Below are 72,089 nucleotides of genomic sequence, written 5' to 3'. Positions count from 1 at the left end.
CACGTTGTGCAGTCCTGCGCAACATTAAACATGCTACATGTGGGTATCATGCATCAGCTGTGATGTAGGCAGGGTGTGCGTTTCTTTGGTGTTGCCTCGTACATGTGATGCAGTGTAATCAACGAGATTTCACGGAGTCACTTTTCATAGGGTGGTGCTATGCAAACTTACGCCTGCTTGAGGCACATGTAATGAGTGGCACAGAACGTTAGGTGTAGGCGGTCCATGGACATTGTTGGATTTGCGTCACACTTGCGACACTACTCCAGCAAAGCACCCCCCTAATGCCATCAGTTGCGACACACATCTGTCTATCCCTGCGCCACAGTGCACTGCGTTGTAAATGTGACGCATCCGCGGGTGCACAAGAGTTGGATTGCGTGTCGCATTGTTACTGGCTCATCTCTGCTGATATTTGTCAATTGCTACTTAGCAGGCTGGTGTATTACTGCAACAGTGCAGTGCCCATGTTTTCTAAAGTGGGGGAGGGATTTGCCATTTCCATCGCTAAGGATTGTGGGACTTGTGGTGCTACATACAGAGGGTGACACATGAGTCTCTGACTGACTATAATTTTTATATACACTTTGGACTACTTCCTTATTCACAATGACAGTGCAACACAGACAATCTTTTCATGCACTTTTTCTTTTCATCCCACTTACCTGGTACCACGCAGCGGACGTCACTAACAGGCAGCCCATGGACCAAGTGGGGGTGTATCGTGGTCAGGATATCCTCCTCCAGTGGGGTGAGGCGGATGCGGGGTCGAGAGTATGCAGCAGGGAGGATCCGATTTAATTCAATTCAGGAGTATTTCTCCTTCACCCTCTGCCGCTCATCCTGCCACTTTTTTTTGATGTCCTGGACTGTGCGCCTCTCCTTCCCCAATACTGTGACAGCAGTGGATAATTGCTGCCACAGGGCTGCCTTCTGTGTCCCACTGGTGCAGTAGGGTGGGAGTCCATAGAGGCGTTTGTGGTGCCTCACTATGAACTCCACAAGCATGGTGGTCTCCTCTGCTGTGGAATTCCTCTTCCTTTTCAGTAGCTCCATTGTTCTCAGCCAGTGTCAGCTTGCAAACACAAACTCTCTGTGGCCAAACCTGTTCATTCACTGTGTGCTGCTTTTAAATGTTTTTTGCTGCTGGTCAATTAGTGTTAATTGGCTTCAGCTGGATCATGGTGGGGGATGGTAGGCACTAGCCACATCATGGCAAACTGGAGCTGTTGGCTGGGATTGGCTGGAGTGTGTCAGCTGATGCATGGTGGGGGATGGTAGGGACTTGGACAGGTGTTTATCCTTGGCTCAAATGATCAATGGCCACAGTTAATGTAGTCTGGCCCCAAATCTGAACTTCCGGCGCGCGTGCGGACTTTCCGGCCCGTGAGCGGACTTTCCGGCCCGTAAGAGGAACTTCCGGCCCGAGAGCGGACTTTCCGCTCCGGGTGCGGAACTTCCGCTCCGAAGGCGGAAATTCCGGCCCGAGTGCGGACGTAAAGTTAGTAGTCGTAAATCCATTCTGTGAATAGCAAAAGTAGTAAGTTCATTCTGTGAATAGCAAAAGTACTAAGTTCATTCTGTGAATACCAGAAGTAGTAAGTGCATTCTGTGAATACCAAAATGGTAGTAAGTTTAGGATTTTGTCTTAAGTTTGTTCTGTGAATCGGGCCCCATATGTTTTCAATTATCGTGCTCAGACACTGGCGCGATAATTGAAAACATATGCCTCGCATTGGCGCATGCGCGCGCACCACTCGCGGGCGTGTTTTTTTTTTTCTTCAGTGCCGCTTGTATTTTCTTGCGCGTGGCTTATGTTTTATGTTGAGTTCATGCAGGTAAGTGCTGTCACTGCTGTGCTGATGTCATGCGTGAATATTCTATGCTGATGTTAGGTGCACTCAGATGTACACGTTTCTGGGTCCTATTTCAGGCATCCTTCTTTGACCTCATTGGGTGACCCAGGACACATTGTTTATCTTGTGTACTTTGCTTCTGTAATCTATCAACACTTGTGAGCGTTCAGCTAACGGCTAAATAAATAATAAATAACTGTTCAGTCAATAATCTCTGCAGTCCTGGGATTTAAGCAGAAAGTAGGATCTCTATCATTATCACCGAAGATCCGGTGTTTAGGTTCCTGTTTATGTCGTCTTGTAACTTTTGTTGTTTATGCAGTCCCTGCCGGCGTCTAACTGCGAATCCATGTGACAGTGACAACATATGCACACAAATATTCCACAGAGCCTTTCTATGGCACAAGCAAGGTTTTATTCTCACACCTAGTCAAGTTTCTACAGCAACAGGAACAGTACAGCACAGCCACCTGAAATGTGTGCAATCAGTGCATTTTAGACCGAAACAACACACTTAAAAAGTAAAGGAGCATTGCCAAAGCCAATAGGTCTCACCTTTGTGAACTATCGGCTTTGCGAATGGTTGTTAGCCACGCTGCGAAGCACTTGTGATGCTGTGCAGCATGACCAAAGTAAAAAAACATAACAATACAAAAGCCTTTGTTGCAGCTGTCTGCTTAATTGTGTAGGTGTGTTACCTATCCAGTTGGATCAGTAACTAAAAAGAAAATAAAACGCACAAAAGCCTTTGTTTTCTAAAGCGTGTGGGCAGGGGAGAGTGGAAGCAACACGGGGTAGGGTGTGGGGAACGGCAAAGCAACACAAGGGAGAGAATGCGCAAGCAACAATGGATGAAGATTCAAAAGCAACACAGAAATGTGGGAGCAAAGGCAACACCCTTCCGCCTGTGGGGGGAAAGCAGTGGGAATAAGTACACAGGCAAATGCAAGAGGGAGGAGGGCAGGGAGAACCCGGCGGCAATAAGACCAAAGCGGAATGCACGGATAGAGACGTATATGAGGGAGACGGCTCAAAAACACACGTACTCTAATGGAGCTCTGCACACAAAAGAAACAAGCATTTGCAATGCAATAGGTCTCGCATTTACGCGAGTTTGAGCTATTGGCATTGTAAATGACAACGCCTTTTATTTATGTTTTAAAAACCAAAACATAAATAAAAGGCATGTCATTTACAATGCCAATAGCTCAAACTTGCGTAAATGCGAGACCTATTGCATTGCAAATGCTTGTTGTATTTGACAATAGTGGTGTGGTGGATTGAATCAATTGCGGGAATTACTAGTAAACCTCGGCCTGTGATTTATTTTTTGCACTTCAATCGTTTGCACGCTGTGTGTCAGGTGCTTGCACAGCAGGTACATAGGCGGACTTGCAACACTGTTGGCTTCGTGCAGCCTCACAAACAGTTGCGCACTGTACTAGCTGTGTAATGTGCTTAGAGCAGTAATACAGAGATAAATACATAAGGAAGTCAGCCACACAGACTGAAAATCGTATCACGTGATTGTGGTAAGCAAGGTTCAGAGCTCACACTGCACTATTTGTAACCTGATGAGCGTAGGCAGGCAGGCTGCAAACACTGCAGGGTTTGTAGCATGTGATTGTGGTAAGCAAGGTTCAGAGGTAACACTGCACTATTTGTAACCTGATGAGCGCAGGCAGGCAGGCTGCAAACACTGCAGGGTTTGTAGCATGTGATTGTGGTAAGCAAGGTTCAGAGCTCACACTGCACTATTTGTAACCTGATAAACGTAGGCAGGCAGGCTGCAAACACTGCAGGGGTTGTAACCTGACGAGCGTAGGCAGGCAGGCTGCAAACACTGCAGGGTTTGTAGCATGTGATTGTGGTAAGCAAGGTTCAGAGGTAACACTGCACTATTTGTAACCTGATGAGCGCAGGCAGGCAGGCTGCAAACACTGCAGGGGTTGTAACCTGATGAGCGTAGGCAGGCAGGCTGCAAACACTGCAGGGTTTGTAGCATGTGATTGTGGTAAGCAAGGTTCAGAGGTAACACTGCACTATTTGTAACCTGATGAGCGCAGGCAGGCAGGCTGCAAACACTGCAGGGGTTGTAACCTGATGAGCGTAGGCAGGCAGGCTGCAAACACTGCAGGGTTTGTAGCATGTGATTGTGGTAAGCAAGGTTCAGAGCTCACACTGCACTATTTGTAACCTGATAAACGTAGGCAGGCAGGCTGCAAACACTGCAGGGGTTGTAACCTGATGAGCGTAGGCAGGCAGGCTGCAAACACTGCAGGGATTGTAGCATGTGATTGTGGTAAGCAAGGTTCAGAGGTAACACTGCACTATTTGTAACCTGATGAGCGCAGGCAGGCAGGCTGCAAACACTGCAGGGGTTGTAACCTGATGAGCGTAGGCAGGCAGGCTGCAAACACTGCAGGGTTTGTAGCATGTGATTGTGGTAAGCAAGGTTCAGAGGTAACACTGCACTATTTGTAACCTGATGAGCGCAGGCAGGCAGGCTGCAAACACTGCAGGGGTTGTAACCTGATGAGCGTAGGCAGGCAGGCTGCAAACACTGCAGGGGTTGTAACCTGATGAGCGTAGGCAGGCAGGCTGCAAACACTGCAGGGTTTGTAGCATGTGATTGTGGTAAGCAAGGTTCAGAGCTCACACTGCACTATTTGTAACCTGATGAGCGCAGGCAGGCAGGCTGCAAACACTGCAGGGGTTGTAACCTGATGAGCGTAGGCAAGCAGGCTGCAAACACTGCAGGGGTTGTAACCTGATGAGCGTAGGCAGGCAGGCTGCAAACACTGCAGGGTTTGTAGCATGTGATTGTGGTAAGCAAGGTTCAGAGCTCACACTGCACTATTTGTAACCTGATAAACGTAGGCAGGCAGGCTGCAAACACTGCAGGGGTTGTAACCTGACGAGCGTAGGCAGGCAGGCTGCAAACACTGCAGGGTTTGTAGCATGTGATTGTGGTAAGCAAGGTTCAGAGGTAACACTGCACTATTTGTAACCTGATGAGCGCAGGCAGGCAGGCTGCAAACACTGCAGGGGTTGTAACCTGACGTGCGTAGGCAGGCAGGCTGCAAACACTGCAGGGTTTGTAGCATGTGATTGTGGTAAGCAAGGTTCAGAGCTCACACTGCACTATTTGTAACCTGATAAACATAGGCAGGCAGGCTGCAAACACTGCAGGGGTTGTAACCTGACGAGCGTAGGCAGGCAGGCTGCAAACACTGCAGGGGTTGTAACCTGATGAGCGTAGGCAGGCAGGCTGCAAACTCTGCAGGGTTTGTAGCATGTGATTGTAGTAAGCAAGGTTCAGAGCTCACACTGCACTATTTGTAACCTGATGAGCGTAGGCAGGCAGGCTGCAAACACTGCAGGGGTTGTAACCTGATGAGCGTAGGCAGGCAGGCTGCAAACACTGCAGGGATTGTAGCATGTGATTGTGGTAAGCAAGGTTCACAGCTCACACTGCACTATTTGTAACCTGATGAGCGTAGGCAGGCAGGCTGCAAACACTGCAGGGTTTGTAGCATGTGATTGTGGTAAGCAAGGTTCAGAGGTAACACTGCACTATTTGTAACCTGATGAGCGCAGGCAGGCAGGCTGCAAACACTGCAGGGTTTGTAGCATGTGATTGTGGTAAGCAAGGTTCAGAGCTCACACTGCACTATTTGTAACCTGATAAACGTAGGCAGGCAGGCTGCAAACACTGCAGGGGTTGTAACCTGACGAGCGTAGGCAGGCAGGCTGCAAACACTGCAGGGTTTGTAGCATGTGATTGTGGTAAGCAAGGTTCACAGCTCACACTGCACTATTTGTAACCTGATGAGAGTAGGCAGACAGGCTGCAAACTCTGCAGGGGTTGTAACCTGATGAGCGTAGGCAGGCAGGCTGCAAACACTGCAGGGTTTGTAGGATGTGATTGTGGTAAGCAAGGTTCAGAGCTCACACTGCACTATTTGTAACCTGATAAACATAGGCAGGCAGGCTGCAAACACTGCAGGGGTTGTAACCTGACGAGCGTAGGCAGGCAGGCTGCAAACACTGCAGGGGTTGTAACCTGATGAGCGTAGGCAGGCAGGCTGCAAACTCTGCAGGGGTTGTAACCTGATGAGCGCAGGCAGGCAGGCTGCAAACCCTGCAGGGTTTGTAGCATGTGATTGTGGTAAGCAAGGTACAGAGGTAACACTGCACTATTTGTAACCTGATGAGCGCAGGCAGGCAGGCTGCAAACACTGCAGGGTTTGTAGCATGTGATTGTGGTAAGCAAGGTTCAGAGCTCACACTGCACTATTTGTAACCTGATAAACGTAGGCAGGCAGGCCGCAAACACTGCAGGGGTTGTAACCTGACGAGCGTAGGCAGGCAGGCTGCAAACACTGCAGGGTTTGTAGCATGTGATTGTGGTAAGCAAGGTTCAGAGCTCACACTGCACTATTTGTAACCTGATGAGCGTAGGCAGGCAGGCTGCAAACACTGCAGGGGTTGTAACCTGATGAGCGTAGGCAGGCAGGCTGCAAACACTGCAGGGTTTGTAGCATGTGATTGTAGTAAGCAAGGTTCAGAGCTCACACTGCACTATTTGTAACCTGATGAGCGTAGGCAGGCAGGCTGCAAACACTGCAGGGGTTGTAACCTGATGAGCGTAGGCAGGCAGGCTGCAAACACTGCAGGGATTGTAACCTGGTGAGCGTAGGCAGGCAGGCTGCAAACACTGCAGGGATTGTAGCATGTGATTGTGGTAAGCAAGGTTCACAGCTCACACTGCACTATTTGTAACCTGATGAGTGTAGGCAGGCAGGCTGCAAACACTGCAGGGTTTGTAGCATGTGATTGTGGTAAGCAAGGTTCAGAGGTAACACTGCACTATTTGTAACCTGATGAGCGCAGGCAGGCAGGCTGCAAACACTGCAGGGTTTGTAGCATGTGATTGTGGTAAGCAAGGTTCAGAGATCACACTGCACTATTTGTAACCTGATAAACGTAGGCAGGCAGGCTGCAAACACTGCAGGGGTTGTAACCTGACGAGCGTAGGCAGGCAGGCTGCAAACACTGCAGGGTTTGTAGCATGTGATTGTGGTAAGCAAGGTTCACAGCTCACACTGCACTATTTGTAACCTGATGAGAGTAGGCAGGCAGGCTGCAAACTCTGCAGCGGTTGTAACCTGATGAGCATAGGCAGGCAGGCTGCAAACACTGCAGGGTTTGTAGCATGTGATTGTGGTAAGCAAGGTTCAGAGGTAACACTGCACTATTTGTAACCTGATGAGCGCAGGCAGGCAGGCTGCAAACACTGCAGGGTTTGTAGCATGTGATTGTGGTAAGCAAGGTTCAGAGCTCACACTGCACTATTTGTAACCTGATAAACATAGGCAGGCAGGCTGCAAACACTGCAGGGGTTGTAACCTGATGAGCGTAGGCAGGCAGGCTGCAAACACTGCAGGGATTGTAGCATGTGATTGTGGTAAGCAAGGTTCAGAGGTAACACTGCACTATTTGTAACCTGATGAGCGCAGGCAGGCAGGCTGCAAACACTGCAGGGGTTGTAACCTGACGAGCGTAGGCAGGCAGGCTGCAAACACTGCAGGGTTTGTAGCATGTGATTGTGGTAAGCAAGGTTCAGAGCTCACACTGCACTATTTGTAACCTGATGAGCGTAGGCAGGCAGGCTTCAAACACTGCAGGGCTTGTAGCATGTGATTGTGGTAAGCAAGGTTCAGAGCTCACACTGCACTATTTGTAACCTGATGAGCGTAGGCAGGCAGGCTGCAAACACTGCAGGGTTTGTAGCATGTGATTGTGTTAAGCAAGGTTCAGAGCTCACACTGCACTATTTGTAACCTGATGAGCGTAGGCAGGCAGGCTGCAAACACTGCAGGGTTTGTAGCATGTGATTGTGGTAAGCAAGGTTCAGAGCTCACACTGCACTATTTGTAACCTGATGAGCATAGGCAGGCAGGCTGCAAACACTGCAGGGTTTGTAGCATGTGATTGTGGTAAGCAAGGTTCAGAGCTCACACTGCACTATTTGTAACCTGATAAACATAGGCAGGCAGGCTGCAAACACTGCAGGGGTTGTAACCTGACGAGCGTAGGCAGGCAGGCTGCAAACACTGCAGGGGTTGTAACCTGATGAGCGTAGGCAGGCAGGCTGCAAACTCTGCAGGGGTTGTAACCTGATGAGCGTAGGCAGGCAGGCTGCAAACCCTGCAGGGTTTGTAGCATGTGATTGTGGTAAGCAAGGTTCAGAGCTCACACTGCACTATTTGTAACCTGATGAGCGCAGGCAGGCAGGCTGCAAACACTGCAGGGGTTGTAACCTGATGAGCGTAGGCAGGCAGGCTGCAAACACTGCAGGGTTTGTAGCATGTGATTGTAGTAAGCAAGGTTCAGAGCTCACACTGCACTATTTGTAACCTGATGAGCGTAGGCAGGCAGGCTGCAACCACTGCAGGGGTTGTAACCTGATGAGCGTAGGCAGGCAGGCTGCAAACACTGCAGGGATTGTAACCTGATGAGCGTAGGCAGGCAGGCTGCAAACACTGCAGGGATTGTAGCATGTGATTGTGGTAAGCAAGGTTCACAGCTCACACTGCACTATTTGTAACCTGATGAGTGTAGGCAGGCAGGCTGCAAACACTGCAGGGTTTGTAGCATGTGATTGTGGTAAGCAAGGTTCAGAGGTAACACTGCACTATTTGTAACCTGATGAGCGCAGGCAGGCAGGCTGCAAACACTGCAGGGTTTGTAGCATGTGATTGTGGTAAGCAAGGTTCAGAGCTCACACTGCACTATTTGTAACCTGATGAGCGTAGGCAGGCAGGCTGCAAACACTGCAGGGGTTGTAACCTGATGAGCGTAGGCAGGCAGGCTGCAAACGCTGCAGGGATTGTAACCTGATGAGCGTAGGCAGGCAGGCTGCAAACACTGCAGGGATTGTAGCATGTGATTGTGGTAAGCAAGGTTCACAGCTCACACTGCACTATTTGTAACCTGATGAGTGTAGGCAGGCAGGCTGCAAACACTGCAGGGTTTGTAGCATGTGATTGTGGTAAGCAAGGTTCAGAGGTAACACTGCACTATTTGTAACCTGATGAGCGCAGGCAGGCAGGCTGCAAACACTGCAGGGTTTGTAGCATGTGATTGTGGTAAGCAAGGTTCACAGCTCACACTGCACTATTTGTAACCTGATGAGAGTAGGCAGGCTGCAAACACTGCAGGGTTTGTAGCATGTGATTGTGGTAAGCAAGGTTCAGAGCTCACACTGCACTATTTGTAACCTGATAAACATAGGCAGGCAGGCTGCAAACACTGCAGGGGTTGTAACCTGACGAGCGTAGGCAGGCAGGCTGCAAACACTGCAGGGGTTGTAACCTGATGAGCGTAGGCAGGCAGGCTGCAAACACTGCAGGGATTGTAGCATGTGATTGTGGTAAGCAAGGTTCAGAGGTAACACTGCACTATTTGTAACCTGATGAGCGCAGGCAGGCAGGCTGCAAACACTGCAGGGGTTGTAACCTGACGAGCGTAGGCAGGCAGGCTGCAAACTCTGCAGGGTTTGTAGCATGTGATTGTGGTAAGCAAGGTTCAGAGCTCACACTGCACTATTTGTAACCTGATGAGCGTAGGCAGGCAGGCTGCAAACACTGCAGGGTTTGTAGCATGTGATTGTGGTAAGCAAGGTTCAGAGCTCACACTGCACTATTTGTAACCTGATGAGCGTAGGCAGGCAGGCTGCAAACACTGCAGGGTTTGTAGCATGTGATTGTGGTAAGCAAGGTTCAGAGCTCACACTGCACTATTTGTAACCTGATGAGCGTAGGCAGGCAGGCTGCAAACACTGCAGGGTTTGTAGCATGTGATTGTGGTAAGCAAGGTTCAGAGCTCACACTGCACTATTTGTAACCTGATGAGCGTAGGCAGGCAGGCTGCAAACACTGCAGGGTTTGTAGCATGTGATTGTGGTAAGCAAGGTTCAGAGCTCACACTGCACTATTTGTAACCTGATGAGCGTAGGCAGGCAGGCTGCAAACACTGCAGGGGTTGTAGCATGTGATTGACGTAGACTAACTCACGCAGCATTATATTTGGATCATGTTAGAATAAACGCAGCTTATCTATTACTAACATGTCGTGGGTGGAAACACATCACTGTGCATCACGTGCTTAGCCCAGCAAGGCACATAGACATGCTTAGAGCAGGCAACCTCACAGCCTGTACACAGCTCGTTATTTGTACCCTGTGGTTTCAGTAAGCAAACACACAGGTCACACCAAGGACAACCTGTTTGTAGCATGTGATTTGCATGTTAACTCCGACTCTGAAACCTCGCACACACACAGCTAGCTCTTGGCCCTCGATGTGCCGTCCCATGCATTCTTACAAACTCTGATGTTCCCTTAACTTCCAACAGTGATGCGTGGTACCTCTTGTTCGAGTCGAGTTCAAGCTATATAAAACTGCAAAAAAGTGCCCTACTGTCCCATTCAAAGCACAATAGTGCTGGAGTGCCCTACTGTCCCATTCAAAGCACAGTGACGCTTGAGTGTGATACTGTCCCATTCAATACACAGTAGCACTGGAATGCCATAGAGTCCCAATCAAAGTCAGCTAGCACCAGAGCTCTCCACTGTGCCATCCATTAGCCATGGAGAGCCCTACTGTCCCACTGAAAGTACAGTGGCACTGATGAGAAGTGCCTTACTTTCCGACTCAAATCATAGTAGCGCTTGAAAACTCAACTGTTCTACTCAAATCATTATAACCCTGGAGTGCCCTTCCGCCCTATTCGAAGCACAGTTGCACTGGAGTCCTCTACTGTTCAATTCAAATACAGCCACCCTGGAGGGTGCTACCGCCTCCTTCAAAACGCAGTAGCTGCGGGGTGCCCTACTGTCCCACCGAAAGCACACCTGCACTGCTGAGAATTGCCCTACTGTCCCATTCAAAGCAAAGTGGCACTGGAGGGCCTAACTGCCCCACTGAAAGTACAAAAGCACCAATGAGAAATGCCCTTCTGTCTCATGCAAAGTTCTGTGGCGCTGGGAAGCCCTTCAGTTCTTTTCAAAGCACAGTAACACAGGCGCGCACTAACTTCCCATTCAAAGCCCAGTCTCACGTATTGCATCGTGCCATTCAAAGCACAGCAGTGCTGAAGTATTCTACTGTCCCATTCAAAGCACAGCAGTGCTGAAGTATTCTACTGTCCCATTCAAAGCACAGCAGTGCTGAAGTATTCTACTGTCCCATTCAAAGCACAGCAGTGCTGAAGTATTCTACTGTCCCATTCAAAGCACAGCAGTGCTGAAGTATTCTACTGTCCCATTCAAAGCTCAGCAGTGCTGGAGTATTCTACTGTCCCATCCAAAGCACAGCAGTGCTGAAGTATTCTACTGTCCCATTCAAAGCACAGCAGTGCTGAAGTATTCTACTGTCCCATTCAAAGCACAGCAGTGCTGAAGTATTCTACTGTCCCATTCACAGCACAGCAGTGCTGAAGTATTCTACTGTCCCATTCAAAGCTCAGCAGTGCTGAAGTATTCTACTGTCCCATTCAAAGCACAGCAGTGCTGAAGTATTCTACTGTCCCATTCAAAGCACAGCAGTGCTGAAGTATTCTACTGTCCCATTCAAAGCTCAGCAGGGCTGAAGTATTCTACTGTCCCATTCAAAGCACAGCAGTGCTGAAGTATTCTACTGTCCCATTCAAAGCACGAGGAAAGGGAAAGCACTTGTTAGCGGTAGAAGAGGGGAAACAGCCAGTGGTTAATTTGTAACATAAAAAATGCCGGGGCTCTCCTCAGGAGGCAGCGATAACAGGAGAAATGTGCTGGTGCAAACTGCCTCCTGACTAGAGCCCTGGCACTATTATTCTGGGGAGGACTTGGCCTGATGGCTAAAGCTGCCGCTTTCGGAGCTCGGGAACCGGGTTCAAGTCTCGGCGTGGCTCAACATGATGTGATTTTGTGGAAAATAATGTGCCTTCCAAATGAGTGTGTCTTTAACTGGTGATACAAGCACCGGTGCCGAGGATAAGGTGCCGGTGCTGAATGCCGGGAAGCGCCTGCTCAAATTAAGCACTGGAAACAGCATCATCCTAAGAGGGCATAACGTGTTTCATAGCAACATGACATCTCGCTGCTGACATACGCTGTGAGCTGCAGGTCACGAGCTCGAATTCCATCAAGGTCGACTGGGTAACAATAATAATAATATTAATAAAAGATCATTATAAAGCTCACAGCTACCCCGGATCGGGTGTCCCGGCGCTAATACAGACAACAGCAGAGAAAGTGGTCAGTAGACATTTAGTCATTGCGACTAAAAAAACAGGTTTTCAAGGCCTTTCTAAATATCTGTTCGGACTGCAATGGGTGTAAGTGAGCAGGTAGGTTATTCCAGCATTTGGTAGTACCCACCTCGAACGTCCTTCCCCCCATTCTGGCCTTTGCGAATTGGGGGGATGTAAGGTATCGTTTGTGGTTAGACCTAAGGGATCTGCCCTGCTGGTAAGGACAAAGTCTCTTCCTCAAATAGTTGGGCCCCCTACCTTGATATGCCCGAAAAGCAAACGTAAGGGCTTTGAATTCGATGCGCTTGGCCACGGCTAGCCAATGCAGCTAGCTCAGGTGGGCAGAAATACGTTTGCGAAGAGGGACCTTGCAGACCAGTCTGGCTGCTGAATTTTGCACTATCTGGAGCCTACGGATCAATCCAATTGGCAGACCCATGTAGAGACCGTTAGCATAGTCAAGATGGGAAGTGATTAATGCATGGACAACGGTTTTGCGTGCTGACTCAGGCAAGAAGTCAATACATTTTCAAATGGTTTTTATTTTGCCGAAGCAGGCCGCGGATACCTGTTGAACATGGGTAGCAAGGGACAGGTCTTTGTCCCACCTGACTCCTAAATTCTTAACTGAGTCCTTAGGTGTAGGGGGAGATCCAAATTCAGCTGGCCACCATAACGCTGAGGAGGGTGATACAGCTTGATTTAAGAACAGGACCTCCGTCTTGTCAGCATTAAGTTTTAAGAAGTTAGTGCTCATCCAGGCAGAAATGCTTTTTAGGCAATCTTTCAGTGAGTCAAAGGAAGATGCTGACACTCCACTAAAGGTAAACATCAGTTGAGCGTCATCGGCGCAAGATATCACCTTGATCCCAGTATCGGCGATGAGCTCCGTGAGCGGTGCTAAATAGATATTGAAAAGTAGCGGACTCAGGGCCGATCCCTGTGGCTCCCCCGATTTTCATTGGTTACGCAGGGGAGGTGAGAGGATGGATCGAGACCTGTTGTTTTCGGCCACGTAGGTAAGACCAGTCCAGCACTGTCCCCTGGATGCCAATCAGCTTATGGCGATCCAGTAAGATGGAATGGGACACCGTATCAAACACTGTTGACAGGTCGAGAAGCACCAACATGACCGCAGAGCCACCATCCACCGCCCAGCGAATGGCATCTGCCATCTCAATCAGAGCTGATTCTGTACTGAAGCCAAGGCGGACCAGTGAAGCGCTACTTTTGTTTTCTCGTCTTTCTTTGAACAACATTGTTTTCCCCGGCTGGGGAAGTGCACCATTCCTGGATGTACTGCAATACCTGGTTGATGGGTGGATTGGAAAATAAAAGGCGTACAGTGGTTCTGTGTTCACGAATGTGGTCTTTTTAAACCATACTGCTTACGTTTTGTAAGGATATAAGTAATGGACATTGAAACGGTCCCTTTTAGGCCCTGTAGTCATGTCCTTAACTTTTCAGTCAAAAGCGCTCATTGCCTTCTAAATAATATGTGCAAAAGCGTTAAGTCTACTATGTTGTTCCTTCTAACATTTCACATGTGTTACTTAATTTTGCATTCCCTTGAGTGTTTGCTTTTTCCAGGATGTTGTTTTTTTAGGCAGCATATTGCTCTTGTCCAGTACGTCATTTTTGAACTGAGTTGCATCCAGGTGTTTATAGCAGGGCACAATTGGGTTGTAGCTGAAGGCAGTGCGAGTTTCTCTCAGTAGGATGTGGCACTATCGTCAGAGCTGACGAATTTGGGACTGGGGAACCGGGTTCAGCCTTCATGGCCAGTCCACCATAACACTTTCTTGAGGGAACACATTCCCGTGCTAGACCTAGAATGCCCCGCAAGACTTTAGAAGGCCTGGTGTCTTAGCACCTGCAGGTGGACCCTAGCGGTGGCAAGTGTGGGTTAACCTTGAAGGCCTGCCCACCACAAACCATACTGAAGTTCACCTCCAGTCTCGCGGGCAGGCCTACGAAACAATAAACCTTGGAACAACAGTGACTCTCTCACTGAGGTCACAGGATCCTTAATCAGGGAGGCTCTAGGACGGGGCGACCGGTGACATCGCACCGAGCGCAGACTTCTGGTGGGGGCGTCATGTTTGCAACTATATAATGTTTTTAAAAGCACTTGCTGCCTCCTTCCTGGCCTTCAGCAATTTTCGGCAACAATAAAAATGTCATGATAACTCCAGTGATTAATGTTCTTCCTAGAGAGAGATGGGGTTATGTCAGGTGGAAGTTTTGTCTCTTGAAAAGGTAGCGCAGGGGGTTACTGTGCCTGCTGCAAAGGACATGTACCATGCAGATCACAAAGTGCACATAATGTAAATAGGTCAGTGGGTTACTGAATTTGTCAGTGAGATCCTTTTGTTACTTGCAGTTTATAAGTCAAAATCGTAACATAGAACAGTGAGCTATTGTCATCTTGGAGCTGCATGCAAACTACAAGGTATAAATTAGACCATTATGTTTTCCCCCAGTCTTTGATTATTCTAATATTGTAAAAAAAGGTTCTTTTAGATAGAAATCAATTCTGGTTATTAAAGAGAACCCCCAATATTATGTTCTAAATGCAGAGTTTGTGTTTCTCCAGACCAATCACTATTAAACTATGCTGCCTACTAGTATGATTGTCATGTGACATTGTAGTCCTTTGTCTTATATAACATTTCCTATACAGTGAGTTACACACGTATGATTGATTGTCTCTGTGTAATGTGTGTGATACAAAGTGCACTGACACACTACAATGGTAGGAGTGGTGCTGTAAATCAAAATAAATGCATCTGCGCGAGAATGTGGCTATGGAGACTTGAGGGGCACTGTTAAAGGGTGGTAGTGAGGGAATCCGTGGCAGAGCGAGTCATTGGGGGGCACCAACATTGTCGCACAGGGCTCCACCAGCGCTAAAGGCGGCCACTTCTACTTCCTACAGTTCTAACACCAAATCAAAAATGTTGATTTGAAAACCCCTTGAATCTGAATCATACCTTCAAGTCAATGTATGATTTAGCAGTGGTCTCAGTTGTTCTAAGTCTTTTTTTATTTATGTACAATCTTTATTCGTTTGCAATGATCTCTTGTATTTTTGTATTATAAGTGATGTGTTTTTGCACTTAACATAATTCTGAGTAAAGAGCCCACACACAATAAAGATTGTCCTACGAGTCTTAGCATGTGCACGTGAGATACTCGTGAGAGGATGTACGTTAAAACAAATTACTAAGTATTAATGTCATCCTAAGGTGACACAATAATGGCACAGAAAGATAACTGAGCCTTTTGAAATTTGCAATTATATCCATGGTGTGAGGGGTGTTCTCTTATTTAATTTTATATTTTGAATGATCCCGACCCTCATTACCTCAACAGGATCTCTCCCCTTTATGAGACAGATTTTGAATTTTTATTGTGCACTCATCTGTTAACATGGAGTCAAAAATATGCATCTTTGTGAGACCTGCACCTCGCTTTTCCATTCAATGTGACAATTCTAATCCATTTAATACAGTTTTAAAATATATCAACTTATTTCCTTTGCATATTTATCTTTTTGTCCATGTTACTGATATCCACATTAGGCGAGACATTTACGCCGCCGTTGCGTCACTTCTGTGACGCAGCGGCGGCGTAAACCATGCGCCATGTTGCGCCTTATTTACAACGTGACGCATCTAGGGAGATGCGTCATGTTGTAAAGCCCTGCGCTACATTAAACCTGCGTCAGGTTTAATGTATGCAGGGTGGGCGTTCCGTCGGAAAAAGCCTCGGAAAGGTGACGCAGTGAAATCTACAAGATTTCACTGAGTCACTTTTCCGACGCTGCTGCGTCAAAACCCTGCGCCTGCTTGAAGCAGGCGTAAGGCATGACGCAGCATGTTAGGTATGGGAAGCCCCTGAGTATTGCTGGAGTTGTGTCGTGCTTGCGACACGACTCCAGCAATGCGCCGCCCTTATGCCATCAGATGCGTCACGCATCTGTTTAGCCTTGCGCCACAATGCGCTGCATTGTAAATGCGGCGCATCTGTGGTGGCGCAAGGGTAAACTTGCGTGACGCATCTTTCCTGACGCATCCCTGCTGATTTGCAGGGATGCGCCAGTCCTTGTAAATCTGCCCCCTTGTCTCTTCAGTGATACCAAATAAGATCAATAGTCCTTCGATGTCACTTTCTCTGATGTCACTTGTGATGTTACAGGCAAATTAGAGGGGCCTCGCATCATGACTTTTGCCCGGGGCCCCAGAAGTTATAGGGCCGGCCCTGCGTAGTAAAGGCATTGCCTGGTAAAAGGATGACGTGGTAAATGACACATGGTCAAGACCTGCGATGTAGGAATCCTACAGCCCTTCAGGACACGCTGCAGCTGCTTCAAAAGCCCTCTCAAGCCCTCTTGGTACCGCAGACTTACAACGCGGTGTCTTCGCACTGAAGGGCAGTTCGGATTACAACACGGAGACGTGACTGGCCCCTACCAACACAAGACATGCTTTTGATTCTAAACCACAGAAGAAGGAAGAATCCGTCGGTGAGAGCAACCCCAGTCACTCCCTCAACTCCCAGCGCGCCCCAGAGCACGCCTTGCTCGTCGTCACCGAACGAATGCAGACAGCGAGATAAAAGGAGGCACCTGCAGGAGGGAGCAGATAGAGTGACAGAGAGGAGGGTGCGAGGGAAGAAGAGAGACTGATAGAGGGCAGTCCAAGAAAGAGCCGGAGAGAACCGGAGAACTAGGGGACCAAGGCAGAGAGAGTCAGAGAGAGAGCAGAGAGAGAGAGAGGGGGAGAGAGAGAGACGACGAGGGACACAGAAAGAGAGAGAAAGAGGATTAGAAGGGACCAAGAGTTATCGAGAGGGAAAAAGGGCCGGAGATAGAGAGAAACATTGCAGGAGTCAGAGAGCGAAACTGGAAGAGAAACAGAGACAGAGGAGAGAAATATACAGGCGAGGGGGAGGGAGCGGGGAGAGACAGAAAAGAAGAAAGGATAAGAAAGAAGAGGAAGAGAGAAGGAGACAGCGATACAAGGAGAAGGGACCCGAGAGGGAGGGACAGGAGAGAGAGAGAGAGACAACGAGAGGGCGACGGAGAAAGGATGAGAGAGAGAATTTGAGAACTGCTAATGATAAAGATAGAGAGAGAGAGAGAGAAAGATTAGGAACGAGAGGTCGACGTAGAGTACAGTGATCGAGAGAGGAAAGAACAGAGGAAGGGAGAGAGCAAGAGAGGGAGAGAGAAGGGCTCAAGCGTGAGATAGATAGAGAGGAAGATAGAGCGGAGGGAAAGAAAGCTAAAATAGTGTAAGAGACACAGAAAAGTAGAGTGTAAGGGTCAGCCAGAGAAAGGAAGGTAGAACCGTGCGCCATGGCTGCCCTTCCTATCAGTCTGAGAGAGGACCAATGGGCAGGCTCTAAGCCTGGCAAGTTTTTCCAGAGAGGGCGCTTCTTGAAAATTGCTGAGATAGAGGAGGACCTGAGAAGGAAGGAAGCTGCAGGTGACGTCAGGAATGGAGATTCGAGTCTGACCATGCTCCGCAACATCAGAGCTCAGAAGGATAATCCCATCATGCACTGCATGATGGAGGACCCAGCCTGCCTCGCGGTCTCCAGGCTGCAGCATGTCACTGGGATGGCAGGCTTCCAAGGGATCATCGAAGATGGACACTTCACAGGAAACCCCAAATATATACCCAAAAACAACACTGCAGAATGGATGCGCTTCTCATGGTGGAGCGTTGATGTCCCCAAGGAGACGATTAGCTCAATCAAAGCAGCAGGTGTCGCGGGGCTTCCTTGCAGTAGTGCACAAGTGTCCTCGATGCAGACGATGTGCGACCAGTTCGCCAATTTCCCTGTTTTCGAGGATGGTTCTCGCTATGGGAACTTCAAGTTTTCCTTCCCGGTGGAGGATCTGGTCACCGCGTACCAGGACCAGCACTGCATTGGTGGGCCGCCGGTGTTCCGGATACTTGGTACCCAGACCTACCAACAGGAGATACTCCACGCCGTCTTGGTCCATGGACCACAGTATGATAGCTCGTTCCAAGATCTGCCAAAGATCACACGCGACTCTCAAGAGCTGGTCTACCAGACAGAGGATGGTGTCTTCATGTTCAACTTAGAGTCCACCAGCAACACGTTCACTCTGAGAATTGGCAGCGAGGGAGAAGTGGAGGTGCTGGAAGAGGGCAGCCAATCACAGTGTGTCTGGAACAACCCAAGCATCGCCTTCTTTCTTCCTGAGGGAAAACCTCTCAAGTTAGACATATCCAAGGAGAACCTAAGTGCCTGCAAGATCGTAGAGCCCTTCATGGAAACCAGAGGGCCTAGAGTGCATGTCCACGAGGCAACAGGACTTATCCTGGCACACTTTCAAGCTCAACATGGCCGCCAAAGCACCTAGCATGGAATTTCAACCCTTGCAAGTAAGTGCACTATCAGATATCAATACGCTACTTATTGGCTTCAATGGAAGCGTGGTAATACTGTATACAACTAGGAGGACGTGAGCACACGAAAAACCAGGTATTACATTCTGGTGACCAAGAGTACAAGACAAACCAGTTGAGAGGGAGTGAGAGCAAATGGAACCAGGTACCATACATTGATAAGAGGGAGTAAATTCAAGAGTCCTGGTACTAGGTGCAGGTGAGAGGGACTGAGTGCAAGAGGCCAGGTATTATGTATAGGTGACACGTCAATAAGTGCAACAGAGACCAGCTATCATGTATAGGAGACGGGGCAATGGGTGCAGTACCGACCAGGTATTATGTACAGGTGATGAGGGAATGAGTAACACACTTACTATACAAAACCAAATGGTCTGGTATATTGGAAGGGCCAAGAGGAACAAGAGGAAGTACACCCTCCTGATTTTGAATCAATTACCAATTAAAGTACTTCACCTCATGATTTTGGAGAAAGATATTACAACTTTCAGATGCGAAGCTGTTATTAGTAGAAAATAACACGGGAAATACCTATGTTTTTATTTATTTTCCCTCACACACCCTAGTGGGGTCATGCTTCATCATCGGGACACCGCGACCCCTATAAGTCGCGGTGGGCTCGACCAATGTTCCAGGGAGCACTTAAATCATATAATACGCCAGGGGATAAAGATTAAGAATTCGCTGTTGGACCCCAGTTTCCCTTTATTCTTGGGTACAGCAGCAACGTTAAAATTACAGACAGAAGGGTCGCATAGACTATTATGGTCCTAGGACCCTAGGGCCAACACGTTTCAGTCCTCGTGTGCCCAGATATTATGGTGCAGGGACTTTCTTCAGGGCTATGTCGTCCCTGGTGTGTGACGGCTTGAAGGTTCAAGCCGTTGGACTCCACGCCACCTAGGTACTTCGAGGGGCGAGACCAGTAAATCCGGATACGCCCGTGCAGGTGGGAGTCCACACGGACCATTACCATTCTTAAATACGGGATGGAATAACGCACCTTAAATATTAAGGTTACAAAGGAGCAGCTATCTGCCCTTTAATTTAAATAGGATAGGGTAGATCCCAATTCCTACACACACCAGGGGACGACATAGCCCTGAAGAAAGTCCCTGCACCATAATATCTGGGCACACGAGGACTGAAACATGTTGGCCCTAGGGTCCTAGGACCATCATAGTCTATGCGACCCTTCGGTCTGTAATTTTAACGTTCCTGTTGTACCCAAGAATAAAGGGAAACTGGGGTCCAACAGTGAATTTTTAATCTTTATCCCCTGGCGTACTATATGATTTAAGTGCTCCCTGGAACATTGATCGAGCCCACTGCGACTTATAGGGGTCGCGGTGTCCCGATGATGAAGCATGACCCCACTAGGGTGTGTGAGGGAAAATAAATAAAAACAGGTTTTTCCCATGTTATTTTCTACTAATAACAGCTTCGCATCTGAACGTTGTAATATCTTTCTCCAAAATCATGAGGTGAAGTACTTTAATTGGTAATTGATGAGGGAATGAGTACCACAGAGACCAGGATTTATGTACAGGTGCAGTATTGTGGACAAGTGAAGAGGGAATGAGTACCACAGAGACAAGATATCATGTACAGGTGACGAGTAAATGGGTGCTGTAGAGACAGGGTTTTATGTACAGGTTCAGCATTGTGTACAGGTGATGAGGGAATGAGTACCACAGAGACCAGGTTTTGTCTACAGGTGCTGTATTGTGTACAGGTGAAGAGGGAATGAGTACCACAGAGACGAGGTATCATGTACAGGTGACGAGTAAATGGGTGCTGTAGAGACAGGGTTTTATGTACAGGTTCAGCATTGTGTACAGGTGACGAGGGAATGAGTACCACAGAGGCCAGGTATTATATACAGGTGACGAGGGTGGCAGTACATCAGAGAAAGGATTTTTATGTTCAGTTGAAGGGGGAATGAGTACCACAGCGGCCAGGTTTTGTGTACAGGTGCAGTATTGTGTACGGGTGAAGAGGGTATGAGTCCCACAGAGATCAGGTATTATATACAGGTGAAGAGGGAACCAGTACGTCAGAGACAGGGTTTTATGTACAGGTGAAGGGGGAATGAGTACTATGCACTATGGTGCACGTCCCGCTCGGCAGTTCGATTGTGTGCCGACACTACGGAGAGAGAAGGAGACTGCCATATCTCTGTAGATATAGCGCTTACCTGCTCTCCTTGTTCCGCAGCACAGCCACTTTGGTGGCTGAGCAGCTTAGGGTGACCCTTTTGATACTCTGGGCTGTGGAGTGGTACCAACTACCCCTTTTCCTAAACTCAGATTCTCTGGCACATTTTAAAACTGCATTTCTTTGAACCCATTTTGTATTCACTTGTGCCCAGAGTCCAACATTTTCCATCATGGTTACATCACTTTTTTGGCAAAGCAACAACGTCGAATGCTAGTCAAGATTTGCAAAGCCACACAGCGGGCAATTTGCGTCGCATTCCAGGGCTTTGTATAAAAAACCGAAAGCGACACAGCACCTTGCGATGCGCCGCATTACACTGTGTTGGGGAGGTGTTATATGGGTAGAGCACGGGCGTTCCTCTGCTTCCACCCATGTATTTTGACGCAAATCCAGATTTATGGAAGGCAGTAAAACTGGGTTTGCGGCAAAATGGTGCGCCTACTCAACAGAGGTGTAACAAGAAGAAACATCTGTATTTCTCATTCTTACTTCCTCTTGCCTTGTCTGCTGCATTTTGCAGCACACATGGAAAGAGGAATACTCCTCCAAGGATGGATTTTGTGGACAAAGGTATCCCTTTCTGTACAAAAACCATTTCGCCCATATCGCAGTGACCCTTGCACCATGCGCCAGGGTGCCTGCGTAGGCGAGAGGCCTCAGTACCAGCACAATGAGAGGACAGAAGTGGGGCATATTCTAGCAGATATAGCGCCTTTCTGCTTTCTCCCTTTCACGCAACGCAGCACAGCAAGTGGCCTTGCTGTGCTGCGTTGCATGAAAGGTTAGGAAATCACGGCCTCAATTATACTTGATGAATTGATGCTTGGCCGAAACACAATGAAAAAGGATCGGAAGCTTTAGCGTGATCGATGGCACTAGGTATTACCTCTTTTGGCACAACGGAGAAATACTATATATCTTTGTGACCAGAAACGTGAGATTGATGTTATGGTATACTATTTATCTGAATGAGCCTCCAGTGCAAAAAGTTACAGGTGAACACGTTGGGCCCGATTCACAAAAGTAATCTGAGACAAAATCTTAACTTTACGACATTTGGTATTCACAAAAGGCATTTAGGAGTACTAAAGTTAGAACTCCTAACTTTACTACTACTAAACTGAGACAAAATCCTAACTTTATGACTTTCAGTATTCACATAAGGCATTTAGGAGTAGTTAGGATGTTTCTTAGTTTACGAGTAGTAAAGTTAGGAATCCTAACTTTGCTACTCCTAAATGCCCTTTGTGAATACCAAAAGTCATAAAGTTAGGATTTTGTCTCAGATTATTTTTGTGAATCGGGCCCTATTGTCACCTATTTCTATTTTCCTTCCTTACTGTCGCTATTTTTAAATTTAATTGTTAGTTTCTTTGAAAAAAACATGAGTTTTTCTACATACATGACCCCTTGCTGAATTCAGAATTGTGTCTACTTTCTAGAAATGTATAACTTTCCAGGTTGCCCATGGTTTTCACACCTCTTTCCCCCAGAAGCTGCACGTAGGTAGAAACCGCCACAAAAGGAAATATTGGCCCCCCACTTAAAAAATTACAAAAACTGTGGTGAAATAAAATATTTTTCTGCAAGTCTGCCTGCTTCTGAAATCTGAGAATAGGGTTATCTTCGCAAAGAGGGTGATCTTTGCACAGCAAACCTTTTGTTAGTGACATTTTTGTGCTTTTTCTCTGTTTCCTCTGGGTGGAAACCATGAACCCTGGGTACCTTTACAATTCTCAAAATGTGGGAACAAAGACCCAGTTTGGGCCCGGATAGCTTTTGTCGAATCCAAGTCATGAAAGCTTAACTGCACACCCCCTTAAATATCAAAAGAAGCATTTCCAAAGCCAGTTGGTCTTGCTTTTCATAAACATGCACTGGCAAAGCTACTCAGTCTGGGTTGTTAGGGGAGGGGTTCAGTAATATTTGGGTGACTTTGTGTTTGCTGCTCCCAACTGTTCTAGAAAGAAACTACCATAATGAAGGAAACTCTTGGGCTAGAACAAAATGGAAGCTGAGAGTAGAGCCTTTTGTTGCATGACCCGCATAAGCAGAGTTAAAGTGTGCCCTCAGACAAGGTACAAAAGGAGTCAGAAGTTTGTCTTGTAATGTAAGCGGCATAAGGAGACAAATAGTGCATAGTAAGTACTTTTGTCGATGGCCAGCACTTTTGGTGCAGCCTAAGAATGCTTAGGCACGTGCAGGTCTTTACTTGTAAGCAAAGGATGGAAACACAACAACAAGTTAACAAGACAGCAAAGTAAAACAAATGAGCTTGCAGAGCCATAAATCAGCTCTAAAAACGTCATTGTTTCTGCAAAGTGAATTCATCAAACCTGACAGGTTGCTTCTGAAGCGCAAAATAATTACTTGAGCATCATCACTAATGAAACAAGCATTTGCAATGCAATGGGTCTCGCATTTACGTGAGTTTGAGCTATTAACATTGCAAATAATAATGCCTTTTGTTTTTGTTTTTAAAACATAAATAAAAGGCATTGTCATTTACAATGCCAATAGCTTAAACTTGCGTAAATGCGAGACCTATTGCATTGCAAATGCTTGTCAAACTTTGGGCTTTATTGACAGACTACAACTCCCACAATGCATCGTCTGAGTCCTTAGAACCGAGAGCCTGAAAATGAGGGTTGGAATTCCCGTTAAATGCACCCCCCCTCCTCCTTTGCCACCGGAGATCATCTGTTTATTATCAGTGTCCGGAAACTGGGGTAACGTATGCCAGGCGCGCAACACCCATTGGACTCAAAGGGCTTCAGCCCCCCCGTTGTGTGTGGCAGCCCGGGATGAGACAGCTTCCCGGGCAAAAAAGCAGCCGCACCCGAGCACTTCACAGGTCTTTAAAAGACCATTTGCATGTTAATGAGGCCTTGCTGTTGTTTCACCCCTTCTAAGAGCCCCTGCAGCTCCACTCTGCCAATTGCTTAAAGTTCAGCCCCCCCCTAAATTTTTGCTCAGCCCCCCCCCCCGAAATTTGGCTCTAGTTGCGCCTCTGACGTATGCATATGTACTAATGGAGACGTGTTGCAATCGGCATGCATATGATACTCTGCTCGTCTTGTGTCACGTAGTGTTGGCCTAGTGTTTAGAAGATACGCGAGAAGTGTAGGAACTGTGGGGCAGATTTATGTTAACTGGCGCATCCCTGTATATCAGCAGGGATGCGCCAACTATTATGCGCCACAGCTACGCCACCATGGATGCGCCGCATTTATAATGCGGCGCACCATGGGGCAAAAACGGCACAGATGCGTGACGCATCTGTGCCGTAAAAGTTGCGCATTGCTGGAGTTGCGTCGCAAGCACGACGCAGCTCCAGCAATGTTCTGGGGGCCCTATCTGTACAATGCTGCGTCAATCCTTACGCCTGCTTCAAGCAGGCGCAGGGTTTTGACGCAGCATGGGCTCAAAAGTGACTGAGTGAAATCTTGTAGATTTCACTCAGCCACTTTTAGGAGGCGTTCCTGCGCCGGAACGCCCCCACCTGCCCTGGAACGCCTACATGTGGCGCAGGGCTTTACAACGTGACGCATCTCCCAGATGCGTCACATTGTAAATACCCCGCACCATGGCGCAGGATTTGCGCCGCTGCTGCGTCACAAAAGTGACGCAACGGCGGCGCAAAAGTGGCGCAAGTGCAACATAAATCTGCCCCTGTGTGTGGAAGTGTTAAGGCAAAGTGGGCAGTGGGATCCAGGAGGCGTGGGCGCAGTGACTAAATACACATGTAGAACAAATGTGCAGCGGGTGAGCCGTGTTTGAATAAGTGTGCACTTTGTGCGTACTTAATTAAAACGCTGTTACTACGGAGTAGGTAGGCCTTTTATTAAATGTACATTACGTAGGAGGCAGTGTATCGTCCTTCGCCTCTAGACTGGCTCTCCACGGAACCCGCTCAGGGGTAGGGGCCCAGTATCGGCCGCAGAGATGTCACATAACTGCATTTGAGGGCAGTGGTGAGCGAGCACACCTGGAGCTGGACCCCTCCCCTCTCACCCAGCTGGAGCGGGTGCCCAGAGATCAGCGGACCAGCCCATCAGGGACCGGGCTCTGTGTGGGTCACCTCGGGGTAAGTATGCACAGGTGCACGCGGGGGGCAGTGGAGGCCAGCAGGCCAAGTAAACAGGCTCGAGAGCGGGTGCAAGTGAGGCAGAAAGCCCATACTGCCGCCGGCCTTGCGATCTGAGTTATTGCCTTTGTTTACAGGCGAATTGTTACTATCCAGGGGAAGTATAGTCGTTCGCTCAGTATAGCGTGGGCTGCTCGTGTGCATCCCGAACCTGGCTACTTAAGTGCACCCTGGATGTCTCCTTGACTAGTGAGGTTGAGATCTGTGCATAGTGCGACATGACTCCCAGGCCTTCAGCCTTTCCTTTGCACTGCGTGTTTTTGACCCCTAAATGTTTGCAGCCCTTGAGGCAAGGAAAGCCACACTCAAGCCTTACCATTGTTATCTGTTTGGGTTGGAAGTGATCCAATGAGTGTCCTGCTCCACTTCCTCTTTCCTCTTCGGTACTCATGCAAAGTTCGCTAACTGCGAAGGGCCATTAACCGTAAATTCACTGTGGGATGTTCCAACTCTGTCTCAGGACGAGAAAGAAGTGATTTTCATGCATCTATTCAAGACATAATAAGACCAAAGAAAAGGTGGGCGGGGAGGTCAGGTGGGTGGCTGGTGGTTGCCGGGATGGAAGGCAAGCAGAGAAAAGCGTGGGTGTCCACGAGTTTTATATCGGGTTGTGGTGGCGCAAGAGTGATTTCCAGAAAGGCAGGAAAAGAAGTCGGTAATGAAAGTGAAAATGGGGAGAAAAATAGGCCAGGTCATCGGGGAGGTTTGTAGATATTGAGCATTCAACAGTCAGGGCAGACAGAAAATGGCAGGGGGTGTGCAGAAGAGCTAAGGTAGGGCGTGTAGGAAGGTGGATATCTGACTATGGTTACCCCCAACTTTTTGCCTAGTGTCTAGCTGGTTTTTCGACTTAGTTGGCCTGAGATCCTGCCATTCAGGGTCTCAGGCTGTCTGCTCTCTCTTTAAAATGGACTCCATGTACCCTAGGTACATAACCAATTGGTAAGGATCATCTTATTGGACCCTGTACAGTGTACCCTAGGTACCCAGGGCATAGGTGTACCCTAGGCCTCCCAGGGGCTGCAGCATGTATTATGCCACCACTGGTCTGGCCTTCCAATCAGACACAACTGGCTGATCACTCAGCTGGGGCAAGGTCGTGTAATCACCCCTTGCTTAGATATAGTATACCTATATCTACCTTATATATAGACACATGTGTACCTATCAGCCACTCCTATGGCAGGCCTTAACAATCCTGGAGGCAGAGTGCTTGGAAACATGTGAAATGGTGCTCTAGCATGAGCTGAGCCTGTCTGCAGCTTTCGGAACCATGTCCTTATAGCTGTTCTATGATATAGCCTACCATATACTCTTAAAGTGCCTTATAATCTTAAACGGTTATGGTAACTATGGTTTGGCTTTATCAAAACATGTTGTGTAAGGTGTCTAACACTTTGGAATAATACCCCCATCCCATTTCTGGTGATGAGGATATTATTCCCCCCTTCTAGAGGGAGAGACATGTTAAAATCCTACTTTACTGTTTAACTCTAACCAAAGCCTCAGCATCACAAAATGGATGCTGCTGCCACAGACACGAGTCTGACCTCCTGCTGCTGGGAGTGATCCCGGCAAGGGAGGCTTGGACAATAGGTTTCCTGCTTGGGGAGGTGCTAGCACCTCCCCAGACAGACTTTAGTGTATTGGGGCAGGGAGGGCTGAAAGGAATGAGACATGCCTGGGGCACACAAGGTGTCCCATGCATAGTCCAGTTCAAACCGGTGCTGGGGCACTCCAGCCCCAGTCCTGGTGCGAAACTGGACAAAGGGAAGGGGGTGTAACCACCCCCCTCCCAGGTCCCACCCATAAGGCGTGACCTAGCAGGCAACCCAGCCCCCCAGATTAGTATAAGAGTGGTAGCTGGGCCCCAGGAGATTAGATTATCCTGAACCTGCAACTTGAACAGAAACTCTGGACCTTCGACATTCGACGAAAGAAGAAGGCTGAAGAATCTCCCTTGTGGCCAAGGAGTGGCTACCCTGTGCAAACAGGCACCATCAAGAGACTACCCTTTGCTTTGCTGAAGTTCAACGAGGGACCGACTGCAGAGCCCGACCAGAGCCTTGACTTCCAGACTTCTCGGACCCTGATCCACATCCACAGCCAAGCTGAGATCCGTGGAGGCGACGAGAGACGTGGGACCGGCTTCCTGGGAAAAGTGGCTAGTATCTTCCAGCGCAGCTTCTGAGGCACCCTCGAAGTTGTGCACCGGGATTGAGAAGCCCCAAGCACCATCTGCACCAAAGATCAGCCCCCCACACTCCACGAGTCCTGCGTGGGGCCCTTCTGCATTTTCCTGCTTGCCGCGTCTGTCCGGTTGCTTGCCCGCTGGCTAGTGGCCTTTGTGACGACGCATCCAGAAATCTTCACTGCTGGTTTGGCTCCTCCAGACTGGCTCCCGCTTCCTTGAAAAAGAGAAGCACCCCAGACCTTCCTGGTCTGCACCAGAAGCAAGTCCTCCGTTCTTCGTGGGTTCCGCTTGCCAAGGCTTGGTGAGTCCTAGTCCAACTTCGACGCCGCCGACAGCAAGAGCCTTCGTGGGACAGCTCGCCTCCTGGTCCTGGTCGTCCTCGACGTTCCCTGGTCCTCGTGGCTGCAGCGACAAGCTTCATCTTCACCTGCAATCTTCACGACATCGCCTGGTTCCTTCCTGGTTCCACGTGGTCACTGGCTAGTGACCTTGACTCTGTCCCTTCTGCTTGCAGGTCTCCTCTCTTCTTGATCCCAGCCTTGGGATCCACCGAACACTCTTCACTGACTGCCTGTCAGCAACTTTCCTTCAGGCATCCATAGAAGTCCACGACGAAACCCAACGCAAGTTCACACCTATGCACCCGCAGCCTGTGGGCTAGGTAACTTGGGTACTTCAGTGCTCACAAGGGTAGTGACTATCCTAGGGTCTAGTTTCCGAGTCTCGACTCTCTAGCTGCTTCAGAAGTGTCCTTAAATTGTTAATTGCTAACAACTACTATTTCTATCGACTTTTACGCATTACGCGTGAGTGTTTCCACTCTGCACCTGAATCCCGTGGGCCTCCCACTTCCTAACTGTTGCTAGTGTAGTGTAGCCCCAGCGATTCCCTAGGCCTAGGCCTATCCTATTTCCGTGACAGTGGTCCTTATACCACTTACTTAGTATATGGTTTGTGTGGCCCCTAGGGCCTAACTGTATTATTTACCTGTGTGACTTAATGTATGCTTGAATACGACTGTGTTGTACTTACCTCTAATCTCATAAAGAGTGCTGAGGGTTTGACTAGAATAAATACACTTTATTTTATATATATATCTGTTGTGGTGTCCTTTCATTTGGTATTCAAGGGATTATATATGGTATCACAGCTGGCTTCACATGCCATTCAGAGTTTAGCCTAAGACTGCTCTTGTCCATGCTACCACTAGGATAGCTGGTCTATAAGGTTGACTTTACAACCAATCACCATAAGGGTATTTGGACTGATATAAGGTGTACACTAGAACTAGTGACATCATACATCAGGCCAACTTCTCACATTGGTGAGCAGCGGTTGGGATCTGAGCTTGCTGTTGTAATACCATTGTAATCTTGAGAAACTAAATTGAAAGATCACACAGATATTGTTTAGGTACATATAACATAGATTATAATACTTAAGTCCTACTGGACTTAGTGGTTGTAGGTTGAAGGGAGTAACACACCCTGACTACAACTACTAGAGAGGTTTAGTAGATACAACTAGTGTAGGTAGGTGCACACACCACACCCTCACTAGAATCATGTCCCTGAATGGAGATCACACTGATACTCCCTCAGGAGAGGAGAATCCTGGACAGATTCCCTCTAGATATGATGCATTCACTTTCCAGGAGATGAGACAACTGTGTACCTTCAGGAGATTAAAACAGGGTTCCAACCCTACCCTTAGACAGCTAGTGGAGCTTCTGGAGGCCTATGATGCTGAAAGAGCTGCCAAGTATGGTGCCATAGCTGTAGATAAGGGTCTACCCACCACAGATGAGTCAGATGGGACTTCAGATGAAGAGGTAGACAGCCAGGGCCAAGTAGGAAGACTTAGCCAGGCTAACCTAAGCTTACATGGGAGTTTGCATGGGGTCCCTCCATACAGACCCCCAAGTGGGCTTAACCAGAGAAGCAGGAGAGACAGATCCCCTTCAAGGGAATCCATCCACTCCCATGTCTCTAGCATCTCTAATGCTTCCTCTCACAGGGGAATGACTTCACCTGAGAGAAAGGAGCATGAAGCCAGAATGAGGGAAGCTAATCTGAGGATTCAGAGGGAAGAACTTGCCCTTGCCAAGGAGAAGCTTACTCTGGCTAGAGAGCAAAAATTGTGTGGGTCAGAACCCACTGGTGGCAGCAACATTCCTAGAGATAGGGATAGGTCTTATGACCATAGAAACCTAAGCAATATAGTTCCCCCATATCAGAATGGGGATGACATCCACAAGTGGATGACTGCTTTGGAGAGGGCCTGCAAAGTACAGCATGTACCCCAGAGTCAGTGGGCAGCTATCTTGTGGCTCTCCTTTTCTGACAAAGGTAGAGACAAGCTCCTCACAGTCAGAGATGAGGATGCTAACAATTACAAAGTCCTGAAGAGTGCTCTGATAGATGGGTTTGGCTTAACCACTGAGCAATATAGGTTGTTGTTCAGAGACACCCAGAAGACACAGACACAGGACTGGTCTGATTTTGTGGATTGTGCCACTAAGGCTTTGGAAGGTTGGTTAACTGGCAGCAAGGTGCAGGACTATACAGGATTGTACAACTTGATTATGAGGGAGCAGATCCTTAGTAATTGTCAGAACCAGCTTCTCCATCAACACCTGGTAGACTCAGATTTGACCTCTCCCCAAGAATTGGGAAAGAGGGCAGATAAATGGGCCAGGACCAGGATTAGGCCTAAAAATCAGGGTGGTGACCAAAAGAAAGATACCACCAAGCCTCAAGAGAAGGGTGGGGATAAAGCAAAAGAGAAATCTTCCCCAGGGCCCCAAAGCTCCACACAGGGTGGTGGGTCCCAAGCTCCCTCCTCTACCACAGTTAAAAAGCCTTACTGCCATGAGTGTAAAACTCCTGGGCATTGGAAAACTGACAGCAGTTGCCCAAAGGCTAAAAACAAAACTGTTCCTCCAACTACTCCTGTCACACCACCTATTACTGTCAGCAGTAATCCCCCAGGTGGTGGGGGTGCCCCCAAAAATTTGGTTGGGTTTTCTTGGGGAACACAGTGGGACTCTGGCTTAGCCAATTCCCCTACAGCAGCTACTCTTGTCTGTGATGGTGGCATGGGGTTTGCCAACTTCACTGCCTGTCCCAACACTTTGGGTAGGTACAGACAGGAGCCCTACATCAATGGTAGAAAAGCTGAGGCCTACAGAGACACTGGAGCTAGCATCACTATGGTGGCCCATAGGCTAGTTCCCTCTGAGCAGCTTTTGCCTGGTTTCTCATACCAGGTAACTAACATTGATGGCAAACAGAACAGTCATCCCATGGCAGAGGTATGTCTCAGCTGGAGAGGTGTCACTGGCCCTAAAAGGGTGGCAGTGTCCCCAACCTTGCCTGTGGACTGCTTACTGGGGAATGACTTAGAACTCTCAGCTTGGGCTGGAGTTGAACAAGACACCCATTCTAAAATGGTAGGCCTTTCAAAAAAGGGTAGTGGGGTTGTGCCAGCCACAACCCCTGTCCAAGTAGATTTCCTCCCTGAAAAGGTTGGAAGGGCAGTGGTAGCCACAGCCCAGGCAAAGACAGACTTCCCTGTAGAGATTGGCAGAGCTGTGACAGTCACAGCTCAAACCCAAACTGAGTGCCTTCCTGAAAAGGTTGGCAAGGCTGTAATGGTCTCAGCCCATACTCAGACTGACATAGGTGTAGTGAAGCCTGAAACTATGGATCACTCCACACAAACAGAGAGTAGTGGGGAGGAAGAAAAGTCTCCCTCTCCCCAGATATTAGGAAAAGGTCAGCCTCCTCAGGGATCTGACCTCACCCCTTGTGAAGGAACTGCCCCAGAGATAGCCAAGCCTGGCCTGGCAGAACCTCTGATGTCAGTGGCCCCTTCCAAGGTGGGACCCAGTCTGGTGCAGGTAGCCTGCCTCTCTCTACCCTGCCTCAGTCAGCCCAGGGCTGCAGAGGTCAGGGAGGCCAGTGGACCCCAAGAGGGCCTCTGTCCACAAGAACCCCCCCATCAAAAGAATGAGGATTGCCTGGCTAGTAGCCCTAGCCAGGTGATGGGTAAAAACATTCCTGAGGGATCCCCTTTACAGGTAGTTAGGCACCTCCCCCAGAGGGATTCTGTTGGGCACAGACAAACATGGGACCTTAGGGCCCCAAACCTGACCTGTCCCTCCAGTAAGCCCACAAAAGGGACCCAGCCTCCAGCTTTAGGTAGCCAGAGGCTGACCCTGAGAGCACAGTGCAACTCAGTGAAAGAAAGAAAGGCATCCATGGTGGAGGATGATTGGAGGAAGCTGAGGCCTCACTTTGAGGACACTCACTTCAGTACTCCATCTCAACACCAGCCTTTTACTTTGCAAAGACACTCCCAAGGTAGAGATTCCCTATGGTGGAGACCCTATGATACCTTTAGGATGAGGGATTGCTTAGTGGACCATGAGACAGGGGGTAACCATGCCAGTGCTGGTTCTTCCTTATATGGCCACTTAGGCAATATAGGCTTACCTGGTCAAGGACAGCCTTATCTCCTTTCGTTTGGGGGGGGGGGGGTTGTGTAGGAAGGTGGATATCTGACTATGGTTACCCCCAACTTTTTGCCTAGTGTCTAGCTGGTTTTTCGACTTAGTTGGCCTGAGATCCTGCCATTCAGGGTCTCAGGCTGTCTGCTCTCTCTTTAAAATGGACTCCATGTACCCTAGGTACATAACCAATTGGTAAGGATCACCTTATTGGACCCTGTACAGTGTACCCTAGGTACCCAGGGCATAGGTGTACCCTAGGCCTCCCAGGGGCTGCAGCATGTATTATGCCACCCCTGGTCTGGCCTTCCAATCAGACACAACTGGCTGATCACTCAGCTGGGGCAAGGTCGTGTAATCACCCCTTGCTTAGATATAGTATACCTATATCTACCTTATATATAGACGCATGTGTACCTATCAGCCACTCCTATGGCAGGCCTTAACAATCCTGGAGGCAGAGTGCTTGGTAACATGTGAGATGGTGCTCTAGCATGAGCTGAGCCTGTCTGCAGCTTTCGGAACCATGTCCTTATAGCTGTTCTATGATATAGCCTACCATATACTCTTAAAGTGCCTTATAATCTTAAACGGTTATGGTAACTATGGTTTGGCTTTATCAAAACATGTTGTGTAAGGTGTCTAACACTTTGGAATAATACCCCCATCCCATTTTTGGTGATCAGGATATTATTCCCCCCTTCTAGAGGGAGAGACATGTTAAAATCCTACTTTACTGTTTAACTCTAACCAAAGCCTCAGCATCACAAAATGGATGCTGCTGCCACAGACACGAGTCTGACCTCCTGCTGCTGGGAGTGATCCCGGAAAGGGAGGCTTGGACAATAGGTTTCCTGCTTGGAGAGGTGCTAGCACCTCCCCAGACAGACTTTAGTGTATTGGGGCAGGGAGGGCTGAAAGGAATGAGACATGCCTGGGGCACACAAGGTGTCCCATGCATAGTCCAGTTCAAACCGGTGCTGGGGCACTCCAGCCCCAGTCCTGGCGCGAAACTGGACAAAGGGAAGGGGGTGTAACCACCCCCCTCCCAGGTCCCACCCATAAGGCGTGACCTAGCAGGCAACCCAGCCCCCCAGATTAGTATAAGAGTGGTAGCTGGGCCCCAGGAGATTAGATTATCCAAAACCTGCAACTTGAACAGAAACTCTGGACCTTCGACATTCGATGAAAGAAGAAGACTGAAGAATCTCCCTTGTGGCCAAGGAGTGGCTACCCTGTGCAAACAGGCACCATCAAGAGACTACCCTTTGCTTTGCTGAAGTTCTACGAGGGACCGACTGCAGAGCCCGACCAGAGCCTTGACTTCCAGACTTCTCCGACCCTGATCCACATCCACAGCCAAGCTGAGATCCGTGGAGGCGACGAGAGACGTGGGACCGGCTACCTGGGAAAAGTGGCTAGTATCTTCCAGCGCAGCTTGTGAGGCACCCTCGAAGTTGTGCACCGGGGATTGAGAAGCCCCAACCCCAAGCACCATCTGCACCGAAGATCAGCCCCCCACACTCCACGAGTCCTGCGTGGGGCCCTTCTGCATTTTCCTGCTTGCCGCGTCTGTCCGGTTGCTTGCCCGCTGGCTAGTGGCCTTTGTGACGACGCATCCAGAAATCTTCACTGCTGGTTTGGCTGCTCCAGACTGGCTACCGCTTCCTTGAAAAAGAGAAGCACCCCAGACCTTCCTGGTCTGCACCAGAAGCAAGTCCTCCGTTCTTCGTGGGTTCCGCTTGCCAAGGCTTGGTGAGTCCTAGTCCAACTTCGACACCGCCGACAGCAAGAGCCTTCGTGGGACAGCTCGCCTCCTGGTCCTGGTCGTCCTCAACATTCCCTGGTCCTCGTGGCTGCAGCGACAAGCTTCACCTTCACCTACAATCTTCACGACATCGCCTGGTTCCTTCCTGGTTCCACGTGGTCACTGGCTAGTGACCTTGACTCTGTCCCTTCTGCTTGCAGGTCTCCTCTCTTCTTGATCCCAGCCTTGGGATCCACCGGACACTCTTCACTGACTGCCTGTCAGCAACTTTCCTTCAGGCATCCATAGAAGTCTACGACGAAACCCGACGCAAGTTCACACCTATGCACCCGCAGCCTGTGGGCTAGGTAACTTGGGTACTTCGGTGCTCACAAGGGTAGTGACTATCCTAGGGTCTAGTTTCTGAGTCTCGACTCTCTAGCTGCTTCAGAAGTGTCCTTAAACTGTTAATTGCTAACAACTACTATTTCTATCGACTTTTACGCATTACGCGTGAGTGTTTCCACTCTGCACCTGAATCCCGTGGGCCTCCCACTTCCTAACTGTTGCTAGTGTAGTGTAGCCCCAGCGATTCCCTAGGCCTAGGCCTATCCTATTTCCGTGACAGTGGTCCTTATACCACTTACTTATTATATGGTTTGCGTGGCCCCTAGGGCCTAACTGTATTACTTACCTGTGTGACTTAATGTATGCTTGAATAAGACTGTGTTGTACTTACCTCTAATCTCATAAAGAGTGCTGAGGGTTTGACTAGAATAAATACACTTTATTTTATATATATATCTGTTGTGGTGTTCTTTCATTTGGTATTCAAGGGATTATATATGGTATCACAGCTGGCTTCACATGCCATTCAGAGTTTAGCCTAAGACTGCTCTTGTCAATGCTACCACTAGGATAGCTGGTCCATAAGGTTGACTTTACAACCAATCACCATAAGGGTATTTGGACTGATATAAGGTGTACACTAGAACTAGTGACATCATACATCAGGCCAACTTCTCACAGGGCGGAGCAGGCAAACAACGGGTCTGTTTGAATGACGAGTTATGGAAACTGTTGGGGAAAGCAGATTGGGAGAGAGGCAAGCAGATCAAGAAAGAAACGTGAAGACCGTTTGGAATTAACAGACTATTTTTTACCCCCTGGTTAGCTCTATAGAATTGTTGTTTGAACTCACAACGAAACATATGGTGCCTGAATTGTAATTGGTTTCACCACTTGTTTAGCGGTACCATTAGACGCCTCAGTATAGACTGCTCTCTGTTTTTTTTTTACACGAGCGGGGAGTGCTGGCCGTTGTCTTTCGTATGGTAATGTAACACACGCAGACGGAAGTTGGGATAAGCTTAAAATACTGTCGACTCTGCCAAAGAGTTCTTTGATCTTTTGTTCACTGCTGCCCCGTGTTAGTTAGCAGGGCGCGGTAGGAGGGCTTTATGCAAATTCACGCATTCCATTAAGTGGCCTGGGGAGAAAGCGCCTAAACACAGAAAATCACATGGTGCACAGACACAGCAGCGCCCGAGCAACCACACATACTCTCGGTATACTGGAAGCACGTGGTATAAAAAATCCATTATTAGGTCGCACAAAATAATATACGCAGTGTTGGAAAGTTGAAATTGAACCCCGGAGTAAAGCATCAGAATGTGGGCCACTATCTTTTCTCAAACTCTTGTAATTTATTGTGCACACGGAGATGCACAATGCTCAAAACAACAAGGATTGATCGCGCAGCCGTGAAAGTGATGCAGCCGTGAAAGTGAAACTGATCAAGATCACACAATCGCACACTGTTGCCGTCCCATCTAGCGCGTGAAAGTGAAAGCAGCTGCAGCGTCACGTCTGGCGAGTGGTGTGCGATGTGCGCGCACCATGATGAGAGAGAAAAGCCAGATGGCACCTATGCTCGTCATTGTGCACGTAACCGCGCGCTCTACGCCACCCAAAAAGCTGTGGTCGGCTTTTTAAAGCCCACTCACTAAATGTCTCGCCAGAGCAGCGCATGCGCTGGCTCAGGCGAGACCTAAAAACAAGCGGGACAAACCAACCATTGTCAAGATGTCATGTCCTTGATGGACAGCCCATCCAAACAGCCCATCCAAACAATGGCAAAGCATGAGCGTTAGCTCCTCCTTGATCTGCATGAGGGAGGGGTTAAGTCTGTTGTATGAAGCATGCTATAGCATGTCCTCGGTGTGTAGAGTCAGGAGAATGTCTCTAGGCTTTCTCTTATTTTTCTCTGAGACGGTTTGGCTTCAGGTTTTCTCTTTTCCACTTGCTGGTTTCAAGCCTGGAGATATCTTGCCGCCTTGTGTCGTGTTCACTGCCAAAAATGATTAGCTTTTAACACATGTTTTTGGAGGTAGATTGTTGCTGTTTTATAGGTGATGCAGGTGACTTTAAGATGAAGCAGGCTTAGGGACAGCATGTGTAGGACCTCTGGTAATGGCGTTGTAGAGGCAGGACCTTTGACAAGGAGGGCTTTGTTCCTATCAGAAGAGGACCTGGGCTTGGACAGTCATTCTACAGCCTGCTTCAGGGAGGTTGGACTTTCCACAGCCCTGTGCTGCCTGTAATCCCTCTGCAGCGCCTGCGGCGTCAGGGGTGACTGAGCATGAGATGTGAACCAACCTAGCTTCATGATAGACAGCACCAACGCAGGCACCCCTGCACCATGTGCAAGGGTGTCTGTGTTGTTGACACAATTGTTTTTGTGTAGGGAGGGGCACCTTCCTGCACATAAACAGTCGCAAGAGGTGTTTTCCTCTTTCTCTGTGTGCTGCCAATTTTAGCACTGCCCCAGGTTAACCTAATGTTGTAAATCTGGGGCAGTGTCAAATTCTATTGGTGTTGAGTGGGAACACCCACAGTAATGCCCATGGATCTCCTTCTGAGGGCAGAGTAAGGCAACACGACTTGCGCTGCCTCGCCTTACTCTATATCTGCAAGGCCAGGAAAAGCCAAGCAGGGTGGCTTTACGTGGTCTTGTAGATGTGGTTAAGCCCTGTGCGCTGCCGGAATGTCACAAAAAGTGACATTCCGGTGGCGCACACGGCTTGTAAATATGCCCCTCAGTCCTGAAACATCCTGCTTTTTTGAGCGTGCTAAGGTTAGGTAGCAGGCTCAGATCAGCGCCTAGAAACCTCCTTTGAAGGTACATTTAACTGTACAATTGTCAGCCATTAAATCAACCAGTCAGGATATTGAGGACACTAACTCACAAGGAAGAAAAGAAGAACAAGCATTAGCAAAGACAATAGGTCTGCCGTTGACTGCCAGCCTTCTGACAAGTCTTCTTTAGTTTTCTCATGGTTTTTGCAAATCTTCATTTTTAGGAATATGCTGGGCCCTCAGCAATCTAAAAAAATCATTTGCTGCAGGAAAAATAGTTGTTTGGTCTAAAACAAATGACATGTTACCACAGTACCCCCTGGCACCAAAGGTAACTACTTAAAAACTCAATTATTCTGGCATTGGCTGCAAGCCTCTTGCCTTTGAGAAAGAAATAATGAAAAAAAAAGAAAGGGAACAAGAAAGAAAGAAAGGAAGAAGGAAAGAAAAAAGAAACAAACAAACAAACAAAGAAACAAACAAAGAAAGAGAGAAGGAAATAGAAGGAGAGAAAGAAAGAAAGGAAGAGAAGGAAGGAGCAAGTAAGTAAAAGATAAGGAAAGGGAAGGGAAAGAAAGAAGAAGAGAAGGAATGAAAGAAGCCAAGAATGAAAGAAGGAGAAAGAAAGAAACAGAAAGAAAAAAATAGAAAAGGGAAGAGAGAATGAAAAAGGGAAGGAAAAGAAGAAAGAAAGAAAATAGGAAAGAAAGACAGAAAGAAGGAAAGAAAGAAGCAAAGAAAGAGAGAATGTAATAGAAGGAAAGAAAGAAAGAAAGGAAGAGAAGGAAGGAGCAAGTAAGTAAGAGAGAAGGGAAGGAAAGAAGAACATAAGTAATTAAAGAAGGCGTGAATGAAAGAAGGAGAAATAAAGAAACAGAAAGAAAGAAATAGAAAAGAGAAGAAAGAATGAAAAAAGGAAAGAGAGGGAAAGAAAAAAGTTAAAAGAAGATAATTTAATACAGAGTAGTTTCAAACAAACACAATTTAGTATGCTGTGAAATAACAAGTCGGAAAAATAGACCACTTGAAAAGGAATATATTACAGCTTTGGTAGGAGATGGGACTTTGAGAAAGAAAGAATGAAGAACGAAAGAATGAAAAAAAGAAACAAATAGAAGAAAAGAGAGAAAGAAAGAAGTACGAAAGAAAGAAAGAAAGAAAGAAAGAAACAAAGAAAGAAAAAAAAGAAAGAAGCAAAGAAAGAGAGAAGGGAAGGGAAGGAAAGGAAAGGAAAGACGAAAAGAAGGAATAAAATACACCAAGAATGAAAGGAGAAAGAAAGATAGAGAAAGAAAAAATAGAAAGAAATAGAAAAGGGAAGTGCGACTGAAAGAAGGAAAGAAAAGGAAAGAAAAGAAAGAAGGAAACAAAGAAACAAAGAAACAAAGAAGTAAAAAGAAGAAATCGTAATACAGAGCAGTTTCAAACGGACACCATTTAGTATGCTGTGAAATAGCAAGTCAGAAAAACAGAACACTTGAAAAGGAATTTATAACAGCATTGGTAGGAGATGGGACTGATAAAGATGCAGTGTGCATTAGAATCACCCTTCTATCACATCAGGCTCCAAACATAAAGACAACACTAAAGTAGCTATTAAGTATAAACAAAAACAGTGACACTGAAGGTAGCTGCCTTGTGTGTGGATGTGCTCCAAGTGAAAATGCAGTCACTCAAAGGGAAGTTAACCAGTGGCTGAAGTAGGCGGAGCCGTTGCATCATCCTGTATGTTGTAGTGGGCGGAACCAAAATGTGACTGACACAACAACAGACCAATGGATGAAAAGAGGTGGCTAAAAGCCCCCATTTGTTATTATATCACACATATTTTTAGTAAAATAGAAAGGTCCTGCTAATGACAGGGTTATTGAATGGAGAATAAAGAGACAGCGAGACTTGAGACAGGAGGGCCGTCTCTTGTCAAACACGGAGGGCGTGCTATGTGAGGAGCACCGTATGTTCACTGTTTGATCCTCCGGTTGACTCCGGCTCCTGATCAATTTAGACATAGCTTGTGCCATGGGGAAATACATTAAAAAAGTTAAAGAATTCCTTAAATGTAATGAGTTTTGAGCTGCCTATTTTTATGAGCTTATTTGGAGAATGAGCCATGAAAGGGTAAAAGGAATTTGGAGAGAAATGTATGAGTTTTTAATAAGGTTAAGAATTAATTGCGCTTTTGAGAAATTTTAAAAATAATTTTAACATGTTTTGAGGACTAATGTGTATTGAATATGGAGGTATCACTTATTGCATAGTTCATCATTTGCATGTGCAGTTCGCTGAACGGACTGGTTTTTATGTGTGACAGTATGAACTATAGGGTAGGATGTTATTTTATTATTTTATCCACTCATTTTATCGAGTGGTATGTTCTATATCTTTGTATACTTTTATGGTTGTAAAAGACCGAATAAAGTTTCTATTGAACTGAACTGAACTGACTCAAAGGGAAGTTAACCAGTGGTTGAAGTAGGCGGAGCCGTTGCATCATCCTGTATGTTGTAGTGGGCGGAACCAAAATGTGACTGACACAACAACAGACCAATGGATGAAAAGAGGTGGCTAAAAGCCCCCATTTGTTATTATATCACACATATTTTAGTAAAATTAAAAGGTCTTGCTAACGCCAGGCCTATTGAATGGAGAATACAGAGACAGCGAGACTTGGACAGGAGGGCCGTCTCTTGTCAAACACGGAGGACGTGCTATGTGAGGAGCACCGTCTGTTCACTGTTTGATCCTCTGGTTGACTCCGGCTCCTGGACACCAGGAACCCGGCCCCTCCCAGGGACAATGTTCAAATGTCCACCTGTGGCAGGGACGCCATTGTACACTAAAGTGTCTCATCTGAACATGGCGTCAACGTTAACATTCTTTTCTGGTGTTTTACAGAGGACAGCTCTCTGGAGGTGCGGAGTCCTGAAAGAATATGCAAGTGAGGCGACCATCATAGCGCCCAGAAACGCAAGACGGCAAATGAGACGCTGTTCATTCCATGTGATTCCCAGAAAAGCACCCTGCGCCTCCTAGAGACAGTCATGAATTATAATCATTGTTTAATTTGAGCCGGTGGTTTCCGGTGCTCAGCACTGGCACTTAATTGTCAACACTAGCACTTAAGACGGCTGCCTCATTGTGGTGCTGTCTGTCTAGTTTAGAGATGAGCAGAACAACAGTTTATTATCAATATAATATATATTTAAAAAATGACTAAGTAATAGCTGCCTCCCAAGCCGTTCTTAGAGCTCTGGGGGCCTGGAATAGTCTGAATTATCATCGGTAGCGCTGGCAGCGGTAATGGGTGGAGCCAGCTGCAGTGGCCTCCTGATGAAGGCCCCGGCACTTATATTTTCACAAATTAAGCACTGATTATAATCAAGCTTAATTCAATTTTCAGTAATCAATTAATGTACCTCAAGTAGATGTTTGAATGGTTCAGGGTTTGATTTCTCACTCATCTTCTCTATCTGTCACCCTTGGGGAGTGCGCCTGTCTCATCTGCTAGCCTCGGTGACTGTGCCTGTCTCATCTGCTAGCCTCGGTGACTGCGCCTATCTCCTCTGTCAGCCTCGGTGACTGCGCCTGTCTCATCTGTCACCCTTGGTGAGTTCGCCTGTCTCATTTGTTAGCCTCGGTGACTGTGCCTCTCTCATCTGTCACCCTTGGGGAGTGCGCCTGTCTCATCTGTCAGCCTCGGTGACTGTGTCTGTCTCATCTGTCAGCCTCGGTGACTGTGCGTGTCTCATCTGTCAGCCTCGGTGACTGCGCCTGTCTCATCTGTCACCCTTGGTGAGTTCGCCTGTCTCATTTGTTAGCCTCGGTGACTGTGCCTGTCTCCTCTGTCAACCTCGGTGACAGTGTCTGTCTCATCTGTCAACCTCAGTGACTGTCTCATCTTTCAGCCTTAGTGACTGTGCCTGTCTCCTCTGTCACCCTCGATGACTGCGCCTGTCTCATCTGTCAGCCTCAGTGACTGTCTCATCTTTCAGCCTTAGTGACTGTGCCTGTCTCCTCTGTCACCCTCGATGACTGCGCCTGTCTCATCTGTCAGCCTCGTTGACTGTGTCTGTCTCATCTGTCAACCTCAGTGACTGTGTCTGTCCTATCTGTCAACCTCAGTGACTGTCTCATCTTTTAGCCTCAGTGACTGTGTCTGTCTCATCTGTCAGCCTCTGTGACTGTGCTTGTCTCATCTGTCAGCATCGGTGACTGTGCGTGTCTCATCTTTCAGCCTCAGTGACTGTGTTTGTCTCATCTGTGAGCCTTGGTGACTGTGTCTGTCTCATCTGTCAGCCTCGGTGACTGTGTCTATCTCATCTGTCAGCCTCGGTGACTGTGCGTGTCTCATCTTTCAGCCTCAGGGACAGTGTCTGCCTCATCTGTCAGCCTAGGTGACTGTGTCTGTCTAATCTGTCAGCCACGGTAAGTGTGAATGTCTCATTTGTCACCCTCGGTGACTGCGACTGTCTCATTTGTCAGCCTCGGTGACTGTGCCTGTCTCATCTGTCAGCCTCGGTGACTGTGCCTGTCTCATCTGTCACCCTCGGTGACTGTGCCTGTCTCATCTGTCAGCCACGGTGACTGTGCCTGTCTCATCTGTCACCCTTGGTGACTGTGCTGGTCTCATTTGTCAGCCTCGGTGACTGTGCCTGTCTCATCTGTCAGCCTGGGTGACTGTACCTGTCTCATCTGTCACCCTCGGTGACTGCGCCTGTTTCATCTGTCAGCCTCTGTGACTGTGCCTGTCTCATCGGTCAGCCTCAGTGACTGTGCCTGTCTCATCTGTCAGCCTGGGTGACTGCGTCTGTCTCTTCTGTCACCCTTGGTGAGTTCGCCTGTCTCATCTGTCACCCTCGGTGACTGTACCTGTCTCATCTGTCACCCTCGGTGACTGTGCCTGTCTCATCTGTCAGCCTCAGTGACTGTGCCTGTCTCATTTGTCACCCTCGGTGACTGTGCCTGTCTCATCTGGCAGCCTCAGTGACTGTGCCTGTCTCATTTGTCACCTCGTGACTGTACCTGTCTCATCTGTCACCCTCGGTGACTGCGCCTGTCTCGCAGATGTCCATGGGACTTTCAGGTCACAGTATCTCTTTCAAGTGGGTTGACTCAGCGTTTCATCCTTCCCTGACGGAGAACGTCAGCATTCCTGAACTGTCTCCTGCCCTGCTTTACAACTGCAAACATATCACTGTCATTCTTTCTTTGGTGCTAAAAGTTTTGTGATTCGCTGTCATTTTGTCTGTATTTTACATTTTATCAGGAATACCAGTAATGTTATAATGAAATCAAATATGAAATGGTTTTCTATGACAATTGTACATTTATTTATAATCATACCGACAATCATTGTTTAGAGTATTCTAAATTAAACATTGTTAAAAGCAAATAATTAAGGATGTCAATATCGAGCATTAAAAATATTTGTAAAAGACTAAAGTTTGTTCCTGTGGAAGTGATTCAATATTAGACACCGGAAGTTGTTTGCTGCCATGTTTTGGGGGCGGGGTCTGGACAAGGAAGGGCACCTTGGTGTGACTGCTGATGAACATTCTCATTTGAAGGCGCTGATGCTTGTCCGTTCCTGTTGTATTGAACTTGGAACTCGCCGCGCTCTCACCTCTGAGCAAAACAACTATCATGGACACAGGGCTCGGAGGGGGCTCGCTGCCTTATTAGCACCACTGCAAAATAAAACATCCATAATTACCCCAAAGGCCAGAAAAATCGTTCCTTCCAAAGCTTGCATTGCGCTGGGCACTAAAACCGACAAATTGGATGGTAAATACTCAGGGGCAGATCTATATCGGAGATGCGCCACTTTTACGCCGCCGTTGCGTCACTTTTGTGACGCAGCGGCGGTGTAAACCCTGCGCCACGTTGCGCCATATTTACATCGTGACGCATCTATGGAGATGCGTCACGGTGTAAAGCCCTGCGCCACGTAAAACCTGCGTCAGGTTTCACGTGGGCGTGTCGACAGAGGGGGGGGCGTTCCGTCTCAGGAACGCCCCTGAAAAGTGACTCAGTCAAATCTATAAGATTTGACTGAGTCACTTTCCCAACGCTGATGCGCCAAAACCCTGCGCCTGCTTGAAACAGGCGTAAGGCTTGACGCACCATGTTAGGGATAGGGTAGGTTGGAACAGTGCTGGAGTTGCGTCGCGCTTGCGACGCAACTGAAGCACTGCGCCAACCTTACGCCATCGGATGCGTCACGCATCTGTTTATTCCTGCGCCATGATGCGCCGCATTGTAAATGCGGCGCATCATGTGTGGTGCAAGGGTAAACTTGCGTGACGCATCATTCCTGGCGCATCCTTGCTGATTTGCAGGGATGCGCCAGGCAACATAAATCTGCCCCTTACTTTTTTTGGCAGAGGAGCACTCCTGGCCAGCTGAGACTCCGGGGAATAAGTGACAGCAGTCACTGGGGAAGCAGTGTCCCTTTAAAGAAGGGCAGGGCTGGACTGGGAACCAAAACCGACCCTGGCAAAGTGCTCGACCGCCCCCCCCCCCCCCCTCCTCGGTGCTTGGGGGTACAGCCGAGCTCTTTGCCAGCGCCGGTTTTTGGCCGATTTTGTTACAGGGCCGATTTTGCAGCTATAAGTTGCAAAAACGGCCCTGTAACAAAAACGGCCCCCGGGGGCCCAAAACCAGCCCCCACCCATGCGGGGCACCGGGGGAATTGTGCGGTGCCCGCTACAGCCAGTCCGGCCCTGAAGAAGGGGACCTCCCCGGCAGCCTTCGATCAAACAAGGAGACCTCCGAGCAGCCTTCCATCAAACAAGGGGACCTCCCCAGCAGCCTTCCCTCAAACAAGGGACCTCCCCAGCAGCCTTCTATCAAACAAGGGGACCTCCCAGCAGCCTTCCATTAAACAAGGGGACCTCCCAGCAGCCTTCCATTAAACAATGAGACCTCCCAGCAGCCTTGCATCAAACAAGGGGACCTCCCAGCAGCCTTGCATCAAACAAGGGGACCTCCCAGTAGCCTTGCATTAAACAAGGGGACCTCCCGCCAGCCTTCCATTAAACATTGAGACCTCCCAGCAGCCTTGCATCAAACAAGGGGACCTCCCAGCAGCCTTGCATCAAACAAGGGGACCTCCCAGCAGCCTTGCATCAAACAAGAGAAACGCCCCAGCAGCCTTCCATCAAACAAGGGGACTTCACCAGCAGCCTTCCATTAAACAAGGGGACCTCCCAGCAGCCTTGCATCAAACAAGGGGACCTCCCAGCAGCCTTCCATCAAACAAGGGGACTTCACCAGCAACCTTCCATGAAACAAGGGGACCTCCCAGCAGCCTTGCATCAAACAAGAGGAACGCCCCAGCAGCCTTCCATCAAACAAGAGGACTTCACCAGCAGCCTTCCATCAAACAAGGGGACCTCCCAGCAGCCTTCCATGAAACAAGGGGACTTCACCAGCAGCCTTCAATGAAACAAGGGGACCTCCCAGCAGCCTTGCATCAAACAAGGGGACCTCCCAGCAGCCTTGCATCAAACAAGAGAAACGCCCCAGCAGCCTTCCATCAAACAAGGGGACTTCACCAGCAGCCTTCCATTAAACAAGGGGACCTCCCAGCAGCCTTGCATCAAACAAGGGGACCTCCCAGCAGCCTTCCATCAAACAAGGGGACTTCACCAGCAGCCTTCCATGAAACAAGGGGACCTCCCAGCAGCCTTGCATCAAACAAGAGGAACGCCCCAGCAGCCTTCCATCAAACAAGAGGACTTCACCAGCAGCCTTCCATCAAACAAGGGGACCTCCCAGCAGCCTTCCATGAAACAAGGGGACCGCCCAGCAGCCTTGCATCAAACAAGAGGAATGCCCCAGCAGCCTTCCATCAAACAAGGGGACTTCACCAGCAGCCTTCCATGAAACAAGGGGCCGCCCCCCCCCTCCACGGTGCTTGGGGGTGCAGCCGAGCTCTTTGCCAGCGCCGGTTTTCGGCCGATTTTGTTACAGGGCCGATTTTGGAGCTATAAGTTGCAAAAACGGCCCTGTAACAAAAACGGCCCCCGGGGGCCCAAAACCAGCCCCCACCCATGCGGCGCACCGGGGGAATTGTGCGGTGCCCGCTACAGCCAGTCCGGCCCTGAAGAAGGGGACCTCCCCGGCAGCCTTCGATCAAACAAGGAGACCTCCGAGCAGCCTTCCATCAAACAAGGGGACCTCCCCAGCAGCCTTCCCTCAAACAAGGGACCTCCCCAGCAGCCTTCTATCAAACAAGGGGACCTGCCAGCAGCCTTCCATTAAACAAGGGGACCTCCCAGCAGCCTTCCATTAAACAATGAGACCTCCCAGCAGCCTTGCATCAAACAAGGGGACCTCCCAGCAGCCTTGCATCAAACAAGGGGACCTCCCAGTAGCCTTGCATTAAACAAGGGGACCTCCCGCCAGCCTTCCATTAAACAATGAGACCTCCCAGCAGCCTTGCATCAAACAAGGGGACCTCCCAGCAGCCTTGCATCAAACAAGGGGACCTCCCAGCAGCCTTGCATTAAACAAGAGAAACGCCCCAGCAGCCTTCCATCAAACAAGGGGACTTCACCAGCAGCCTTCCATTAAACAAGGGGACCTCCCAGCAGCCTTGCATCAAACAAGGGGACCTCCCAGCAGCCTTCCATCAAACAAGGGGACTTCACCAGCAGCCTTCCATGAAACAAGGGGACCTCCCAGCAGCCTTGCATCAAACAAGAGGAACGCCCCAGCAGCCTTCCATCAAACAAGAGGACTTCACCAGCAGCCTTCCATCAAACAAGGGGACCTCCCAGCAGCCTTCCATGAAACAAGGGGACTTCACCAGCAGCCTTCAATGAAACAAGGGGACCTCCCAGCAGCCTTGCATCAAACAAGAGGAACGCCCCAGCAGCCTTCCATCAAACAAGGGGACTTCACCAGCAGCCTTCCATGAAACAAGGGGACCTCCCCAGCAGCCTTCCATGAAACAAGGGGTCTTCCCCAGCAGCCTTCCATCAAACAAGGGGACTTCACCAGCAGCCTTCCATTACACATGGGGACCTCCCCAGCAGTCTTACATTAAACAAGGGGACCTCCCAGCAGCCTTGCATCAAACAAGAGGAACGCCCCAGCAGCCTTCCATCAAACAAGGGGACCTCCAAGCAGCCTTCCATGAAACAAGGGGACCTCCCAGCAGCCTTCCATGAAACAAGGGGACTTCACCAGCAGCCTTCAATGAAATAAGGGGACCTCCCAGCAGCCTTGCATCAAACAAGAGGAACGCCCCAGCAGCCTTCCATCAAACAAGGGGACTTCACCAGCAGCCTTCCATGAAACAAGGGGACCTCCCCAGCAGCCTTCCATCAAACAAGGGGACTTCCCCAGCAGCCTTCCATCAAACAAGGGGACTTCACCAGTAGCCTTCCATTACACATGGGGACCTCCCCAGCGGTCTTACATTAAACAAGGGGACCTCCAAGCAGCCTTCTATCACACAAAGGGACCTCCCCAGCAGCCTTCCATCAAACAAGGGAACCTTCCCAGCAGCCTTCCATCAAACAAGGCAACCTCCACAGCAGCCTTCCATCAAACAAGGGGACTTCACCAGCAGCAATACTGCCCAATTCTTTTATGCTAGTTTTTGGTGGGTGCCCTGCATGTGCTAAACTCTTAATCAGGCCCTGATGGAATGTCTTCTTATATGCATGTCTTTGAATGTGGAGGTGCTTGGTATTGGGATATATTTACTGCTACTGGGCTGGAACAGTGATGTGCTGGTGCAGGAGAAAAATGCCTTCAAGGTAACCTTGTGTTCTGGTTTCTGTCCATCTGTGTGGCTTTATTATTGAAATAAATATGAATCTTCCATCTCTCCTGACCAGTTCAGAGCATAGCTAGCAGTGGGGAAGGCATTGGGAGGGGTGGATGAAAATGAATCACCGGGTTTGGGGATCTTTGCCCTTCTGTCCATGAACTCACAAATCACAGATACTGCTGTGTTCACCAGAACCCCCTGCCTATTAAAAACCTCACAATCCCCCTCCAACCTTAGGACTTTCCCACTGGGGAGAGGATGTGGTCCACCGGCTAGATTGCCAACTTTGGTGCTGGCAACCAGGGTTCGAGCCTCGGGGTTGCGTCCACATCCTGTGATTCTGGGCAAATCCCTTAATCTCCCTGTGCCTGAATGTGTAATGTAAATACGGTGCTCATGTAAAGCGCCCCAAAACCTTTGGGTCAAGTTCGCACTATATAAATATGAAAAAGAAAAAAAAACCTGCTCTTCAGGCCACTGGACTAGCCGGCTGATCTCAGATGCTCAAAAGACCTCCTCCTATTCAACAATGGACTAAAAAGTGACCTTTTTAATCCATCTGGACTTGTCTCCACAGCCTATGATAGTTGCCTCCCGATTCCTCAGTTGTCTTTCTTGTTCTCCCTTCCTACTCTTTTTTCTCCTTTCTGAAATAAACTCTTTGCTCACCTCATCTTATCTTTCCACCCTTCCTCCTCCTTAACTTCTCTTGTTTCTCTTTTGGTTCTCCACCTCCTGCCAATCCATCTCTTGTAGTCCCTGTCTCTTCCTCTACTTTTGCTCACCTGTTCATTCGCCTGATAACCCCTCCTTTGTTGTCCCTCTCTGCACTAGGCCTCACCCACGTCCTTATCGTGTAGACATGTTCCTCTATAGATCTTGAAGCCATTTCTTTCTCGCGTTCCCTCCCTTCCTTCCTTCTCATGTTACCTCACACTTGTTATTCTGTCTATCTTGAAGCCATTTCCTTCTCACATTCCCTCCATTCCTTCCTTCTCGTGTTACCTCACACTTGTTCTTCTGTCTATCTTGAAGCCATTTCCTTCTCACATTCCCTCCATTCCTTCCTTCTCGTGTTACCTCACACTTGTTCTTCTGTCTATCTTGAAGCCATTTCCTTCTCACATTCCCTCCATTCCTTCCTTCTCGTGTTACCTGTGTTACCTCACACTTGTTCTTCTGTCTATCTTGAAGCCATTTCCTTCTTGCGTTCCCTCCATTCCTTCCTTCTCGTGTTACCTCACACTTGTTCTTCTGTCTATCTTTTTTTTTTTTTTTGAAAAACCTTTATTACAATTTCAGAGACATACAAGTATGGGCCTACAACCAACAGGCCGGCCGCTAATGCACACTATAAGCATAGACACATCTTAACAGCCACATCGGTGAAGCAATAGGAGAGCTACTGGAGTGCTAATCAACTCAGCCAGCCGCAGCCGCAGTCCATAGACAAACAAAGAAAGGTTTCATATTTTTAAAGAAAACGAAAAACATCACACCCACAAGGCAGAGGAGGTCAATAGTAGTAACATGTACTCCCCGTATCGAAGGGGTAAACAAACCCAGGGAGAAAGAGGGGGGGGGCAGGCAGAAGAAACCAAATGCACATGTCGCAGGAGCATAGAGGAATGCGCGGGCTAGGGAGACAGAGCAGCATCCATCTCTCGCGTCTGGGGCGGGGCGCAAATACCTCCACGATAGGAGTTCCAGGGACCCCACACCTTAATCCACTTCCCAGGCTTGCCTCTCGCCACATACACCGTTTTCTCTCTGAACATACACCAGTCCATGTGTTCCTTCCACGCTGAGACCGTTGGTGGCCTCTGGGAGCCCCACAGTTGTGCAATGTCACGCTTCGCTACCATATAGCCCAGAGTCACCCACTGCGTCTGCATCACATTGTAATCAGTCGGCTCCCAGACATTCAGCAAACATCTCCGTGCCTCCGGCAACAAGGCAACATGCGTGACTTCTTCTAACACCGCATGCACTCTACACCAAAACCGAGTCACTTCCGGACATTCCCACAGGATATGGAGGAAAGACCCCAGTAGTCCACAGCCTCGCTTACACAGACCATCCACCTAATACCCCATACGCATCAAACCAGGCCCCGTGATGTACACTCTATGAAGTATCTTAAGCTGGACGAAACGCAAACGGGCCGGGATAGCCACCTCTTTCGGGGAGGCCACCGCTGACACCCAATCCTCGTCGTCAAGTTCCAAGCCGTCGGCAGTCCATGTCTCTCGCAATGAGGTCAGCAAACCCATTCGATCATTGATAAGCTTCTTATAAATCAGCGAAATGGTGCTATCCGGCACATAGCCGTCCAATACTCTATCTTCCAACGGGGAGGACTCCGGAATAGCCGCAACGTCCGGGAACACGGAACACAAAGCGTGATGAACCTGAGCGTACCGAAAGTATTCCCTATCGTTCAACTGATATTCGGTTTTCAGCACGTCGAACGTCTTAAATTTCCCTTTCGTCCAGAGATCCCCTACCTTGCTGATACCAATCATATCCCATTTCTCAAAGCCTTTCGTATTACAAAGATAACCCAAACGCCGGGAAGCGTACAATGGCGTTGCCCGAGTCAAGCGATCCCTCCACCCCATCGCCGCATTGGCTGCATGCCACACCTGGACCGCGACCCGCGTCGGGCCTGTCAATCGCGCATCAAGGGACCCCGAGTATAGTGCTCGATTATAATCCCCGCTTGGCAATAACAATTTGTCCATCTCAAAAGCCGGGTTCAAAGCAGGCCCATACATCCCGTGATTGACAGCAGCCAACTGGGAGGCCCAATAATATTGTTTAATATCAGGGAGAGCGACCCCCCCATCGTACCACGGTAGGGTTAGTTTGGCGAGAGCGATCCGCGGCCGCCCATCCCAAAACAATCGACGCTGAAGACACTCCACCTCCCGAAAATAGTGGGCCGGCACTACGTCCACAGTGTTCTGTAGGGCGTACAAAAAGCGTGGCAGCGACATCATTTTGAACAACGCCGCCCGGCCGAGCGGCGAGAGCGGCAGCCGCCGCCAACCCGCCACATCCGCCCTTAGGCGCTGAAGGGGGGGGAGAAGATTCCGCTCATACCGGGCCACCGGGTCTAGGGTTATAAAGATTCCCAAATACTTAAACCCCGACTGCGCAACCTGGATAGGGCACCCCCGCGGAAGGGGGGGGCCTCCCCGGAGAGAACGTACACACAAGACTTAGCCCAGTTAATGACCAATCTGGAGTTGCGACCAAAGGAGCTCAACACATCCACCAATACAATGAGCGATTTGCGTGGAGATGCAAGATATAAGAGGATATCGTCCGCATATAGGGCGACACGATCCTCGTACTCCGGCGTCCGTCTAAGGCCACGCATCGAAGGGTGCCACCGCAGCCACTCCGCAAGGGGCTCCAAAGAAAGCGCAAAGAGAAGAGGCGACAACGGACATCCCTGTCGCGTGCCCCTACCCAAAGCAAAAGGAGCCGACACCCGTCCGTTGACCACCACCTGTGCCAGTGGGTTATCATAAAGCAATTTCACCCAACCGATGAACCCCGGGCCGAACCCAAACTTCGCCAATGCTGCCCAAATATACGGCCATTCCAAGGTGTCAAACGCCATGGTAGCGTCCAGGGACGCCAAAATGGCCGGCTCACGCATGAATGGCGCTCTAGCGAGGACGCCATGCAGTCGCCGCAGGTTCAAACGGTATTGCGGTGGGGTATAAAACCGGATTGATCCTGATGGATCAGGTCGCCCACGACCCGGATCAGGCGATTGGCCAGTACCTTGGCAAGGATTTTGGGCTCCGCGTTCAACAAAGAGATAGGCCTGTAAGAAGTACACCAATCCCGCGGCTTCCCTTCCTTATGGATAACAACAATAGTAGCAAGACGTTGGTCAGGGGGGAGGGAGCCCGCCGCCTGTGCCTCGAGGAACATGTCCCGGAGATACGGCGCAATCTTATCTGGGCGCAACTTATATAATTCGATGGGAAGGCCATTAGGACCCATGGCCTTGCCAGAAGCAATAGAGCGAATGGCCAAAGCAATCTCATCCGACGACGGGGCAGCGTCCATCAGTAATTTATCCTCATCAGATAGAGATGGCAAAGCGATGTCTTTAAGCAGCAGGCGAGAGTCTTCCTCCGATCGTTCAGAGACCGGAGAGTAAACCCCGTGAAAATACTCCGCAAAGCAATCAACAATATCACCGGGGTCCGTCACACATACACCATCCACCCTCTCAACAACCGGCACCACTCGACTCGCTCTCTCCTTCTTATCCAACCAGGCAATCAACTTCCCCGCCTTATCACCCATATCGTACAAACGCCCCTGTTGCTCCCTGCTCATACTCTTGGCAGATTCAGTAACCAGTGCCTTGTATTCGGCCTGTTTAAGCCCCAGCACATGCAGTCTGTCATCCGTAACACCTTGCTCCAAATCGATCTCTAACTCGGTGATCTCATTTTCTAGTCGAACCACCTCTTTCGCCTCACATTTTTTGGTATGGGAGATGAGAGACAGGGCCTGGCCCCGGAGCACCGTCTTAAAGGCCTCCCAAAGGGAGACGGCGGAAGACACCGACCCCACGTTGTCGTTAAAATAGTGTTCCAGGGACCTAACCAGGTCTGCACCGATCATGGGGTTTCGTAGGTACCAGGGGTTGATCGGCGCCACCCTCCCCACCGCCCATGGCGATATCTAAGTGTAGCAAAAGAGGGGAGTGATCAGAAATACCGCGGGCCAAGTGTCGCACCTCCCCAATCATCCCAGCTTGGGCCGCAGGCACTAGCATATAGTCAAGCCTCGAAAGACTACCGTGGGCCCCGGAGTGGAAAGTATATTGTGCTTGTCCAGGGTGTTTCAACCGCCAACAATCTATCAGTCCCAGGGTATCCAGAAAGCCCCCCAGCCAGTTCTGGGCCCGAGGGAGGTCTCTAGGGGGGTGTTGATCTTCAACTCCGGAAACCACTGCGTTAAAATCCCCCCCCAAGACCAAACCCCCCCCCGGAAGCCCAAGTAGCAGGCACCCCAAATCAGCAAAGGTGGCCGTCTGCAGGCCCGGCGGCACGTAGACAGCAACCAGTGAAATCAACTTACCCTCCCATCTCCCCACCAGTGCAGTGTAGCGCCCTCTGTCGTCGTGGAGAACCTCATCCACCTCCAACGGGAGAGAGGTCCTAACTAAAATGCCCACTCCCCTCGAGCCAGAGGTGAAACCAGAATGGGCCAGAAGGCGATACCCTCGCCTGTTCATGGCATGGAAAGAGTTCCCTATAAGGTGCGTCTCCTGCAGAAACACAATGTCAGGTGAAATACGTTTCAAGAACTGCAGGACCACCCCCCGCTTTATCCTGTCCCCCAGCCCATTCACATTCCATGATAGAAGTCTCAACCCCTTACCCCCCATCCCCCCCAGCACAAAATATCCCCCTCCCGGAGAGCACAGTCATAATAACACAACAGAAAACATTACCCCGCCTTGTGATGCAAACAAACAAACCCCAACCCCACCCCATCAACCCCAACAAAACTCCCCCCTCCCTGCACCCCTGCGTGAGCCCAAACAGCCCCCCCAACGTGCAGTGTGCCTGTCGCCCCAATATGAAACTCACTACAAAGAAGACAGAAAAAACAAGCATTTGCAATGCAACAGGTCTCGCATTTACGCGAGTGTTAGCTATTGACGTTGCAAATAACAATGCCTTTCATTTTTGTTTTCGTTTGTAAAACATAAATAAAACCCATTGTCATTTACAAGGTCAATAGCTTAAACTTGCGTAAATGCGAGACCTATTGCATTGCAAATGCTTGTGTTCTCTATGGTCCCACATTTGTTTTTCCTCGCTCTGCTCACAGTGTCTCGCGGCGCTGTCACGGTTTGGCCTAGAGCTGTCCGGGGTGTGGTGTGTGCCTTGTGTCTGGTTGTGTATATTGTCCAGAAGCATTGTACCAGCAGAGCTGGGCATTGATTACATAAGAGCAGTGGCAGGTGGGTAATACATGACCTGGTGACCCTGGAGGCATGATTGGTGGAACATTGAGACACACCCACACATGCTAACAGTGACGCCAGCTGCATCATGTCACAGGGGCCTTTCAGGATGTGTTGTATGTAGAAATGCACTTCCTGGTAACAAGAGGATGGGTCGGAAACATGACTGCCAGGGATAAGTTGTTCCTGTAGTCGGGGTGAGGCAGCTGGGCATGTGTACGTGTGTACGTGTGCGCTTGAGCCTATGTGCCTGACAGTATATCTCTGTGTGTTGTGTCCTTGTGCGTGCCTGTCCGTTTCCACATGTATTTCTTCTGGGAAGGTCTGTGTGTCTCAGTCAGTCTTTGTTAGAAAATGGTTGTATTGACATCTGTTTGTTGAAGTGTTTGTGTGAATCTGTGTGTGTGTGTGTGTGTTTGTTTGTTACTGTTTCTGTGTGAATGGCTGCCTGTGGGTGTTTATCAACTTCTGTGGGAATGTCTTTGCAAACCGACATGTATGTTTGTGTGTATGTGTGTGTGTGCTCGCACGTGCCTGCGTTTATGTGAGTGTGCGTGCTATTGTGTGCCTGTGTGTGTCTATATGCGTGCGAGTGTCTTTCTCTGTATGTGTCTGTGCGCGCGTGTTTGCACCATTGTGTGCTTGTCTGTGCGTTTGTGTGTGTTTACATAAAAAACGGTTTCCTATCTCAATGTGTGATTTCATTAAAAATGGTCGAGATTCGACTGGCTGCAGTGAACCCCGAGGCTTTCACATTTAGAAGAGAAAGGCTGACTTACAGGGCGTATATTTTAACACAGTATTCGAAGGCCAGTTCATTTTTCAAAGAGGCAGCGTGTTATGTAATTATACAACCCTCTATTTATAAATCCCCGATACCTGCCAGATCAAACACACAAACCGGACCTCGCATGGTGTATGCATCTTGTGTGTAATTGTTCACATGACAATTCACAGTGATAAATGTTGAAAGATTTTGAAAAACATCACATTTGTGTTCTTGAAAAAGAAAAGTTTGTAATTCAGCACAAAGCATCAACCGCCGCGGAGCTGAGGAATTCATGGCGTGTGCGCCGAAAATATTCCCGCTGGAAACTTTAAACAAGCATTGGTCGCGGGGAATGCAATGATAGGGGCGGGAGAGAGAGGCGGAGACGTGCGCGCGCCGGCAAACACGCGAGTGGTGAGCGCGCAGCAGCGCCCAAAGTGAAAGTAATTGCACGTTCACGTGAGCGTGAACGCAAGCATTAGGCCAGCAAATGCCGGTGGGAAGCACTTTTAAATCCCACTTACAAAAGTCGAGCAACAGCGCATGCGCTGCTGTAGGCTCGACCTAAAAAACCCCAGAAGGAGGAAAGGGCCCCAGCAAGCCCCCCGCAACCTCCAAATACCAAAGGGCAAAGTGTTACAAACTGGAGTCCAGTGCAGCCACAGGTGCAAAACGTTACCAGTCCGGTCCATAGCCAGGATCCCAGTTCTATTCCTACTCCGTCGAGCATTCTCCGTTTTCCGCCGTCCGACCTTCCCGACCTCGACCCCTAGGTAGGGCATCCAGCCATTCTCCAACCGCCTCCGGCCGGTCGAAGAAATGCGAGCGACCCTCTAACTCAACCCGCAGCCTAGCCGGGAATAGCATTGCATATTTCAGCTCCATGTCCCTCAAGCGCCGTTTGATGGCCAAAAAACCCGACCGTTGCTTTTGAACCGCTTGCGTGAAGTCTGGGTAAAAGCTAACATTAGAGTTCTCAAACTTTAATGGCCCAGCCACCCTCGATGCCTGAAGGATAGCATCTCTATCCTGAAAATTAAAAAGTCGGGCAATGATAGGCCGCGGGGGAGCACCCACCTTGGGCGCACCACCCGGAATCCTATGGGCCCGTTCCACAGCGAAGAACTTGCTCAGTCCCTTGGGTGCTAGATAAGTCACCACTAGATCCTCCACAAAAAGATCCGCAGCAGACTCCTCCGATCGTTCGGGCACCCCAATAATACGGACATTATTCCGCCTGGCCCTGCTTTCGGAATCCTCAAGGCGACGATCAGTCAGGTCACTGGCGAGCCGCAACCTTCGAACCTCCGTCTGCAAAGCGGCCACATCCACGGTTAGGCTCGACGCCGCTTGAGTCAATGAGTCAACCCGGTCATTTGTTTTGGACAGGTCCGCTCTGACCAAATTCACATCAATCAACACCGAGTCCAATTTATTAGCCAGGGTATCAAATTGCTGGTTCACAGTCGCCTTCATCTCCTCAATGGCCCCCATGACATCCAGCAGAGTCAATTCGAACGATGCGCCCGAGGCCTCCTTGGGCCGCTCAGGCGATTTATGTGATCCACTAGGGGATCCCTTTGGCTGCGCATAGCGGTCCATGTTGTTGGCCTGGGTATAAGCTCCCCTCCGGGTAGACTTGGGTTTCAGCTTGTCGCCGTCCACTCTCGCCGCCATCATCAGCGACCACCAAGGTCAGCACCCTCCAGCACCCGGAGGAAGGCCAGGCGACCACTGCAGGAGATCCGGGCCACCAACTGAAATAGGCCCGTTGACAGTTCGAGAATCAGGCCATGCACTCCGTCCCCGGCACTGCTTACCCGAAGCCCCGACGTCAGTTTCCGCAAATCAACTCGAAACCGAAAGTGAAAGCACGGGGTCCGGGGCAGGCCCAGACTGGCATGCCGCTGTTGTTCACTTCGCGCCCGGGCACCTCACCAACTCAAGTACGGGACCAAGGCAGGAGAAGGCCGCAAACTTCAGATCGCCACCAGTCCGGTTCCCGGAGTCCGATTTCGATTTGGAAAACGAGTGGCACCCTAGCGCAAGATCATAGACAAAAGCCCGTCTAGAAAACCAGGATTATGACAGGATAGACGTGGGAGGTTGCGGAGGCCCCCGGGAGCCACAAGCCTACGCGGCCATCTTGGTTGCGCGCTAGGCTCCTCCTCTCTTCTGTCTATCTTGAAGCCATTTCCTTCTCACATTCCCTCCATTCCTTCCTTCTCGTGTTACCTGTGTTACCTCACACTTGTTCTTCTGTCTATCTTGTAGCCATTTTCTTCTCACGTTCCCTCCATTCCATCTCTTGTAGTCCCTGTCTATTCCTCTGCCTTTGCTTCCTGTTCATTCACCTGATACCAACCCCTCCTTTCATGTCCTTCTCTGCACTAGGCCTCACCCTCGTCCGTATCGTGTAGACATGTTCCTCTATAGATCTTGAAGCCATTTCTTTCTTGTGTTCCCTCCATTCTTTCCTTCTCGTGTTACCTCACACTTGTTCTTCTCTCTATCTTGAAGCCATTTCCTTCTCGCGTTTCCTCCATTCTTTCCTTCTCATGTTACCTCACACTTGTCCTGTTCATCTCTGTATCTTCAGTATCTTGAAGCCTTTAATTTCTCACGTGTCCTCCAGTCTCTGTTTCTCCCCTTACTCCTCCTTGGTCCCCCTTTCTGTCAGCCCTCAGATTCTTGGCCCTCTTGTCTTCCCTGTCAGGAAGCTCACCGCCTCTCTCCTTACCTTTCCATCCCCACGTTCTCATCACACTGGGCTCTCTGTTCTGTCACTCAGGGGCATATTCACAAGGATTTATCACCGAGTCATCGGCACTTTATCGCAGTCAAAGTGGCGATAAATTTACCTCCCCATTCACAAGCTTGTGCTAACAGCCCACAGCACCAGTTTACCTGCGATAGCAGCCGCAAAAAACATCGCCGCAGAGGATCACCGCAACTATCGCTAATGAGATGCAGAGTAGGCGTTCCCGTGCCAAAAGCTGTGACCACACCTCAACTTTCTCAATGACCAGACAAATCAACGATAAAAACACTAAACCGGCGATAAGGCGCATTAGCACCAGGAAGTCTACAACTGTTCTGACCTGGTGTTAAGTCGGATGGCAGCCAGCACCAGTAAAGGGAGACCAGCCCAGGGCCACATCGGAATGGCAACAGATGCCATGGAGCCCCCCATCATGCGGCCCGGTCACCCAAGAGGGCCACAACACCCACCGACACCACCCCCCGGACTACCCCTCCCTGGCACCCCTGCCCCCAACAAAGAAATGACAAATCAGCTACAAAAAAACATGTTCAATATATTCTGCATTATGTTACACAATCACAACATTTGAAATGCATGTGTCGTCACAGAAATGAGCATCACACATTCTCTTTCAAAGAAACAAATAAAACTTTTTTAACATGAACACCGAAATTTAATGAAGACACATGGCGGCTCCCCGCGGGACAGTCCGTAGGACACAGCCTGCAAGACAAAAAACATGATGAGAAGGTGTGTCCTGCGCACATCAAAGGACAGAGAGAGAGCGAAGGAGAGAGAGAGAGGAAGAGAGGGAGAGACAGAGAGAGAGAGAAGAAGAGAGGGAGAGAGAGAGAGAAGAAGAGAGGGAGAGGGAGAGAGAGAGAGAGAGAGAGAGAGAGAGAGAGAGAGAGAGAGACGCCCCTGCGCACCCAGGCCACACTGCTCACCTGCTGTCACCGGTGTGTCTCCAACCACGTCCCGTTATGTAGAGCAGTACACCAGGACACACATCTGAGTCAGAGCCATTTTCTGAAACAGAGTCCAGATACATGACTGGCACAGTACACACACTTGCACAAGACAACAGTGCCTGCCCGCCCATGCACACCCAGGCAGAGGCATCACAAAGGCACCCGACGCCTATGGAGCAAGCCCGCCCATGCACACCCAGGCCTCACTGCTCACCTTCCGCCACCGGCGTGTAGACTGGATGTGCCGCTGCAAGCCACAAGCCCAGGGCCCGCGGACATGGCACCCTCCACACCATGCAGCCATGCTCCGCAGGCCACCAGGTCTCACGTTTGGTGCTGGGTCTTGATTACTCCATGGCAGAAGACATACCAGTGCAACCGGCAACATCGCAGGCTGCACACCCGCTCAGTTTTGATTTGTTCAGCATTACATTACATCAATTGTGTGTCTTTTGCACACACGATCAGCCCAATGGGTGCTACAAAGTCTGTGACCCGGAAGCGAGGCCACGTGACGGTGGGCCCGCGCTTCCCGCTGGCTCTGGCCTACACTGCGGTCCAGAAGGGCACACGAAACCTGAGTTGCCCGGACCGCCGGGACGGGGCATCATCGCAGGGTGCCCACCCGCTCAGCAGCTTAAGGTGCCACTGACTCAGTGCACCCAAAGTCATCGTCCCTTGGCAGGGTGCCTGTGCCTGCCGCAATGCGCCCGGTGCGACTAACCCTCTGCACCCCCAGTCAGTGCCACGTGGTGCTCGGCCCTGCCATACGCAGGCCTGGGTTGCCACTAACCCTGTGCAACCCGAGTCAGTGTCACATGGTGGTCGACCCTGCCGTACGCAGGCCTGTTTTGCCACTAACCCTGTGCGCAATAAAACTCCTGGGCCCTTCATGATTGTGAACCGTGGCGTCCCTCACCCAGTCGCCACGGTCAGAGGAGAATGTGACGTCATCAGCCCCTTTTGTTGGCGCCGTCACATGGCCTGTGGGTATGGTGTGCGCACAAACCTGCCCTCAGGGAGTGGCTGTGACATGCTGACAACTAGACCAGTGACCTGCACGCCACCAGCTAGTACGCCTGCGACAGGTAGCTATGTGTGACCCCCCTCTGAGCGTAAGCAGAGTGGTCTGGCCTGCCGTATGCCGGACCAGCACAGGGCTTGCCACAATGACACGTGGGCTCTGGAGTAGCTCAGTACATGTCGGGACATGAAAGTGTGTGATGCATGTGTCCCTGTTGTAGTGTCCATGGGACCCGGTACACAAAATGCAATGTAGCACCCTCTGACTGGCATTCCACAGGATGAGCATCATTGATGCAAGGGTAGTCACTGCCCCTACATTCATCCACACATGCATACATGACTGCTGAAAGACGTGACACAATAGTGCGTCAATGGATGTTTATTGCACATCCAGTGCAGTTATGCAGCTGGAGCGGTTCAGGGCAATGCCCAGCACACCATACAATATGGGCCCATGGAGGGCCAGCTAGAGTCCATCTGGAGATGACAAGTCCTGCTGAAGGGAAGGGTACAATCCGCAGCCTGGTCGCCGTGTCATTGGTCACCAATCCGGAAGTGGCAGTCCATGTTGCGGTCCAAGGTGAGTGCATCGGAGTGTGTTGTGGGTCTGTGTAAGGTCATGAGGCCATGTGCTGGACCAAGCAGAAACAGGCCAGGTGGCAGTAATGAATGCTAGTGCCTGGTCCTTCGGACCACAATCCCATCCATGTCCTCATCCCCGGGTGTGTGCCCTGCCCCACCTGTGGGTGTTGCAGAACCAGCTTCCGCACTGTGTGCCACTGACACATCAGGGGCCTGAGTGGATCCGGCTGCCGCACTGGGTGGCACTGACACACCAGGGGACTGGGATGTGGATGGTGTGGGGGCAGTAGCATTCAGCTGCACCATGCCTTGTGGTGGCAATGCCATGGTGGAGGTCAGTAGGGCATTATAGATGCCAGCTACATTTCGATGATGTGCAGCGGTGGCTGCCATCCTTTCCGCCTCCATCCGCACCATGTCCTCCATGAGCCTCCGTATGTGTGCCAGCGGCCAGGTGCTCTTCTCTCCGCGTCATGACTCCAGCGATGTCAGTCAGGGCTCTTTGGAGACCATGGGGTGGACATAGACACCCAAGGATGGCATCCAGTTTGGCAGCCATGATGCTGAAGCCCATCCGCACCTGCTCAGCCGTCTCCATCTGGCACTCCAGCACACGGCGTTGGAAGTCCATGTGTTGTTCCTGGCTGTGGGTGCCTCCAGCTGGGTGGTTTGGGTGGTGGGTGGGGTCTCATTGATGTAGCTGGGCTGCCCTGAGCCTGACGGTGAGTGGCGGATGAGGTCAATGATGTCTTGGATGGTTTGGGTGTCGATGCTGGCGTTGTCCTCCTCATCATCCATGAAGAGTGGCTGGGACTGCTCTGCAAGAGGTGTTGACGGTGCCCCTGCAATGTGTAGGGGAGATAGTGTATTACAATGTGTCCACATGTGTGTAGGCGCATGGTACAAGCTGACATTCTGACAGCATGGCATTGTACATTGTGACAGTCTGTGGATCTGGGCGATGACCCAGTGTCATTGTGGGTGTGTACTGTGGCCTGCTTGATTGTACATGTGTGCCATTGTGCCCATCTCCACCCGTCCCCCCAGTACCTGGTGGTCACTCACCCTGTTGCGGTTGTGTTGTGTCCTGTTGACCAGTGTCCGGTCCCCCAACTCCGGCCACAGTCTCCACACTGATGACAGTCGCCACCAGCTCCTCCATGTCATCCAGCTCGAGCTGTGGTGCTGGGCCCCCACCTCCAGTCTGCATTGCTGCCTTCTGGTTGACGGAGTGTTTCTCCTTGGTCTTCCGCTTGATGGCATTCCAACACCTCTTGACCTCATCCATTGTCCGCTTGAGCTCTCCGACGGCATACACCTTGTCGACGATGTCCCGCCATATTGCAGTTTGTGGTGCCCAGTTGTGGTGTTCCTATGTTGGAACATTGTATTAGAATGTCATCACTTCTTGACGGCAGGACGATCTGAGGACGCCTACGTGTGGCTGAAGGACTTAGATGTTTTGGACGCTGATGATACGGCTTTGACAATCTTGACTACGGAGGGAGGAGTAGAAGTAGATACACGCATTTGGGTGTAGGCTCACTTCCTGACAGCAGGACGATCTGAGGATGCTTACGTGTGACTGAAGGACTTAGATGTTTTGAGCGCTGGGACACCGTAAAGAATTGCAACAGCGTGTATTTGTACGGTTGAGACTCTGCCTATATCTGGTTATGGATGGAAATAATATACTTTGGTGATCTTTAAACAAACTTTCTTTTAAAGATACATGGAGTACTATGGAATCATTGTTGGATGTCTCCTAGCCGCATACTACATTTAGTGGGATTTAGAGTCTAACCACTATCGGACATCTACAGATAAACAGACAAATAAGAGGAAGAATTTCCACTGTGATTACGTCTTACAGTACAAACAGCAGGCTTTGTAGGGTGATATTGTCCCCCTAAATAATACCCCAGGTTTTGAGAACTTGCGCTAAGAGAAGTAGCTGGTCCTGAAGAAGGTGGTTTCCACGTTTGCTTATACAACCGAAACGCGTTGACCAAATCTTCTTGTAGATCCTACAAAAATTTTTTTTGTAGCAGCTCCTTTTTTTGGGGGCTATTAGGACTACCTTACCACTCATTATGTGTTAAGTGGTAAAGCTACTGAGATATATGTGTACGGAATGTCTGATATGTGTCTGCATGAATGAAGAGTTTGTATGTGCAGTGTTCTTTCTCCCTGGGTTTTGTTTTCCTTTTTTTGTCATGAATCAAAAGAATATCTTTGTCTTATCGTATTGATATGAACAATGTGTAAAGTATAAGTGAAACGTTCATTTATGAAAAATTGATTTATCTGTTCAAAATTGATTATATTTTTATACAGAAAAAATGAAAATATAAAAATACGAAAAATAAAAAAAATATTAAGAATACACTTTTGTGCTTTGTGTGCTAGTTTATTTATAAATAACTGTTGTTTAGGTCAAGAGGGAGTATTATTAGGTAGATTGGCTTCATTTTCCCCTTTTCTCCCTGACCTATTGGAAAATTATCTCGTATAAAGGGGTTCCCAGTATTTTCTGCATTGTCTAAGCTGTCTATCCTGAATAAACCTATCTTCATAGTTCAAGCTGTGTGGACAGTTACTTCACATTTTGGCGACGATCGGGAATTAAGGAGAAGACAGCGTTCACATGCTTATGAGTAAAGCCTTTCAACAGGTATTTCGTTTTTCACCTAATTGTGTTTTGATTACACCAGCGGCTGTTTTGAATTTGTCTGTGCTCTGATTGCACCTGCGGCAGTGTTTGGAATTTCCTTTGAAGCATAAGAGTGTATGCGAATTCGTCTTTAACACGGACTACACTTTACTGTGTTTTGATTGCACCTGCAGCTGTTATGTAGCTGTTATATATCTGTGGCAGTTTCATGGTGTTCTAGACATCGTTTGTTTTACCAATACCTTTCGCTACATACAGTATATTTTTGTGGTATTCCTGGAGTTGTGTGAGAGCGGTCGAGATCGGCACGGAGACCTGTTGGTCGTTTAAAGACATATATCGCAATCCAAAGGAGTCAAATGTATGGTAAACTTAACTAAGCATTGCTATCCTATGCTTATTTTTGAGTGCGTTTCGTCTTTCATTAACAGTATCAGCCGCATTTATTTTTGTTCAAATCCTACTCACCGGAGTGTGCTCGAGGCTCCTTTTGTTGCGCGCCCCTCATCACTACTGTTATACGTCACAAAGCGTTGCACCTTGGGAATTTTACCACATTACGGCGTGCAACATGATTTAGCTAACACACTCGTTACCATAGCAGCGCAGCTGCATATTTGTTCCCGGAACCTTTTCTACAGCGTTTTGACATTTCTATAGCCACTGCACAAACAGGATTGAAAGCGTGTTCAATTGTACCTTTGACAAGTTAAGACTTTGCCAATCCAGTACTACTGCTATCTTTCACGAATTTCAATATACAATCATATGAAGATTCCTGCAATTTGGAACTACGCAGACCACTTTGACTACCTTGATTATTGTAGTTTTGTTTTACCTGTTTTATTTTCAGTGATTTGCAAACCAGTGTTTATACATATTTAGCTTTACAGTTCTTCCATTATTATATTGTGCAAATTTAGACTAATGCTTACAAGAACAGTTTAACACTTATTCATTGTCTTAATTTATCTTGGTCATGTCCAACATCGTAGCACCTCCACATTTTTTGCCAGTAGCTGGTGAACCTAAAATGGAATGGGAGTTATGGTACCCCATGTTTCTAGCTTATGTTGCAGTCTTAGAAGAGGATGGTTATTCTCCTAAGAGAAAACTTGCCCTTTTAAGGCATTGTCTAGGGGGTGCAGGTTTGAAAGAATTTGCGAATCTACCACCTATTTAAGGTTCTGGGGATACTAATATTTTTGATGTGGCTATCAAACAAATGAGTATTAGATTTGGTAGGAAAATCAAGATTGTTATGGAAAGGTTTACATTTAATTCTCATGCACAAAAGGAGGATGAGTCTATTGAAGACTATGTTGCTGTTTTACGTACTTTGGCCGAATCTTGTGCTTTTGAAACCATCAATTTTGAGCAAGAATTAAGGGATCAGATTATGATGAAAACCAAAAGCAAGAAGATCCAAGAAAGACTATGGATGGGTACTGAATCTTCTTTAAGTGCTGTAGTAAATATCGCCAAAGGTATTGAACAATCTAAGAAATTTGTTAGTGAAATAAGGGGACAGGTTGTTAAAATTAATGCTGCTGTGTCTGAAGTTTCTTTAGTAAAGGATCATACAACTTCCAAAACGTTTCCTTCCTTTCCTCCTAAGAAGGATACTGCAACAAAAGATAACAAATTTGCTGGGAAGAAAACCCAAATAATTTGTTACAGATGTGGTGGTTTTGACCACGTTGGAAGTTATAAAGGGTGTCCTGCATGGAATAAAAATTGCATTAAATGCAAGAAAACTGCTCATTTTAGTAAAGTTTGCAAGTTGCCCCAGAAAATATATTTTTTTGCACATGAAGAGAATGAATCTCCCCCAGAGATTAATTCTTTATTGTGCGTTGGCAATACCATTTGCAAGAGTTTTCCTACAGGTAAAGTGTTAATTGATGGCAAAGAAGTTTCTATGTTGGTAGATTTGTGTGCTTGGTACAGCTTTATTGGTAGTAATGAATTTAATGAATTATGGGAAACAAGAAAGCTACTACCAACTGATATTCAACCTGGTGGTTACTCCGGTCACAAAATTGATCTTGAAGGTTTCATGTGGGCGGATTTAGAATTCAAAGCAGAAGAACTAGAGGCAAAGTATATATAGCTACCAAAGGTGTATCTATACTTGGGTGGCCTCATCAACAGGAAATGGGTATAAAGCTAGATCCAAATGCTTCTCCACCTGTGTACGTAGTGGCAGCCAACAATGAGAAACTAGCGACTAAAATAAAAGATAGGTTCCCTACACTTTTTAATGATTCACTGGGGAAATTTGTAGATTTTAAACACAAGATTATCCTCAAGGAGGGTGCAATTCCAGTTAGACACAGAGTAAGAAACGTACTGTTGGCATATCGTGTTAAACTTAAGGCGATATTAACAGACTTGGTTGCTAAGAACATTATTGAACCCATAGAATCTTCTCCGTGTGTTTCGCTGGTCAATTTATCTCTTAAAAGCAACGGTGATCTTCGTTTGTGTGTCGATCTTCTCAGTCTGAATACAGAAATTTGGATTGATAGACATCCTTTACCGAACATACATGAATTGATCTCCACACTTTCTGGTGCCTGCGTTTTCTCCACAGTAGACTTAGCTAGCGCTTATCATCAAGTGGTTCTACATGAAGAATCTACATTTTTGACAGCATTTGTAACACCTGAGGGCATGTTTCAATTTTCACGCATGCCGTTTGGCTTAGCCAGCGCTGCTTCTGCTTTTCAAAGACTTATGAAGGAGGTTTTGGAAGGATGTTCTGGTGCGATTGCTTTCCAGGACGACATTTTGATCTTTGGAAAAGACTATGAGGAACATGACAAAAATTTGGAAAACATGCTTAAAAGTGTACAGAATAAAGGTTTGACCTTGAAATTTTCTAAGTGCAAATTTATACAAAGTAATGTGGAATATTTAGGACATGAGATTTCTAGTGAAGGTATAAAACCTAAACTCAATCGTGTCCTAAGTATTTCCAATGCTCCTGCACCCACAACTAAAGAACAATTGTCTTCTTTTTTAGGTTTGACAGAATTTTATAGCAAATTTGTACAAGATTATTCTTCCAAGGTACATTCTTTAAGAATATTGTTAAAAAAGAATGTGAAATTTAATTGGGACAAAGATCAATAATTGGCTTTTGATCTGTTAAAAAAGGAAATTGTTGATGCACCATTTTTGAGACCTTTCAAAATTGGGAAAGTGTGTATTGTTGCTGTGGATGCCAGCAGTGTAGGTTTGGACGCTGTGTTAATGCAAAGGAACAAGGGTGATGAATATGTTGTCTCTTATGCATCCAGAATGTTACGTGGGGCTGAATGTAATTATTCCACTATTGAAAATGAACTATTAGCATGTACATTGGCAATGCAACATTTTCGCCAATTTTTGTGGGGTACTAAATTTCGATTAAGAACAGACCACAAGCCTTTAATTAATATGTTAGCTGCAGGTGGTGGCAGAACATTAACAGCTTGTTTAGCAAGGTTGGCTGCTAAATTACAAGAATATCAATGTGTTGTTGAATTTGTTCCAGGGCGTTTGAATGTGCATGCAGATTGCATGTCACGTTTACCTTTGTCAGATGTTCCTGATTCCAACAACAATGGTTTTGATTTTGACGTAGCCTACACTATTGATGTTAATTGTGGGGGTACGGATGTACTTTCTTTGGAAGCTATTTCTGAAAATGATTGGGAGAATGCCATGAGTGAGGACAGCATTTTAACCAATGTGGTGACGTTTAAACAAATGGGTTGGCCAAAAGAAAGGAAATTAAGTGGTGAACTTGTTTCATTTTGTAAAATCAAAGATGAACTTATGTTTTCTCAAGGTATCATTACTAGGGGGACAAAATTGTTCCTCCATGTAAACTTAGAAATAGAATTTTGACTATGGCCCATGAAGGCCATATGGATATGTCAAGCACCAAAAGACGGATTAGAGAATTTTACTGGTGACCTAGTGTTGATAGTATGGTTGACAAATGGGTCAGACAATGTCTTCCTTGTTCCAAAAGTGATAAGTCAGTCAAACCACTGTCTGTGGAAGTAACTCCTATTGAGTATGCTCAGGGTCCTTTGAGAGAACTTGGAATTGATATTATTGGTCCTCTTGGTTTGTCTTCCAACAAGGATGTTTATGCTTTGGTTTTAATAGATTATTTTTCAAAATGGCCGGAGTTGAAGATTGTAGATAAGGTTTCTTCAACTCAAATAATTGAATTTTTAGATGAAATTTTTGTCGTGAAGGTTTGCCTGCAGAACGTTTTTCTGACAATAGTCCGCAATTTACTAGCAAGGTGTTTGATTTATTTCTTGAAAGATGTGGTGTTTTGCACAAAAGAGTGTCTAAATATAACCTTCAAGCCAATGGCCAGGTTGAACGCTTTAACAGGGTTGTAAAAGAATCTATCCAACTTGCTATTAAAAGTGGTTTTGAGTGGAAAAAGGCGTTAAGTGCTACTTTGTTGTCATATCGTACATCTCCCAATTCAGTTACTGGTTTGTCTCCGTTTGAGATGTTACGAGGTAGAAAACCTGGTTCTAAGCTTGTACCTTGGTGGTTGAAAGTAAAGAGTTCTTATGATTCTACTTTGGATCTATCTCAAGTTAGGGAGTGTGTCCAGAAATATCAAGAGAAAATGAAGGACGATTGCTTGAAGCATCAATTTTCAGGATCTAAAATTAAAGTGGGTGATTTTTTTCGTGTTAAATTAGGTGGGCTTTCTGGTAGGAAGTGAGCTAAGTGGTCTGATCCTGTAAAAGTGGTAGAAGTCTTCAGCAAAGCAGTGAGAGTTGATGGGGGTAAAATTTGGAATTTTAGAAGCATTTCCTTGTGTAGATTTTTGAGTTCACAAATTGTTTCTCAACCCATTGTCTCTAAATTCAACAAAGAGGATCATGATGGTCTAATTTTTTGGGACACAAATGACAATCTTAATCCTAGTTCAAATGTTTCTGATTTATGTCCTTGCACTACTGACGATGTTCAGAGAACAGTTCCAACTATCACTCATTATAATACAACTGAACTGTATTGTAGTCTTCCTGAATCTGAGAGTCATGTGATTGAAGTAAGGAAAAGTTCTCGCATTAAGCATACTCCTGTCAAAATGAAAGATTTTATTCAATTTTAATTGTTTTTACATGTTTTCTCTTCTGTAGTATTTTTTTTTTTTTTTTTTTTTAAGGGTGTAAGGTGTGTGGTGTTCCTATGTTGGAACATTGTATTAGAATGTCATCTGTCTTCTAAATGAGAGAAGTTCCACACAAAGGCCGTTGGCAGTTATGAAAGGTTCTTGCCTGTTGTAGTTGTCTAAGCTGTCTATCCTGAATAAACCTACCTTCATGGTTCAAGCTGTGTGCACAGTTACTTCACCAGTGACACGTTGGCGGTGACGAAGAGTTGTTGATGGTGTTCCATCACCTCCGTGACTATGATCATGTTCGCCTGCGGACTGAACTTTGTCTTCCTCGTCTTCTTGTCCTTGCCCTTCCCTGTCCCCGCTGTCCTATGCTGGTCGTCCGGGGGGCTTGTGGGGTTGCGCTTATCCTCTGCGCCTGCTCTGGCTGCCTCCATGGTGCTTGGGTGTAGGTCAGATTGTGTGTGGGTGTTTTTTCTGCTTTTATGAAGATTTTTGCCACCCGCCAGATGTGTGTTGCAGGCCTGGCGCTGCTTATCGCTGATTTCCGCATTGCGCTTTGGCCCATCGCAGGTTTTTTGGTGTTGTGGTTTGTGTTTTTATCTCCATCGAGCTGGTTTCATCGCGGAAATTGTGAGCGGTTTCGGCAGACTATCGCACGGTACCGCCTTGTTGTGAATCCCACGGTGTCTCGGGGATATTTGGCCACGATGTGCTGCGATATTGAAAGTTGCGTTACGCTACTCTTGGGGTAGTTATCACATGTTCTTGTGAATATACCCCTCAGTGTTTTCTGCAGCGACTCATGTTGAGTTGTTGATGTTTTTATGTTCATTTACTCACAACAGTCACATGCTAGTTCTATGCACTGACAACCACCCCCCGCTGCCCTCTATAAAATAGTTGAATAAATAAATCAAATAATTAATAAGGAGATTGAAGGGAAGAGACCTGGAAATGACCTGAAAGAAAGGAGTACAGACATTATAAAAGCATTTGTTGCAAATTATTTACATTTAAACTGGTTTTAAACACAAAGGGGCATATTTACAATAAAGTGGCGACGTATGTTGTTAAGCCAAGAAGGCTAAGACACGTGTAATGACGAGACGACAGAGAGAATAAAGTAAGCGACCAGCTTTATTCAGATTACATATCGGAATGCCGTTGGAATAACGGCTTACGCACAAGCATCCCCAACATTCCAAACGCGCGCCGGGGAACACGCGCACGGACACACAGGGCAGGACGGGGGCGGGGAAGGGACAAGACAGGGAAGGGTCACAGCATGTTACATCTTCTCCTGTTTTTCATAAGTAACTCTGGAATACATGGTTTCAAAACAGGCAAAGGAAACACATACTTTTATGCTTTCCCTAGAAGAGCTAATACATTGCGTAATCCTTGAATCTTACAGGCAGAACAATTGTTCTCCTATCACGAATGGTATCAACAGGACCAGTGGCCACACCAGGAAGAGATACTCTGGGAATATCCTCTATTGACACAGGAGTAGTTTTCCCCCCACATGCTCCACCCAGGCACAACTCAGCAGAGGACACCAGACCAGCGTCCTGCGAGCCACTGGGCCTGCTCACAGGCTCAGATATCCTGCTTCTTGCAACTTTCGACCCATTCCACCATTGACCATTGTCTAGGAGAACGGCAGTACCCTTTGTTTTGACCACGCGCCTGGGTTCACTATACTTGCTCATGTTGCCCCCTTCCTGGGATACTTCACTCTCACCACGTCACCTTCTTTCACGGACATCTTTCGTACAGCATTTCTTGTGTCATAATTAGTGCGCATGCGCTTCTGGCACTCATCTACCAGACTTCTCATCTTACTCTATCTTTCTTTATGGTTTTCATTTTCCCATTTTTTCCAAGCCAATGACCAATGTGGTTGCAAACGTGTGATCGCTGCCCTGCCCCTGATGAGTTCAAATGGGATTCTACCAGTGGTACTGTGGGGGGTGGTACGGTATGACCACAACCTGGTGCGTAGTGCTGCCTCAACAGGAATATGAGACTTCAAAGCCATTTGGATGGTTTCTTTAATCAGGCGATTGGCCCGTTCTACTTGACCATTGCCCTGTGGATGATATAAAGAAGATTTTACGTGCTCTATGCCATTTTTTTTAAAGAATGAGACTAACTCAGAGGATACAAACTGCACTCCATTGTCGGAGACCAGTTGATGAGGAAAACCTTCTCTGCAAAATAACTCCTTCAGGAAGTTAATTACCTCACGTGTAGTGGGTTGAGACACAAACTTGACTTCCACCCACTTGCTGAAATAATCAATCAGCACTATGGCATAACGCAATTTCAGACTCAGGGCATTCATGGGACCTATGAAGTCAATACCAACTTTGATCCAAGGACCTTCTGGCAGTTCAACGGAGGTCATGGGGCAATGGCGTGTAGTCAAAGTTTTGTCAGCTTCATTGCACATTGAGCAGTGAGTAACAAACATATCGACGTCACGATCCATGGAGGGCCACCAGTACCCTTCCCTCAACCTCTGTTTGGTGCCTGTCATTCCTACATGCCCTTCGTGGGATAAAGCCACCAACCTGCTTCTCATGGACATTGGTGCTATTAAAGTTCCACCCCGGAGAATGACATCTTCAACAACACCAATATCATCTTTAATTTTCCAGTAGGGTCTGAGTGCTTCATCAAGTACCCTCTCGCGTGGCCAACCTTTGATCACATATTTTTTAAGTGTTTCTAACACTGTGTCATCTTTTATAGCTTCTAACCATTCTGATTTAGTAATGGTACCATTTGAATCATGACCTTCAAATAAGCACGCAACAAGTACATCATCATCATCCATTTCGCATTCAGAATCATCCTCGCTCGGGGCACGTGATAAATAATCTGCCGATATATTCACACGGCCGGGAATGTATTCCATCTTAACTTGATGCTCCTGCAATTTGCATGCCAACTTCGCAATTCTTGGCGAAGGCTGGCTAGAACCTTTTCCCTCAAGTATACTGACCAACGGTTTGTGGTCGGTGCGGATAGTAAATTCCTTGCCCCACAGGAAACTTTTAAACTTTGTTTCTGCCCAAACACAAGCCAATAATTCACGTTCAATTACTCAGTACTTTGTCTCCGGGCCCCTTAGCTTCCTGGACGCAAATGCGATGATTTTCTCCCTGTTCTCAGTCATTTGGCTAAGCATAGCCCCCAACCCGATCTGGCTGGTGTCTGTTGTTACAGTGCTTTTCAACTTCTCGTCGAATGACTGCAGAGACGGTGCTTGCTCAAGTTCCATCTTAATGGTCTCTATGCTTCGTTCACATTCTTCATTCCAAATGAACTCCGCATCCTTCTTCACCATCTTCCGAAGCGGTTCGACCTTGGCTGCATAATGTTGTATGAATTTGGAATGGAACTCACACATGCCCAAGAAAGATGCCAGTTCATCCTTATTTTTTGGATTTGGTGAACACGAAATTGCAGAAATCAAGGAGGGTTTTGGTCGTACCCCATTTCCATCGATGAGATGTCCCAAGTACTCTACAGTTTCTTTTGGAATTTGCACTTGTCTTTTTGCAGTGTAAGACCACTGTCCTGTCTCCTCTGAAGAACTTTCCTCAGGATGACCAGGTGTTCCTCTTTTGTCTCGCTGTAAATCAGAACATCGTCCTGGAACGATCTGACTCCTTCCATGCCTTTGAATTACTGGTTCATTATGCGTTGAAATACAGCCGAAGCCGAACACAATCCGAAGGGCAACCTGCGAAATTGATACGCTCCTTCTGGTGTGATGAACGCCGTGTATTTTTTTGATTCATCTTGCAATTGTATTTGATGGTAGGCGGCGCTGAAGTCTAGTGTTGTGAAGATCTTCGCTTGACCTAACGCCATCACCATTTCGTTAATCAAGGGCAGAGGTTGGCAATCAGCTACTACGTGGCGGTTCAGCTCGCGAAGGTCAATGAACAAACGGATCTTTCCGTTCCTTTTCCTCGCGATAACCATTGGCGACAACCACTCAGATGCATTGATTGGTTCAATAATACCATCCTTGCACCACTTCTCCAGGATTGTCTTGACTTCGGTGCGAGCTGATAAGGGTATATTCCTGACTTTCTGTTTCACTGGATATGCTTTACTCTTCAGGATAATCTGATGTTCAAAGTTCTTTAGGCATCCTAATTGTTCGTTGAACACCCCCTCAAATTCCTTGAGAATAGTCTCCAGGCCATCCTCTTGAATGCTGAATACATACGGTGGTTGACAAGGATTAATCATCATTTTAAGTTTTTGTTGTTCCAGCCAACCCAGAATGTTTACATTGTAGTCCACTACAAAAACCTTTGTGGAGGTGTTCTGTCCCTTAAACGACAAATCCGCCTTGAAGACCCCTTCTAATGTTATCTTGTATTCGCCATATGCTCCTGGAATGATTCTGCTAGATTCCATCGGTGTCTTGTACTTGAGTCCGCTGTATGTGTCCTTAGACAGAATTGTTATTCTTGACCCGGTATCCACCAACATCTCGACAGCTTCACCATTCACACCAACATCACACCTGGGTTGGTTTTGTGCATCTTCACCGTTGATGATGGCGACCAGCAGCACCAGGTTCTCCAGTAGCTCACTTTCATCTGAGTCTACATCAGTCTTTGACTCGCTTACCGTGTAAATTTTCTTAGAACGTGAAGTTCTGCAAACCTTAAGGAAATGTCCCATTTTTCCACATCCTTGACAGATCCTGCCCCTCGCAGGACATTCTTTGCTAGTCGCCATATGCGCGTTGGATCCGCAACGATAACAATTCGGCCTTCCAACATGGGTACTGGGGTTCCTAGGCCAAGTGAAATTCTTGCGTGGTTTGTTGGATGCGGACTCCTCCTCCTTTCGCACAAGATTGACCCTCACTTGTTGACTATCTGGTTTGCGCAGCAATTTAACACCTATGACCGACCTTTCCATGCTTTTGATGGTAGAAACCACTTTTTCTAGGTTCGGATTCTTGTGGCATAACAATTTCTCCTGCGCCTTCACGCACGTGGTACGCATCACCACCTGATCCCGTATCATTTCATCTGCATCTTTGAATGCACACGTTGTAGCTAACATTCTCAATGTTGCAACGTAAGACGCAATCGCCTCACCTGGTGCTTGGTACCTGTAGTAGAAGTTATATCTCTCCATTATCACGCTCATAGTGGTGTCAAAATAGTATTTCATTCTCAATTTGGCCTCCTTAAATACATCCCATTCTTCATCCCCTTCCTCTTTTTCGATTGGAGTTATGTGGTCGAATAATCTCCTTCCTTCTGCCCCCAAACAATTGTACATCATTGCTTGTTTTCTCATAGGATTATATTCAGTCCCATCAATTGCCTCCAAATGTTTCTCAAAACATTTTACCCACTGCGTCCAATTTTCCGCGGGTGGCCCAGGGACTTCTAGGAAGGTGCTGGGCATTGCCACCGCATTCATTATTCCAGTCATTTTGACACAGTGCAGGTACTAATTGGGAAGATGCTTTAAATCGCAAGAAGCAAAGATTAAGAAGGCGTTAGGCTCCCTCCGGTGGCCGTTTATGGTATTTTTTTTAGTTGGCAGACAATTTTCACTTCACTCACGTTTCGTTGCAGCTCCTGCCCGGGGCTGACAAGGTTGAAGGAAGGCAAATGGTGTGAGGCGAAGGGGTTAATGGGCGTCACACAGAGGCGGAGCGAAGAGAGGAAGTCCGCCTCACAAAACACTCGGTGGGAGAGTGTACAGGACGTCAGGAGCCTCTGGTGATCTGCCGTGATCCAGTGACAGGT

The 72,089-nt window shown here is 48.1% G+C and overlaps 1 protein-coding gene across 1 annotated transcript; it reads left to right on the top strand.

Moving 5' to 3' along the window:
* Nucleotides 1-17,178: 17,178 nt before the first annotated feature.
* LOC146808449 (uncharacterized) lies at nt 17,179-39,636 on the top strand. The gene is made up of 2 exons (XM_085620635.1): nt 17,179-18,576; nt 39,452-39,636. The coding sequence occupies exon 1, from the start codon at nt 17,517-17,519 to the stop codon at nt 18,552-18,554; it is 1,038 nt and encodes a 345-aa protein (XP_085476761.1). The 5' UTR covers nt 17,179-17,516; the 3' UTR covers nt 18,555-18,576; nt 39,452-39,636.
* The last annotated feature ends 32,453 nt before the right edge of the window (nt 39,637-72,089 follow it).

The sequence above is a fragment of the Triturus cristatus genome, chromosome 8, assembly GCF_964204655.1.
Source record: "Triturus cristatus chromosome 8, aTriCri1.1, whole genome shotgun sequence".
Lineage (NCBI taxonomy): Eukaryota > Metazoa > Chordata > Amphibia > Caudata > Salamandridae > Triturus > Triturus cristatus.
This window is presented reverse-complemented; position numbering and strand designations above follow the sequence as displayed.

Bases quoted from the DNA above. Each gene is read 5' to 3' on its own strand.
- LOC146808449 (XM_085620635.1), top strand. From the start codon at position 17,517: ATGGCTGCCCTTCCTATCAGTCTGAGAGAGGACCAATGGGCAGGCTCT.